At 38.6% G+C, this 68,787-nt stretch overlaps 1 long non-coding RNA gene across 1 annotated transcript; it reads right to left on the bottom strand.

Moving 5' to 3' along the window:
- Positions 1 to 25,111: 25,111 nt before the first annotated feature.
- Positions 25,112 to 59,874, bottom strand: LOC306653829. Its single transcript, XR_013761798.1, has 3 exons — positions 59,623 to 59,874; positions 33,515 to 33,643; positions 25,112 to 31,294 (listed from the first exon to the last, which is right to left on the bottom strand). It is a non-coding gene; the product is annotated as an uncharacterized lncRNA (long non-coding RNA).
- Positions 59,875 to 68,787: the final 8,913 nt, after the last annotated feature.

Raw genomic sequence — 68,787 nt, 5'->3', positions numbered from 1 at the left:
TAGGTCAGTTGGATGGATTTGCCTATCATATTTGAGGACAATTCCCATCACTATATGGAGGGAAAAAACAACAAAAGGAAAAATATTAAAATGTAGAAAGGGACTTTTAAATAATAGTATCTTATGTTAGGGGCTAGTTATGAACTCAGAACTTGGTGCCACTTCCAGACTAGTTGTACTGCATTTTCCTAAAATAACCTGTCCCTTAGACCTCCCCCATCTTCCTTTATTCTCACAGCCATACCATCAAGGTGACTTTGATTACAACCTTCTATGAGACATTGCTGTCATCCTCTCTCTACTCAAATTTAAGGGATCTTAAACTCCAAATATACAATTCTCTGACCAAAACATTTCTGTCTCTACTGTCTGTGTTCTTACATCTCTGCACTTGCCCTTCAAACTCACCTAAACTCCTAGTACCTTTTGCTGCATTTTCTCTCAACAAGTTCAACTTCCTGATCCCACCAAGAACCCCAGTGCATGACTCCACTCTCCCGTCACCATCTTCAATTTTCTGCTCTCTGACCCTGGACTACAGACCCCAAACTCTAAAGCAATACCGTTCTCTGCCTGATTCCCTCCTATGCCTGTGTTCCTGGGGAATACTAGGGAAAGCATGTAAATAACTGGACTAGTTGCACTGAAAATACGTGACCCCACTGATGCTGGGCATGGTGCACATGCCTATAATCCCAGCGACTCAGTAGGCTGAGGCAGGAGGATTGTAAATTAGAAGTCAACCTTCGCACTTTAGCGAGGCCCTGAGCAACTTAGTAGTGAGACCCTATCTCAAAAAATAAGGGCTGGGGATGTGGACCAGCGGTTAAGCACTCCTGGGTTCAATCCCCACTACTATATATATATAGATATATATATATACACACACACATATATGTATATATATGTATATATACTTAATTATTTAAAATTTAAAAAAAATATATATATATATAAATACACACACACACAAACACACATCCCATTGAAACCTTCATGCCCAGCAGGGGGCAGTGTAAATTGGTCCTTTTAGAAGGATCTACAAAAGCTAAACCTATGAATACCCTATGACTCAGCACTTCTATCCCTAGGTATCTACCCAACAGGAGAAATACATACTTTTGTTCTTCAAAAGACATGTACTAGAATATTTGTAGCAGAAGCATTCATAATATACCAAATGGAAATCTACCCAAATGTCCTTCAACAATAAGATGGAGAAATAAATTATGGTTGTTTAAACATGAAATACTGACGGTAATGAGAATAAGCAAACTATGACTACATAATGTACACAAATCTTATTAGTTTGATGTAGAATGGAAGAAAGCAAATACAAAAGAGAACACATTATTTGATTCCATGTATAAAAAGTTCAAAATCAAGATAAATGAATCCACAGTGTTAGATGTTAAAAGAGTGGTATCCCTTGGAGATAAGATAGTTAGTGACTAAAATAAGACTCAAAGAAAGCTTCTTGGGTGCTGCTAATTCCCTGCTTCTTGGTATGGGTGCTGGTTACATGACTGAATGAAGTTAGTAAAATCTTGCTATACCATATTATCTGTGCAATTTTCTGTGTATTTCAACCAGAAGTTTTGAAATGGTTATAAAAATGACAACGAAGAGTACAATCTCCAACATCCTCTGGGTTCTCCCGTCACTTCTAAAGGCCTTCCAAATGTGAAGGAATCCCTCGTCCCCAACTGTCGCTGGCTCTTTGCGGTACAAAATCTGTGGATATTTGTCACCGCTTGCAGCAACAACTTGCATGGGTCTTATGGGTGGTGGACTGGAAACTGAGCTACTTCTATCTTTCTCTTTAGTGCACTGCTTTCTTGCTTGTTTGTTTATAGAGGATAGAGGAAATGAGGTTTACTTGCTTTGAGAGGAGAGAGAGACTTTGCTTAAGAGAGACTTTGAGAGAAGAACAGGTTTTGCTTAGAGCTTAGAGGAAGAGAGACTTGCTACGCCTCACTTAAGGTCTGCTGCTTCTTACTGGTGCGTCCTGCATCCTGTGAACCAAGGGTGCGTCTACCTAAGGTGCCCTAGTGATGCATCTCAGTTCTCCACTCCGTGATCTGCCTTCCGCCGCTTTTTGCTAGCTGCTGTTGTGTTCTTCTTTCTAGCTGCTGCTCTGTGTGTCCCTACTAGCTGCTGCCGTGTGTTTCCTTTCTTCTGGCTGCTGCTGCACGTTTTTCCCCCTAGCTGCTGCCACACATTTTCTTCTAGCTGCTGCACTGTCTCACTCCACCTACGCTTATATCACCTCCAGGAGGCGGAGAGCAGGGCCACGCCTCTTATGCAAAGATTAGGCCAAACACTAGATGTCCGAGCAGGCACAATTAGGAGTACTTGAGAACACATGCACATACACTGTGTGCGTGGACGACTAATCACCTGAGTGTGCTTATGTCAATTAACCTCCTTGCTGCCGATGTGATCAGGTGCCATTCTGGCACGGTCAACATGGCACAGCCCCCAACACCCAACCTTTCTCCTTTCCTTTCCTTTCAGTTTTTTGCATTTGAAGGGAAAAACTGAAATTACCAGCAGGGGCGCAGGTTAGACAACTCCATCACAAAGTGAAAAAATGTCTCCTGAAGTAGAGCAGTATCACAGCCTACAGTTATTGGGCACAAAGTACTTCCATTTCCTGTTACTCCTATTTCAAAATTTCTCTTTCCCAACTATGTGGAACTTTCTTTTGATATCAAGTGAGCTCCTAGTAGGATAGGGTAATTCAATGTAAGAAGAATTTAATAACAGGGACTACTTATGAAGGTGTGGGCAGGAAAACCAAGGAGAGTATAGTTCCCTGGGATTAGCCACAGAGGAGGGCCTGTCTCATCCCTAGTCCTAAAGAGGCAAGGTAGGAAGCAGTTTCCCTGAACCAGAACCAGAACCTGAACCTGGAAAAGATAATTTTTTTTTACATGGAGGGGACCATCTAGCTGGAGTCACAGCCTTTTGCAAAGAGCTGAAGCTGATTTATGGCAAGGTAGTGGAGAAGAATCTGGAAATAGAGACCACAGTCTCCCTCACCCTTCTTGCCTCCCATGTGCTGAACCCCATTGGAACACCATGTGCCTGATTCCCATGTGCAAACCCACCAGAAGCCAGGGGAAAAGGAGTCAGTGATGAAATCTACAGAGTCTGGCACTCTCAGGACCCAAAACGAAGTGGAGAAAGTAAAGCACTGGTGTGGAGGGCTGAAAGATGGCATCCAGCACACTCCCTCCTATAGGCATCTTCCCCAGGTCCCACTGACCACTGAGGCTATTATACTAAATATAATACAATGTTATATTATGTATGACATAATAATAATATAATATTAAACATTATATTAAGCAGTCCCACTAAAAGTACCTCAAGCAAAAGAGGGCTTGTGATGAAAAGTCCCACAGAACTGGAATCAGAGTCATGGGCTCTTCTCTTCCTCTTGCTTATGGGCTGCAGGGTAGCTCCACTTTTGTCTTTATATTCTTACTGCTTTTGCTCCCTCATGCTAACTACAGTGAATCAACCATGTTTTCTCCACTGTTGATTTTCAGGTTCTGTTCTATGGCTTTCTGTCTCATTCTCTAGTCAAATTCACTAAAAGGAAATCCCACTAGTTCCTCCCTTACAGTCACAGAGGACAACCTCAGATTGCTGAGCAGTCTATGTTTGGATTGGCTGAGCTGTGTCATGTGACACACAACATGACCACCCTTGGTGCAATGAACTATTGCTACAGAGCTGAGTCATGTGACACACAACATGGTCACCTAAGCATCAGTACCTGACTTGGAGAGTAGGTACAATGATGAGTATGTATTTTTATCTATAGTCTTAAATTTCTAGTGTCTGAAATATTTTCATTTTTAGTTTGAATGTTCCCAAGACAGAGCCTAAGATTTGGACTTACATTTGAGTAGTTTATTTGGGAGGGAATCCCAGAGAGCAGAAGCAAGTGATTAGATATGGAAGGAAAGCCAAGATAAGCATGGTTGCCAGGGTCACCAGTCTTTGCAATGGTGTTCAATTCTATGGGGCTGCTGAGAAGTTTACAGAATGTCCTAAGAATTTTCTACCTGAGAGACAAGAGTCAAGCGCATGTACTCATCAACTCCTTAGGTAAAAGGTTATCCCCCAAAATGTTAATTCCACCACATTGACAAGATTAATGTCCAGGGCTGAGTTCAATCTCACTGGTGCCCACAGAATTGGCAAAGCTCTAGGATAGAACAGATAGCCCAAGGTACACACCAAAGGCAAAATGCTGCCAGTCTGAAGTCAATTGAGGCTTGAACAAAATTGTCTACCCATTCATGGCTAAAGTCAGAGCTAGGACCAAAAGAGCATAGATAGTTCTACCACTAAGTAGTTGTGACGAAATTCTTTGACCCTCCCTTTAAAAGGTGAAGCCTAATTCTCTTGCTGTTAAGTGTGATCTTAGCAACACTTCTGATTGTCTTCTCTTCCTGACCCTTCATTTTTTTGTCTACTCTTTGCAATATATCTCTAATTGATACCACTGGTTATCAGTTACCTTGACAAAATATTGAAGTATAACACACAGAGAAGAGAAGCACACTGAGGCAAGTGTAGAGTAGAAAGTAAGAAGCTTTATTAAAGGATAGTAAAACATACTTCTCCCAGGTGGAAGAAGGGGACCCAAAGGTGGAATCCGTGGGACAAGGAAATCCTGTCCCTTTTATGCATCCAAAGTTTCCTTTGCTTTCTTGCCTCCTTCTCCCTTATCTTGTTCATTCCCCCCCTCCCCATCCTGCACAGTGACTGGGAGATGCCGGAGGGATGGTCAGGGGGTGAGCAGGTGGACTGGAAAGGCCAAGGTGGAATGCTAGGCAGAAAGAGAGTGGCAGCCCAGGGGGCATTGATTAATAACTCTGTCTGCTCAGGAATTGCTTCATTAACAACTTTTGTGGGAGGGGTAGTATCAAAGGGCTCTGGAGACCTGAACATTCCAATCTCCCAGTGGCGGCTTCCAACTTCCCAGACTCAAATCGGCCTCCATTTTCTCAATCCAACCTGATTACCTATTCTACACTACCTGTCTTTAATTCTGGTTTCATTGTCCCCTTGACCTCTGTTGAAACTCTTGCCCAAGTTACCATGGAATTCATATGGTTTCTGACTATAAGACAAACAAAAATGTTTCAATCCTCAGCGCTCTGGCCTCTCTGAGATATTTGGTATTATTAGCCTCTAACTTCAAAACTACTTCCTGTTTTATATGAAACCACTTTTCCCTGAACCTGCTCTTTCTCAATCTTCTTTGGTTTCTATTCCTTTGCTCATCTTTTAGGTGTTGGTGTTTCCCTAAGGTACTAAATTTGGTTTGCTTCTCAAAGTGCAGTGTATTTAAACCCAACCTTGCTTAGAATAGCTTTCGCTGCTACCTTATGCAGAAGATGCTCAAAACTAGATATATGTGGCAGGCTTCTCTTCTGAGGTTCAAAATCACTGCCTGCCTACTAAACACCTCCTTCCAGATCACCCACAGGCACTTCAAACTCATCAAGCTCTACAATGAAATGTTCACCACCACCCCCTCCTAAACTTCTCTCCCTTGGGACTGAAGCCAGATGCCACCCCCTCGTTAACTTAGTCTTCAAGTCTTGTCTACACCACCTCTGAATATCCCTCTCCTCTGCTTCTTCCATTTCCATGGTCATATCTCAATATCACAGATTCAGGACAAAACTCCCCAATTCCTGTCTAGGTCCAGCCCCACCCACCACACCACACCACTCCTAGGGGAAACTTATCAACTATTTTTCTTCTCACATAATGCTTCTCCAATCCTTCAAATATTGTCTTTAAGATAAAGTGCAAATTCTTTAGCAGGACATATGAAGCTATTTAGGATCCAGTGGTGTTGACAATTAGGACCCATCAATTACTATTGTTCTCTACCTTATTAAAATTGCAGTTCTCCAATTCCTGAAAGGAGGTACTGAACCCACTCCAATCTAGTAAATACCACCTCAACTTCTTGACTTCATTCAAGTATCAACAGAAATCTTTTTTAAAAAATATGTTTTAGTTGTCAATGGATCTTTTTATTTTACTTATTTATTTATATGCAGTGCTGAGGATCGAACCCAGGACCTCACACATGCCAGGCCAACACTCTACCACTGAGCCACAACTCCAGTCCATCAACAGAAATCTTTGACTTGTCTGACTACCTCAAAGCAGATTTAAGCACAACTCCTTTGCTCTCCTCAGAGCACCCTATATAGGCTTCAAGTATGATAATTAACATATTAATTCATAGAATTTGCCTTTATGTTTGTCCTTCTCATGACACTATAAGCTTGTATCAATTACTACAGCTGCATAACCAGTAATCACAAAATCTCAGTGATTTACAACAATAAATATTAATTTTTCACACTTCTGCAGATTCAGCAGATCTGCACTGGGTTCAGCTGAGTGATTCTGCTCGTCTCTGTTGGGCTCACTCATGCATCTATAGGTCAACTGGTGTTCTGTCTACACTCAGGGCAGCTTAACTGGGTTAGCACTGTTTTATTTTTCCCTCATCCTTAAAAGAAAGTATTTTGTCTCAGTTATCATAGTTTCTGACAAGAAATTGCTGAATCAAAATGTACAATGACATACATAACTAATATTGTATATATTAAGTAGAAAATGCTAAATTAAAGCCACACATGCCCTCTATACTTTCCAAACTCTTCCAGTATCCATACCTAAGGGAAAATATACTCATTCGCCCTTCCTCATAGATATTTTTTTTTTTTTTTTACTATCCCAAATGAGTATAATAGAAGACTTCCATGTTTCTTGCAACCTGTCAGCAGAACATTCAAATTCCAGGTGGTGTTTTTTTCCAGGAGGTAAACAATGACTTATTTACATTCCCTGGAGCTATTTGAAGAAAAGTCGCTATGGTGGTTTAAAATAGGTCCACAAATTATTTGACACTCCCTTAAAAGGTAAAACCTTAGTGACTCACTTCTGAGGACTGGCATAAAGCAGAGGTGACAATGTGTACAACTCCTGAGACTGGGTTATCAGGGTCTTTGTGGTTTCCCCCTCTACCTCACTTACTCTGGGAGAAGCCACCTGCCATGTCATGCAAGCACTCCTGCAACCCTATGGAAAGGTGTACATGACAAAAAACTGAGGCCTCCAACCCAAGGCCACATGAATAAGACTTCTTGGAAACAGATCCTCTGGTCCCTTTTGAAGACTATAGTCCTCACCAACATCATGACTGCAGCCTCATGAGAGACCAAGGACTAGGATCACTTCTCTATGCTTCTCCTGCATCTCAAGTCTCAGAAACTGTGAAATAATTCATGTTTGCTGCTTTCATCTGCTAAGTTTCAGAAAAATTTATTGTGTAGTAATAGGTGTGTTCAGAAGCTTTCTATTACTATAATACCTGAGATAATCAACTTATAAAAGATTTAGAGGCTTCAGCTTATGATTGGTTGGTCCTGTTGCCTTGAGCAAAGCAGCACATCATGCTCTTACCTCATAGCAGCAAAGTAAGAGAAAAGCAAGGAATGGGCTCAGGTTCCACTCTGCCCTTCAAAGACATGCCCCAAAGGCCTAAAGACCTCCTGCTAGGCCTCATCTCTTAAAATTTCCACCACCTCCCACTAGTGCCATCCTAGAGACTAAGCCTTTAACACATAGGCTTTGGGGGGACATTTAAGAACTAAACTGTAGTGATAACTAATTCAGTTTCATTGTAAATAAATTATTAAACGTTCCCCCAAAGTTCAGGTTTCATAATTATAATATTATGCCTGCTTCTAAGCAGCATAAGGAATACAAAATATACCACTCCAACCCCCGCCTTGGAATCCTTCAACCGAGTGTCAAACAACAACAAAATCCAAAACCAATTAGCTACCTTCATTTAAGGCTAATAGGAAACTACCAGGTTTTAGGAGGGAATATCAAATTTGATAACAATTGTTGGCCGGATTTCTGACTTGAGATGCTTATTTATACAGAATTGCAAAAAATAAAAATAAAAAAATTTCAAAGTTCAACCCTTTAACTGAAGCCCAACCCCTCATTTTCAAACCTCCATTTCTTCTGCTATGCCCTGAGAGACTAGATTACTAGAACAGTTTATTGAAATGTTACTTGGTTTGCACTCCTCGGCTTGACCCTGAGAAAATAAAAACCTGCAGGCCAACTCTGGCCTAGCCCAGAGGCGATAATGAGAGAAATCATGCTGCTCCTAAAAATAACGAAAAAAAGAGAGCAGTGTTTGAGGTTGTGAGTCACGGTTGTTTGGGAGGCAAGAGGAGAGCAGAGAAAGGAGAAGAATATAAAAAGAATTGGACAGAAAATAAACAAAGGCTCTGCAGACAGGAAGCTGAAGGTGTACCCCAGCCTCAGGCGGCAGAAAGCTCCAGAGCAGGCTGAGCTGCAGGACAGTTGCAGAAAAGCCTGCACATGTCTGTGCAGCAGAACTGCAGCCACCACCCATATACAGTAATTTCAGGCCAGCGATATGAGGCCTTATGAGCCTCTAAGTCCCTACTTCAGCCACCGGACAGCAGCATCTACCTCCTCTTCATGGCTGGAAACAAATAGCAAGAAGCCACTTTCATCTGGCATTGTGCCCAGCCCAAAGGGTACACAAGTGAATCAGGTTCATAGGGATTAAACAAGGGGCTTGATCTATAAACAGTCATATACAAAAGAAAATATGACAATATAACAATGCTAGAGCGTTTTGCTTACAAGGAATTATGGGAGACAGAGGATAGCTTCCTCTGGCTAGAGGTGGAGGGAAGAGAGATCTAAAATGTCTCTGGAAGAGGTGGTATATGAACTGCAGACACTAGAATCATCCTGAAGTATTTGTAGTAGGGGAGCAGGTAATTCCTGGTGCAGGTAAAAGCACAGCTGTATTAGTTTCCTATGGTTGCTGTAACAAATTACCACTAATTAGATGACTTAAAAACAACAGAAATTTATTCTCTTACTGTTGTAGATGCTACAAGTCCTAAATCAAAGCATTGACAGAAGCATGCTGTCTCAAGAGGCTCTAGGGGAGAATCCTTTCTTATCTCTTTCAATTTCTGGTGGATGTCTGACTACCTCTTCTTTGTGACCTCCGTGTGTCAAATTTCCTTCTGCCCCTGTCTTATAATGACATTTGTAATTGCATTTAGGGCCCACCCAGATTATTCAAGATAATCTGTCCATCTTAATACTATCAACAATCACATCTTCAAAGACACTTTTTCCTTATAAGGTAACAGTGAGTGTCCAGGAATCAGGACCTAATATCTTTGGGCAGCCATTATTCGGCCTATAAGAACAACCTAAAACCTGGACACATAATTAGTGGAATTTTAGCATTGTTCCAGCTTAAGTAGAGGTGAGAGATAAGGGAGAAAAATATCAGAGCACAGAGAATGTTACAAACCTGGACAGGTAATGTAGACTTGCTTTGGAAGTCAATGCTACATCCTTAAAGATTTTAAGTGAAAGAGTTTCACTCTGGTCAGATTGTCTGTACTGGAGATTCCCCTAACTGCAGCATGAAGTAGGGTAGGAGAAGGCTGAACTAAAGCAGGCTACTAAATCCTATACCAGGAGTTGACTTTAGAAGACCACAAGTAAAATGCAAATATGCAGTACAAAAGGGAGAGGGCTAGGACTCTCCCTGTAGCCACTAGTTCAGAATTTATCATCAAATCACAATGCAATAGGGTTTAACAGAGGGGTTAAGGCCCTGAAAGGACTACCCAAGTATACAAATAGTACCTAGAACATACATATATATGCTTGCTAAACAAAAGAGAAGTAAGTTGAGCATGGTAACACATCTTTAATACCAGACACTTGAGAGGCCAAGGCAGGAGGATTCCAAGTTGAAAGCCACCCTGAGGAACTTAGGGGATATAGCTCAGTGACAGAATACTTATGTAGCATGAACAAGGCCCTGAGTTCAATCCCCAAAAAAGGAGGGAGAGAAAGCAGGGAGGGCTAGTTCTTACAAAGACTATGAGAATTGGGATAAAAATGAAGGGGTGCAGAAAGCTAGTGACACAATGGAGGGGTCCCTTGGCTTGCAAGTTCCTCATGGAAAAGCCAGTGCCTGTCAGAGCTGACTCACCCAGGAGATGATGCCCCCCTCCCCAGGGTGATCTATCATCAATGACTAACTGATAATGGGTACCAAATGGCACAGTTCTGGATGCCATTCATGCTCCAGAGTTGCCAGTGATCAGACTGAGGTTACAACTGAGGCCATATCCTTGTTCTTCTCCCGTTTCTGCCCTGAACTGTTTCCCTCACCCCATTTCAGATTCCTTCTGAAAACACTCCCTAAATAAATCACTTACACAAGAATCCTTCTCTCAGGCTCTGTGTAGGGTACCTGAACTACCACCATCCCCGTTTCTGATGTTGCAGCCCTTGGAACAGTCTTAGCTAAGGGATGGGTCAGCAAGCTGAGATTCAAACAAATCATCAGTGAATTCTGGGAGAATGTTAATTCTGCACACATGAAAGTGAGGAAAGAATGTTTATCAACAAAATTGATGTTCAATAAACAGATGCCCCAAATCTAATGGTCTGCACTAAGTACAGATGCCCCAAATCTAATAGTCTACACTAAGTAAGTAAGTACAAACTTATTTTCCCAGAACTGGTTCCTAATTAGAGGCTATTGCTTTGGCACTTATCTCATTCTTCCTTGAACTGATACACACTTTGTTTTCACTAAATTTTCAAGTCTTCATGGATGGGGTCCCACTTAATATCACCATTTATTTCCCATAATGCCTGTCATTATAATTGGCATTTAGAAGGAGCTCAATCTAGGCTTAAACACATATGCTCTTTAGTTTGTGTGGGCTCTAGCATGTATACAGCACTTCACATACTCAAAGTGTGGTCCATGAATTAGTGGCATCTCAGTTGAGAACTTACTAGAAATGCTGAATTCCTGCTTCCACCCAAGATCTGCTGAATGAATCTTTGGGGTAGCTCCAGCAATCTGTGTTTTTGTAAGATATCTGGATAACTTTATGAGTATGAGTGCTTGAAAACCATTCCTCTCATTCAATTTGTTGAGAGATGGATCAATTGGAAAGAGGATGGACAACAAAATATTATGGATAAAAAAGTGAAGCAGCAACAGAAACTGAACCCCACCTCCCACCCCAAATGGGTCTCCAACCAGGTTCATGCCATGGAGTGCTGCTTTAGATCTAAGCCATCCCAGTCCACCACTGGAACTTGGACCCCAAGTTCAACATTGGCTGAATTGAGCAAACTATGTACCACCTTCATCCTCTTTTTTGTCATCAATAAAATGGTAACACCTAGTTCTAGTTCACATGGGTTAAGTAAGTTATAATAGATTCATTCAAAGGAATACTATGCAATCTTATAGATAAGTTAGGCTTTTATCTGCAGAACTTCTGTTAAAAGTCCTTGTTTGTTTAAGCATCCTATTTCCTATTTTTACTGTTCATTTTCCTAGAAATTAGGGAGATGCTTATCCCTTCTTCATGACATTAATACTAGTCCCATATAAGGTTAAAAATCATGCTGATATTATCAAGGGCCCACCTATAAAGGTAGAGAGAAGTAGGCAAACTTGAGAAATGCAAGGGAGAAAAAACCAGAGTTTGGCCATAGATTGAAAGACAGTGTTGGTGTCAGAGTCAAATGGCTGGTAGTTGATTTAGACTGCCCTTTCCTAGAACAAATGGAACAAGTTGGCCTTGCTCCCTGTTTCTCATTCTCAGGCAGAAAAGCCTGGGCACTTACTACTGGGAGAAACGGGTACAAACTGCAATGGAAATGAGCAAGCTCTTTCTCAAGCCTCTGCTTGAAGCATATCTGCTGATGTACCACTGGCCAAACCAAGTCACTTGGTGAGACCAGAATCAAGGCAGAGAAATTGGCTCCACCTCTAAGGACAGCTGCAAAGTCACAGGACAAAGGGTGGGACATAGGAAGAGCTAAAGAATAGAAAGAAAGAACTGAAGATATAACTTGGTAGAGCCTAGCAGATACAAGGTGCTGGGTTCAGTTCCCAATACCACAAAATTAAAATACAGAACAGGAAGACAGTGCTTTTCAAAGTACTCAAAACTCCTTGACAGTGACAGCCAAGGACAGCAGACCACAGACGTTAACACAGTTGTGGAATGTTGAAAATGAATGCTTATCACTCTCCATAAAGTCAACCAGTTTAGGAAGTCAACAATTAATGTGATAAACAAAAGCTAGACCATATAATGCCTTAGGGCCCTATGGTATGCTAAAATTAGGAACTTTCTACTCTGAATGGTTTTATCAGAATAAATCAGAAATTTCAGTCCAGCATGAGATGGATGGCAGTTGACTTCATTCTCTGTTTAGTTTCCCTGAAATCTAATTATAAATGCTTCCCAATAATAAGTTACTTCATATATTCCCTGGGTGTACTGCCCCTATAAGCCCATAGAAATTTCCTAGAAAAACAGAATTTCTGTGACTCTCCCCATGCAAACCATTCTGACAGTCGGGTAAGGGTGATAGTGTTGGGAGGTAGTATGTTTCCACTCTATTTGGTTTTTGGGATTTTTTTTAACTCATGACAAAAACTGTGGGCCCTTGATGACATCAATATGATTTTTAACTTTATTTGGGACAAGAAGAGATAAGCATCTCCCTAATTTCTAGAAAGATAAATAGCAAGGAAACCGGATATTTAAACAAACAAGGGTTTTTAACAGAAGGTCTGCAGATGTTGCCTGGCTCTCTCCATGGCTGCGGATCTGTGGCCTGTCTCTGGGCAGAGGAAGGAAGGCTCGGGGGCCTGACTCAAGAACAGCAGATAGAAGTCATGGTCTGGCAATCCTATCTGCTTCCTTCAAGGAGAAAACATTATAAAATAGTAGTGCCAGGGCCCCGAGGCAGTGCAGTGTCCCAAGGGTCTCTGACTTAACCAATGTGCCCTCTTCCTTGTGAACTTGGTATTGCAGTGGGGGTGGAACAGGCCACTGGGACACACTGACTGTGTTGGCACGTGTTGCGAATGGAAAGGTACCATCTGTGCTGCTGCTGAAAAATGATGATGCAGAGCTGTGACTTCTCAAATGTTCCATCTGGGTATAATTGAATTGCCTTCTTAAAATAAAAAATATCCATATTTGACATACATCTTTTATTGTAATGATCTCCACATTCCTTCCTTAATTTTCATAGCATTCACTTCTGGAGAAGCATGATATAAACTATTAAAAGCCAGGAACAAAGGTCTTCAAGGGGATGGCTGTGGTGTTTTTGTTTCTCTGGCTGACTTGTTCTTGACTTTCTTGTGATTTCAAAAACAATTTCCATATGCAAAATTCTGTCTCACCCATTTGGAAAAAAAAAAACATCCCAAAGGGATCCCTAGGTAGACAAATAGAAAGAGAAACGCTGTTATCTTCACACAAGAGGAAAACAGGACATGAATTTGCCAGAATATCCAGTTGCCTGCGTTTCCAAACCAAGAAGAGCTGCAATTAATTTTCTTTCCTACAAACCACATTGGTTCTGAAGAACATTCTGAGAATAATAATAAGGGTAATTAGAAGCACAACTTAAATTCAGAGTGACTTGCTTCTGAAGCATTAAAAGCGTAAGAGGGAACAAAAATACTCGGAGGGGACTCTAACATGACTCTCTCCAGGTAAAATTATACTTTTGAAATCTGTTGTTACCTTACTATGGCAACCTTTGTATTGCATTTCCAAATACTGAACTTCTGTCATTCTCTTCCTTTGGGGGAACCCTTCAACTCTTGACAACCCTGGATTCACATCATGCCACTGCCTTCAGTACTTAGCATCCTCCACATACATGCTATGTATTCACATCCCCAAACCAAGAATAACAGCCACACTAGGAAGGATTTGGCCATGCCCTCAGTGAAAGCACTTAAATGTGTTCTTTCTGGTTGCTAGAAACCAACAATTAAACATAACTCCAAAGAGTCAACACCAAGTGAAAAACTAATTTGTTGGCCTTCTGCACTATTCCATTTTAATAAATGTTTATTAAGTATCTGCTCTGTGTTGAGAACTACAGGGAATGCAAAGACAAAAACAAAACACGTTTTCTGATCTTGAGGCATTTCCAATGTAGAGCGAGAATGAGGTCCAAATAATTATAAGCAGTTCTAAATGTCTGATCACCAGATCAGCAGCCTCCACATCACCTGGGACCCTGTGGAAAATGCAAATTCTCAGGCTCCACCCCAGGCCTTCTGAAGCAGGATCTCTGGGAGTGAGGCCAGCCACCTTGTGTTTTTTCGTAAGTCTCCCAGGTGACTCTCATACTCCCTAAAATTTGAGAATCCTGTTGTGAAGCATGCTGAACAAATGAGTCAAGAGAGAAAAAAGTAAAGGAAAAATAGATCCATTGTGGAAGGAAGTCCTGGAGTGACAGAGTTCTCAGGAAGCTGTGAGGATTAGCTGAGATAATGAAATGGAGGGAGTGGACAGAGTATAAGGACATACTGGGCGAGTGAAACATGAGTCAGCAACAGAATTAAGAAAACAGGCAAGTAGCAGATTCTAGTTTGAATGGCATGGAAAGAGACCTCTGAGGTCAGAGTCTGAAGATAGGCTGGCATCTCAAGCATCAGGTGAGGATTTGTGTTACCTGTTCACATGACTCTCAGGTCTGTTTTGATGATTAGAGCAGCACTCAGGTTTCCTCAGGGTTTCTATAGGATAACTTGGAAGAGGAAGATACACAGAAAATGGAGAAATAACTGAGTTACAACTGGATTTAGGTAGGTGACAATGAAACTAAGCAGTTTGTAGGGGAAATGTAAAGATGATGGAGAAGGTTTTAACATAAAAAATCATTGGATCCAGGCTCAGTGGCGCACTCCTGTAATCCCAGCAGCTAGGGAGGCTGAGGCAGAAGGATTGCAAGTTCAGAGCCAGCCTCAGCAATGTATCAAGGCCCTAAGCAACTAAGAGAGACCCTGTCTCTAATAAAATACTAAAAAGGGCTGGGGATGTGGCTCAATGGTTAAGTGCCCTTGGGTTCAATTCCTTGTACCCCTTCCCTCCAAAAAAAAATCACTGGAGAAGCTTCGCAGGGCTTGATCAAAGGGATTTAGCAACTGACTCAATATCAAGAGGGGAGAAAATGGGGAGAATCAACCCCTCAATTAAGAGATTAGTCTTGTTATAAACCAAAGAGCAGGGGGATAGGGGTTTGGTTTGGGGGGCTTTGCTTTGGACGTAATTGATGCACTCACTATATCATAGTTAGGAAGGCAGGCATAGGGTTTATGATAATAACTATAATATTCTGACAATATAGGCTATGCCTGGCACTGAGCTAGATACCTGACCCATAGAAGGAATGGCTTCAGAATACAAGTTTATTCTAGTACACAGCAGAAATGGGGGTAGGTAGTGCAGAACAGATGTGGTAGCTCCATGAATTCATCTGGGATCCAAGTTCCTTGGAAGGTCCTGCTTCAGCAGCTTTTACTGAAGAATTCCATCCTCAAGGGTACATCATTACTTAAGGTTGCTGCTGAAGCTCCAGGCATCAAGGAATGGTGACTGAAAATATGGGTATTGTCGAGAGACGACATAATATTCAGAGCGAGAGGTTGGAAGAAATACTAGAGAATGACCACAAAGAAAAACCAGGAAGATGTGCAAGAAGGAGACAGAAGAAACTTCCAGCACCATTTCTACAAAAAGCAAGGAAACACAAAGCTTCAAAATGGAAGGAGAGGAGGGTAAGTGATATCTAATGGTGTCATCCATTGAGACTGAAAAACACCTATGGGGTTGGAGAATGTGGAGACCTTCAGAAGAATAATCATCATTCAAGTGTTCTATGACAGCAGATCTTAAAGTTAAGGAAATATTAGGGGTGAAGTTATGGAATAATATTTCTCTTTCATGAAGTTTAGTGATACAGGGAAAGAGAAAAATGGTGGTGACTGAATTTAGTCATGTTTAAGTAATGTTTTCATAGATTAGAAAACCTAAATACGATTTCTATTTATGATGTCCGGTCTCTCCAGAGACAGATTTAAATCACTTGGGTGTGTGGGATGGAACAGCAAAGCACTTCTTCCTTGGTCAGCAGCTCCAATCCGATTCTTCCCAGGGAAAGTAGAGCAAGTGTCGACTGACATTATATCATAATAAATGGTTGATATTATACTTTTTACAGGTTGTCTGGTAAGTTTAATTAATTTATTTTTTGTCTTTTTTCCCTCAAGTCTGGATGAAATCTCATCCAGTTCTGGCTTGGGTTCTTGAAAAATTATATTTCTTAAGTGAGGATGTTTCATTAGCCTTCTGCACTCCCCCAGGGGCAGTAAAGTCTCTCTGGGTGCTTTGCAAGTTTGCAGAATCTGAAATGGCAGGGCCACAGCTCCATTTCAGCAAAAATAAATATCAGATTACAACACATTGTTTTTGCAGCTGACTGAGGCTTTGGTCTAGTGCATATTTCATTCTTCAGTTGCAAAAAAAAAAAAAAGGAGAGGAGTTTCTGGCAAGGCAAAGACAGTGTCTGCATCATTTCTTTATGAAGCCATTTTCTACTCTCAAGGGCTGCATTCCCAGAGGATTTTCCCCCATCTAATGCCTGGTACTTTTGCAGTACTTAGCAAGCATGACCAGCTTTGAAGACTGTTAAAAAAAAAGTCAGATAGTTGGACCAGTTCTCTTTCCATCCTAACTTTCCACCCTCCCTCCCTGGAAACCCTTATACTACAAAAGTATGGAAAAAAAATGGCTGACACCAAAACCACAGCATGCTTTTGCATTTCTAATTTTCTAACCTGAAAAATAGAATCTAAAAGCTGCCTGAGGCATATCCAAATTTTCTGACTTTAAAATAGCAACACATCTTTTACCATTTTAGCTATTTTGAGAAAGATTTTTCATGTACATGCATGCTTATAGAAATTAGATGCATTTCATTTTTATCCTTTTTCCCCTCTTCTGGAAAGATATCAGACTTAAAGGGTTTGTATTCTATCTCTTAAAGAATGAATTTGAATACCCAAAGTAGGTACTGTTAGTTGACTACGTTTTTCTATATATATTGATTAGGATGGGCTCTAATTTGGAAAACTGGTATATTTTGGAAATGGAGTTTTCCCACTTGAGCCCGCCTTTAGATATAAAAGTTGAGTATCTCTTATCCAAAATGCTTGGACCGAAAGTGTTTTGAATTTCAGGTGTTTTGAATACTTACATATACTAATGAGATGTCTTGGTGATGAGATTCAAGTCTGAACACAAAATTCATTTGTTTCACATAAACCTTATTCATACCGTCTGAAGGTAATATAGTACAATATTTTTAGTATACCTGGTTTTGATATGACTCATCCCAATGATATCATGTGTAGAATTGTCCACTTATGGGGTCAAATAGTTAATTTGGGAAGTGATTCCAGAAAACACTAGTAGGGGGAGTAAGTCAAATGATCAAAGGAGAGAACACAGTTAATAAAGGGTGTCTTCTCATGGCCAATATCATTCTAAATGGTGAAAAACTGAAAGCATTCCCCCTAAAAACTGGAACAAGGCAGGGATGTCCTCTTTCACCACTTCTATTCAATATCGTTCTTGAGAATCTAGCCAGAGCAATTAAACAAAGCAAAGAAATTAAAGGGATATGAATTGGAAAAGAGGAACTCAAACTATCCCTGTTCGCTGATGACATGATTATATATTTAGAGGAACCTGGAAATTCCACCAGAAAACTCTTAGAACTCATAAGTGAATTCAGTAAAGTAGCAGGTTACAAGATCAATGCTCATAAATCCAATGCATTTTTATACATAAGTGATGAATCTTCAGAAAGAGAAATTAGGAAAACTACCCCATTCACAATAGCCTCGAAAAAAATAAAATACTTGGGAATCAATCTCACAAAAGAGGTGAAAGACCTCTACAATGAGAACTACAGAACACTAAAGAAAGAAATTAAAGAAAACCTTAGAAGATGGAAAGATCTCCCATGTTCTTGGATAGGCAGAATTAATATTGTCAAAATGGTCATACTACCAAAAGTGCTATACAGATTCAATGCAATTCAAATTAAAATCCCAATGATGTACCTTACAGAAATAGAGCAAGCAATCATGAAATTCATCTGGAAGAATAAGAAACCCAGAATAGCTAAAGCAATCCTCAGTAGAAAGAGCGAAGCAGGGGGTATCGCAATACCAGATCTTCAACTCTATTACAAAGCAATAGTAACAAAAACGGCATGGTATTGGTACCAAAATAGACAGGTAGATCAATGGTACAGAATAGAGGACATGGACACAAACCCAAATAAATACAATTTTCTCATACTAGACAAAGAGGCCAAAAATATGCAATGAAGAAAAGATAGCCTCTTCAACAAATGGTGCTGGGAAAACTGGAAATCCATATGCAACAGAATGAAACTAAATCCCTATCTCTCACCCTGCACAAAACTCAACTCAAAATGGATTAAGGACCTCGGAATCAGACCAGAGACCCTGCATCTTATAGAAGAAAAAGTAGGTTCAAACCTTCAACTTGTTGGCTTAGAATCAGACTTCCTTAACAGGACTCCCATAGCACAAGAAATAAAAGCTAGAATCAACCACTGGGATAGATTCAAACTAAAAAGCTTTCTCTCAGCAAAGGAAACTATCAGTAATGTGAAGAGAGAGCCTACAGAGTTGGAGAATATCTTTGCCACTCATACTTCAGATAGAGCACTAATTTCCAGAATCTATAAAGAACTCAAAAAACTCTACACCAAGAATACAAATAATCCAATCAACAAATGGGCTAAGGAAATGAACAGACACTTCACAGAAGAAGATGTACAAGCAATCAACAGATATATGAAAAAATGTTCAACATCTCTAGTAATAAGAGAAATGCAAATCAAAACTACCCTAAGATTTCATCTCACCCCAATTAGAATGGCAATTATCAAGAACACAAGCAACAATAGGTGTTGATGAGGATGTGGGGAAAAAGGTACACTCATACATTGCTGGTGGGGTTGCAAATTAGTGCAGCCAATCTGGAAAGCAGTATGGAGATTCCTCAGAAAGCTTGGAATGGAACCACCATTTGACCCAGCTATCCCACTCCTTGGCCTATACCCAAAGGACTTAAAATCAGCATACTACAGAGATACAGCCACATCAATGTTCATAGCTGCTCAATTCACTATAGCCAGATTGTGGAACCAACCTAGATGCCCTTCAGTTGATGAATGGATAAAGAAACTGTGGCATATATATACAATGGAATATTACTACTCCGCCATGAAGAATGATAAAATTATGGCATTTGCAGGCAAATGGATGAAATTGGAGGATATCATGCTAAGTGAGATAAACCAATCTCAAAAAACTAAAGGACGAATGATCTCGTTGATAAGTGGATGAGGACATATAAGGGGGGATATGAGGGGTTAGTGTTAGGGTTAGGGTTAGGTTTAGGGTTAGGGATAAGGAGGGTGGTAAGAATGGAGGAAGGAAGGACTGTATAGAGGGAAAAGAGGGGTAGGGGGAAGGGAAAAAATAACAGAATGAATCAAACAAGATTGCCCTATGTAAATTTATGATTTTTAATTAAAATAAATAAATAAAAATAAATAAATAAAGGGTGTCTTAATGAGAAATTACGCTTGTGGGAAACTAGTGCTTAATATTACCGAGGACTTCTGGAAGACATTGTAAAACATGCAAAAAGCCTCCACTTGAGGGCTGGAGAGGCTCAGGCATTTGTCAACCAATTCTCATCAATCGCTGATTGAGAACTCCACCCAGAGATGTAGTTCTTCTCAATCTCGTCTGTAGTTTCAATGCTATCCTAGTGAAAACCTCAGCAATTATTTTGTAGATATCAAGAAACTTATTCTAAAGGCTATATAGAAAAGCAAAAGACTTTGAATAATTGACATAAGAATAGAATATAGAGTCGAAGGAATTTAAACTATCCAATTTCAAGACTTACTCTAAATCTACAATAATCAAGACACCATGGTACCCATGAAAAAAATGAACACAGAGCCATGGAACAGAATAGAGATTCTAGAAATAGACTCACATATCATCAACTTATCTTTTATTTTATTTTTTATTTTTACAAACTGCATTTTGATTCACTGTACACAAACCGGGTACAATTTTTCATTTCTATGGTTGTGCATGATGTAGATTCATACCATTCATGTAATCATACATGTCCATAGAGTAATAATGTCTGTCTCAGTTCACCATCTTTCCTTCCCTCACTCCTCCTCCCTCTCATTTCCCTCTACGTAATCTAAAGTTCCTCCATTCTTCAACTGATCTTTGATAAAGGCTTAAAGACAATTCAATATTTTTAAAAAGTCAATGGAGAAAGGATACTTCTTTCAACAGAAGGTGCTATAGACCTTACACCTTTCACAAAAAAATTGACCGGAATGGATCATAGACCTAAATGTAAAAATGCAAAACTATAAAACTTCTACAAGAAAACATAAGAGAAAATTTACATAACCTTGAGTTAGGAGACAAATTTTTATATCAAGGCCAAAAGCACAATCCATAAAAGGAAAAATTGATAAATTGGACTTTATTAAAATTTTAAATTTCTGCTCTGCAAAAGTCACTGTTAAGAAACTGAAAGACAGGGTGGGAAAAATAATTGCAAAATACCTATCTAATGAAGAATTTGTATCCAAAATACAACAAATAATTCTTAAATTTTAACTACAAGGAAAATAACTAATTAAAAAACACAAAGGTTTTCAGAATGGATAAAAACACAGGGTAGAATGTGATCCTGATTTATTAAATAATAATCAGAATAAAACAGGAAACATTTTTCAAAAGCCAAGTTCTTTATTTTTTTTTCAAAACTGTAATTTCCCTTCCTAGCTCTTAAAAAAAAAAAAAAAATGAGCAAGTAGGATTATTCTGTGAGAAGGAATTGCAGGAAAGAGAATGATAGGCAGATAAAGCAGAGAGACCTCTAGACAGTGGGATGGAGGACCCAGGCCCATACCTCACAGCACTCTTAAGTGGTGACAAGACATCAGAGGGAAGCTCAAAATAAGCACCCAACAAAATTATCTATACTATTCTGGACCTTAAAGAGTGGCGTTCCTGCCCACCTGAACCACTGGACATTTACATAGTGATGAAGGTTGCCATACTAGGTTGAAGATCAAGGACTTTTTCCCACTTTCCTAGCAGTGTAAAGTCTCTTATTTTTTTCTTTTTCACTCTAGGGAAGGCTAAGAACCTAATGCTTACAAGGATAAATCTTCTGACAACCTAGTTGTCTGTGATTCCCATTTCACTAGGCTATATGTGTGCTGGCCATATAGCCTAATGAAATGGGAATCACAGACAACTGTTTCATTTTGCAACATATAAAAAAGAATAGAATTTTTCATACAACAGAATTGAAGTCATACTATGAATGGGCTAAATGTTCATGTTCCCCCAAATTCATATGTTGAAATTCCAACCCCCAGTGCATTGGTATTAGGAAGTGGGTTTTTGGGAAGGTAATTAGGTTGTGAGGGTGCAGCCCCCATGAATGGGATTAGTTCCCTTAGAAAAAGAGACTTCCAGAGATCTCCCATTTTTTTCACCATATGAAGATACAAAGAGAAAAAGGCCATGTTTGAGCTGGAATGTAGACCCCCACAAAACAGAATCTGCTGGTGTGTTCATCTTGGACTCACTGACCTCCAGAACTATGGGAAATGAAGTTTGTTGTTTAAGCCATGGTACTTTTGTTATAGCAGATAGAATGAACTAAGATATATCCACTAGATACATATAAATAGGTTAAAAAACTAAAAGGGCATATGCTAAAATGATTATAGGGGGTTAACTCTGAGCAATGGGATCACAGGTGATTTTATTTTCACTTTCTATATTTGTGCCCTTTAATTTTCATATATTAAATATGTTTTACCTATGTAAAAATGGGAACAGAGAGGCTGGGTGGTACAGGGTACAGGTTTTAGAACTGAACGGACCTGGGTCTGAATGATCAGGTCCTTTATCACCTATGTAATTTTTTTTTTTTTTTTTTTGGTACCAAGGATTAAACCCAGGTGCACTTACACACTGAGTCACATCCTGAGACCACCTATGTGAATGTGAGAAAGTTATTCACATTTCTGAGACTCATGTGCTTAGCAATAAATACCAATAATGTCAACCTTGAAGAGTTATTAGAGAGATTGTAGTTAATCTACATGCAGAGCACAGATTAGTTCTCCATACAATTGCACCCACACTTGTGATTTTGTACACTTTTTTTTCAGTGCTAGGTATGGAACCCAGGGCCTTGTGCATACAAGGAAAGTCTACCACTGCCCCTAATGATTGTACATCTTAAATTTGTGAACTTTATCATCTATAAATTATCTTTCCATAAACTTGTTTTAAAAACACATTTAAAAACTTATGATGCTTTTATATGAATATTTAAATCAACCATGAGCACCTGGAAACCCAGAAGAATATTTATCATGTTAACATATGTTCGTAATTTATATCTTTAAAGAAAAAATATAAAAGCACTGCTTTATTCAAGCTTGTTCTGTAATGCCAACTTTGAAACCACAAGAAGTTCTGTACCAGAAAAACTCTTACTGCTAAGAATGACTTAAAGGGAACCATAGTATGGGTTATCAATTAGAGATGTTGGCTACATACGCTGGCAGATAGTTCAAAGGTAACTTAATCCTTGAGCACTGTATTCTTCTACTAAAATGAAGAGGATATTCCTTGTTATGTATTGAATTGATACCCCTGAAAATTTACATGTCTAACTTCCTAGAATGTGATATATTTGGAGGTGGGGTCTTTAAATAGGTAGCTATGGTAAAAGTGAGTTTGATAAGGTGGATCTCAGTTCAACACCACTGATGTTCTTATATGTAGAGCAGATCAGGACACGGATATATACAGGGAGAAAATAGCCATCTACAAATCAAAGAGAGAGGACTCAGAAAAAAAAACAACGCTTGCCAACTCTTTGAGATCAGATTGCCAGTCTTCAGAATTATGAGAAAATGAATTCCTGTTAAGCAACTCAGTCAATGGTACTTTGTTATGGTAGCCCCAGAAAACTAATACAATCCTTTCTCCTGGTTGAATTTTAGGAGTGCGGGAAAGAGCCCAGTTGCCATTGAGAAAAAAGCATAGGAATCCTTTTTTATAAAGGTCTAACAAGATTATTCACATTTATGGTATACTTACTTAAAATTATAGTGCAGTAGCTATTTCTATTCCAAGGTATATGACAAAGGTATTTAAGCATTAGGTTTAAAATAAAATGTGGCATGAAGGAAAACACCCAATTACAAATTTTTGTGATAGCCCTTTCTGTGTGTGCCCTTTTGGGGAAAATGAAAATAATGTTAGCTTGGTTTGTTTGCCAAGGCACTGATGTGCTAAGACTCCTAGTGGAAGGAGAGAAGACTTAAAGAAGTCAAGAAGATGAAATTAAGCTTAATGGGAACAAAAAGATAAAAGGGAAAGTAGGTGGAAGAATTAGCCCAACTGGGAACTTTTGAAGAATAAATGAGCAAGAAAAGATTCAGGATTGCTATTCTGGGAGTTGTCCCTATTCTGTTATCCCAATTCAGCGAGCAGGGATAGCATAAAGAAGGCATTTGGAAGGCAGGTCAGGTAGAACACAGTGTGGTATCTCTTCATCCTTCCAGGAAAACTTGTCACATGACTTTCACATCATACTCCAAGGCTTTTGATTCATGGTACTTTCTCTGATATTTCAAGATGTTGAAAAGATTGTAACCATGAAAATAGGGAGGTTAAGACAGCACACTTTCATAGATTTCTTTTAAAATCTTCCACAATGTAGAATGCAAAGTAATAAACTGTAAGGGCAATGATTAAGCAAAAGAGTATTTTAAAGCTTACTTTTCCTTCCATTAGATTTCTCCAGCTTTTAAGTGCCTGATACTCAGTCCATCTGTTGTTCTATTTTGATTGTTTTTGGCAAACAGATGCAGGAGGAGAACACTATTGCCTTTTGGGTTTTATATAACCCTAGAGATACAAACAGAATTTTAGTCAGGTTTTTGTGTAGGGAAAAATTGCAAAGGACTAAAATGCATTTAAAAAAAAACAAAAACCTACAGAATGTTTCCAATAGAAAACTAGGCATTGTCTAATATACTTTTCCAGGTGATGGGATTCTATGCCATCTTTACACACTTCCACTTGGGCTTTTTGCAATTCTGTAAAGTGTACGTAACTGAAAAATATGCAAGAGATTCAGAATCATGTAATGATCACGATTTAATTCCACAACATTTTCATGACTCCAAAAGAAACTTCATATCCATTAACTGTCATAGTCTTTCACCCTCCTCCCAGCTCTTTCCAACTACTGATTTACTTTCTTCCTGTGTGGAATAGCCTATTCTCCATAAAAACGGAATCATACAATATATGGCCTTTGTGTCTGGTTCTTTTGATGTAGCACAGTATTTTCAGTTTATCTCATTATAGGAAGAGCAAGTATTCCTTCCTTTTTAAGTCTGAATGGTGTTCTATTGTATGGATATAGCATATTTTGTTTGCCCATTTATCAACTGATGAACATTTGGGTTGCTTCCACAGTTTGGCTACTATGAAGAATGCTTCTATTTATCAATTAATGTGTTTATGTATTGGTGTTGGGGGTTGAACCCAGTGGTATTTTATCATCGAAGTACAGCCCCAGCCCTTTTTAGTTTTTTACTTTTTTATTTTGAGATAGGGTCTCCCTAAGTTACCCAAGCTGGACTTTAACTTGTAAACTTCCTGCTTCATGACCCCAGTCCCTGGAATTACAGGTGGGCACCACCACACCTGGTGTTATGGTTTGGATGTGAGGTGTCCCCCCAAAAGCTCACGTGTGAGACAATACCTGAAGGTTCAGAGGAGTAATGATTGGGTAGTAAAAGTCTTAACCCAATCAGTGATTTAATCCCCTCAAAGGGATTACGATGGTAACTGAAGTGTAGGATGTTGCTGGAGGAGGTGGGAATTGGGGCACGACTTTAGGTATATATTTGTATCTAGAGAGTGGAGTCTCTTTCTCGTTCTCTCTCCTTCCTGATCACTGTGATGTGAGCCTCTTCTCTCTGCCACTCTCTCCTGCCATGATGTTCAGCCTCACTTCCAGCTAGAGAAATGGAGCCGGCCTTCTATGGACTAAGATCTCTGAAACCATGAGCCCTCAAATAAACCTTTCCTCCTTTACAGTTGTGCTGGTCCGGTCAATTAGTCACAGGAGTGAAAAAGCTGACTAAAATACCTGGTATATACTGCTATTTAAAGAAAAGAAATACAAATGATTCTCATCTGCAAATAAGCAAACAAACTTTGTGGAGGTTCAATGTATTTCCCTCCAATTCTGTGGAAGAAGTCATTTTGGTACCAATTAAACAAATTTAAATTCATTTCAACATTTCTGATAGCCTATATGTATGTATGCTGTTTCAATTCTTTAAACTGGCTATAAGATTTTCCTAGTTCCATCATTAACATATGAATTAAATAAAATCTTTGACATGTCTATTTTATATTTGTGTGAGAGTCATGAGTTTATTTTTTCTAGAAAAAAAAAATTTGAAGCTTTAATACATTCCCTACTTTACTGTCTTCAATCTTGGAGAAGCCCAGTTGAATATTAGTCTTACCTGAGTTTTAACTAGACACAATAAAGTGAACTACTCTTTTGGAGTGAGGAATAGCAGGGGATGGTTGGGGGACAGCAGAGCTGAACTGACCTTCTGTACCTCAGTCAAAAGTCTCAACTGTGTGCATCTCCAGCAAACCCACGGGAACCTAGTTACGATCTGCATGACATTTTTATCTCTGACATTCAGTTTGACTTTCAAGTATTACACAGTAGAAAAAAAACCATGAATAATGTTTTTCAGTTTGACACTACACCATCTATTCCAAAGTGAAAGAAAATCCATTTCAGTTTGCCTCTGCCTGCTGATTGGCATGAACTCAGCTGTCCTTCAAAGGTTTTGTCTCTCCCCAGTTATGGTCATTGTCATGAACCAAAGGGGGAGAATAAAAGTTGGAGTTCTCAAATACCTCTGAAAGATTTTGGGGGGGCCCTGGGGGAATATTTAAAGTATGGATTTAATTTGTACTGAAAAGTTACTTTATATCTGTTTCATTTTCACATATGAAAGGTAGCAACAGAGAAGTGTGCTGACAACTTCTAGAGAGCAAAACACCTGCCATCTTGAGAAAAGTGCTGCAAGAACATCAAAAATGAGGCAAGAGACTTACTTTATAAGAACTGGAAACCCATGCCATATGCTTTCTACTACTGCCAAACATGAAGCCACATGCTAAATGCCAAGGGGACCCAAGGCTTCTTTCTATTGTTGGTGAAGGGTACGATGTGAAATACAAGGATTGACCCCAGGGCTCTCTACCACTGAGATATATCCCCAGCCATTTTTATTTTATTTTTTGAAACAGGGTCTTGCTAAATTTCCCAGGCTGGCCTTGAGCTTGCAATCCTCCTACCTCCGCCTGCCCAGTAGCTGGAGTTAGACTTGCATCACTGCTTCCAAGTACCCATGGCTTCTTTATCACATTTGCATAGTTTTGTCTTTAGTTCTTCGTTAAATCATTTAGAAGTTAAAGGAAACAGCTAGGCTAGGCACGGTGGTACATGCCTGTAATCCCAGCCACTCAGGAGGCTAAGATCGGAAGACTGCAAGTTCAAGACCAGCCTGGGCAACTTAGCAGGAGACCATGTCTCAAAACAGGAACTAAAAAGGGCTCAGTGGTAGAACACCCATGCTTTCAATCCTCAGCGCCAAAAAATAAAATAAAAGGAAGTCATATCCCCCCTCCCTGTTCATAAAATTGAGAGATAGGAACAAGGTAATCTAGGTAAATATCTTAACAGAAAATGTCTAAAGTATGATTTTCAAACTATTTAAAATTATATAATTTTCAAATAAATTTATAATGAGTAGAAATCAAATTTTCATTAAACTCATTAAGAGTTAATGGTTTTTTAGAAACAACAAAGTTGGCTCCAAAAGGAGATATAAGGTCTGGGCACAGTGGTACACACATGTGAGCCCAGCTGCTAGGGAGGCTGAGGCAGGAGGATCACAAGTTTGAGGCCAGCCTGGGCAATTAATGAGACCCTGTCTCAAAATAAAAATAAATGAAAAAAGGAGTGAGGATATAGCTCTGTGGTAGAACACTTGCCTGGAATGTGCGAGGCCCTAGGTTCAATCCCTAGTACGTAAGCACATGCATACATCACACATACACACATACAGATACAAAGAACTGATGATTATATAGTCTTCGAAAGAAAATAATACTGCTGCAATAAATCACAAAGGCAGGTGCCAAACTAGTGTTGTTTTATGGGATTATGTCTTTGGGGTTATGTTTTCTACCCAAGAAAAATCACCTGTATAACTGTCAGGCAAAAATAATTCCCACCGCACCTAGACAAATTATTCACATCATATTAGGTAAAAATCACTTACATTTTATTCATTTTCAATAAATAAGCATTCATTTTTACAGAGTTGCAAATTTCCTGAGCCCTAATCAGTAGTAAATTGTAAATAAAACAAATTTATATATCATTGACAAGTAAGAAAACTACAGTCTTGTTAAGTCTCTGGGCCACTACCTGTTTTGTAAATAAAGTTTTATTGGAACCCAGACACACCTATTTGTTTGCATGTTGTAGATGGCTGTTTTTACTGCAGAGTTTACCGGCTGTAACAGAAACCAAATGGCCCACATAGTCCAAAATACTTGCTATCTGGCCCTTCATAGAAAAAAGAAGAAAAGTACTTTCCAAAATTTGGCCTGGGAATAGAGTATCATCTGACAAAATGGAAATACAGGATCCACAATTTTTTTTTCCTTTCTTACAAGTTTTGGGTAGTTTTTTTTGTTTGTTTGTTTTGTTTTTCTTAATAATATCAGATAAAAAGCAACAGAGTAAAATCATAAAAAGGTACATCAGAAGTAATTTAAATACCATGCAAATATGACTGAAATTTTTGTGCATTGAAAACACATGATACAATGAAATCAGCCTGACAGAATTATAGATCACAGAATCTTCAGAATTGGTTATACTTACTGAAAGCAGAGAAATATCAAGTTATTTGTTAGAAGAAAGATCATGACCTATTTATGTCCTCAGCATTACAAATTATTTCCCTTTAAATAAAAAAAAAAAAAAGAAAGAAAATCAACCCAGATTTTGGTATTAAGATTGCCTGTATCCTGTTATTTTCCTCAGTTTGGTATATGTGGCAGGCATTAATTGATCACACTGCCAAGAAACAGTATCTTGTTATTTTTACCTTCCAAACCTAATATACAAAAGCAGATTAAATTAATTTATACAACTGATTGATGCTTGGGAAAGGTATTGCAGCCAGAGTTTTAAAATATCAGTCTAGACCATTCTAGTCCATGTTCTTTCTTCAGAAATTTTATCTCCTATAGCTACTAAATATGTCTAGTGTGAATTACAGACATCTGGGAGATTTTATGGACTCCCTAGTCCCCAGATGCAAAGCAAGGGTAGGCAAAATGCCATTTTTTTTGGTTTTGTTCTGTTTTGTTTTGTTTTGTTCTTGGGGCTGGGAATTGAACCCTGGGCCTTGCACATGTTAAGCATGCTCTCTATCACTGATCTATACCCTCTGCCCAAAATGCCATCTTAAGCCCAATTCAAATAAAATTTGAGCCAAGTTTTATTTAGATTATACTCCAAGCTGAGTTTCAGTCAGTACTCACACTTTGTTAAAACTTTAGTATATTTAAGTATCAGCTGGAAACTAGCAGTGGCTCTGAGCTATTTAGATAATCCATAGGCTATCCTGTTCATCTCAGTCTCTCCCTTGAAAATACCAGGAACAGCCAGGCACCAAAGGGTTAACTGACATAGAGCAGAACCCAATACCCTCTCAAGCATTCCTGCCATTGGCTTGTGCCCACACCATGTTGTTTGCTAAACATTTTACATTTACTCTTGATTTCACATTTTTCACATTGCTAAACTGCTCATAGTCCCTTTGCATTTAAGTTACTCCCTCAACCACATCACAAAATCAATGCAAATCTCTTTAAAAACAGCAGGACCAGAAGGCTAGAGACATAGCTCAATGCTGGAGCATTTGCTTTGCAAAAACAGCAGGACCCCTCCTTTTTCCTTTCCTTTTCTTTTCCCCAGTGGTCGCTCCTCTCTGTTGTTTTCTAATTTTACAGTCTATGGATCTTATTTGCCTCCTTACTTTCATTGAAGATGGAATATGTGGTGTATTTTCATTCTCCTTGAAGATTTTGTATCATTTTCTGGAAGACATAAAAGAGGCTTGCACACAGAGATTTATTCACACTGGAAATCCCTGGGTCTGTGTTTTGGGGTTGGTATTTTATTTTCTGATCATGTCATTCCTTCCTATGCCCATTTAAGATTAAGCCTTGCAGAAACATGAAAGGACTCCTATCCTAGCAATTGTAGGAAAAAACAATGATGGGACTATTTGGAAGGGGTGTTCAATATCTCTCAAGGTAGAAAGTGCTATAGTTTGAATGTGTGCCCCCTCCAAAGCTCATGTTGGAATTCAGTTACCATTGTAACAGTGTTAAGGGGTGAGACCTTTAAGAGATGATTGACCCTGCTTTCATAGGTGAGACTGATGCTGGCATAAAAGGGAAATTTGGTCCTCTCAATCTCTTGGCTCTCTACCACGTGATGCCTTCTGCCATGTCATGTCACATCATGAAGACCCTCACCAAGGCAGCACCTTGATATGACACTTCCTAGCCTCCAGAACTGTGAGTCAATAAATTTCTGTTCATTGTAAATTATCCAGGCTTTGCTACTCTCTTCGAGCAGCACAAAATGAATTTTAAAAAGAACTAAATGGTTCTCTACTCTAGCAATACAATTATCCGAACCAACTTCCAACCATTTCTCTCCTGATAATAACCATTTCCTTTCAATTCAGTTTTACAAGTCTGATTTTATAGGATTTTAGATCAATACCAATAAGGGTGATGGTAAAATTTATATTCTCAAAGAAGTGTCAGCCACTGATTTTTTTAAGAGAAATATCCTGTGTTTATTCTTAATTACTCAAGGGATTTTCAAAATTTGGACATAATCCTAACTGTCAAGCTAAAAATGATAGTGAACATTCTCATTTAGAGTATTTCAAGAAAGTTAAATAAGATGGGAAAGTATTGTTTGTCTATAAAGTTAGGGAACTAAGGAGAAAAAAGCCTACTGGTTAGATTACTTTCACTCATTGTTTAATTTCTGACTCTTTCCAAAATATTTTACCAACTTCTATGAAAATATAAAAGCTGTCTGTTGTCAGTTGACTAATAAGAAAATTTGGTCTCTGTCTACCACAGACCAGAGTCTGACCTTTAACATAGTCTCAGCAATCAACTTTGCCAAATGCCTCATAATACTTCAAAACCGCAATCTGTCACAGTAAAATAAAAATAAGCTTTTGTGATTAATAGCCCATGTATTTAAATTCTAGATCCAGCACTTACTGGGTCTCAGGTATCCATTCATAGAATAAAGAAAATTATACCTAAATCATAGAACTGGTGTGAACATCAAATAACACCGTGTGCATAAAGTACACAGGACACAATGAACCAATGAATGTCAGTGACCCTCCTTTGAGTTTCCTGCTCTTCTTCCTCTCCCCCATTTTATCTTTGTATTGCCTGGACTTCCCTGGGCAATAGTCCTTTTGGATTTCCAAAAAGTAGAAAATTTTTGTTAGGGAGAGATAATTTTTTGTTTAGTGGAGAATATGCCAATTTTTGCACCTTCATATTTTTGGATTCACTGATAACTTGCCCCAATAAGGGCATTTATCACATTAACCCATAGTTGTTTTTTGCATATATCTTTTCTGTCTTGATTTCAAAATATCCAAAGACAAAGACCCTACATTTTCTTCAAATCTATGATACCAATTGTATCTGTTATCTACTATTACATAACAAATCAGTCCAAAATGTATCCGCTCCAAACAAGGAACAGTTACCTTCTCAGAGTTTCTCCACAGGCAGCTTAGCTGCATGGTTCTGGCTCAGGGTCTCTGGTGAGATAGCAGTTGAGCCATTTCCTGGTGCTATCATCGTCACTCTTCACATTTTTGACTGTGTCACCCAGTATTCAACAGACTGTCTCCCCACCCCTCTTCTCTCTCTTGCTGCGTTTAGATTCTCTCTGAAATAGAAATTCCAGAGTCAATTTTCTTTTGAAAAAAATTCCTCGAATCACTCCTAAAATACAATCTATATCCCTTTCAAAAAATTTAATACAGAATGCCACATTAGTTCACATTAAGTTAGCAACTGAGAACATAAAAATGCCTTTATTTTATTTAAAAGTGACTCTCATTCTGTGTCTTGGTTGCGATGCCATTAAGGATGTCTGAGATGTGGAACAGTTGTACTGGCATGAGTCAGCCCTGGTTCTTAAAATCAGTTCTAGTAAAATAGGATTGTATATACTTGTTCCAACTATTTTAACCAAAAAGTTTAATAAATTTTAAATGATTTAACTGGGAAAAAAAAAAAAAAACAATACAGTTAAATTAAAATCTGGTTGAAGCTAGTGACAGCAGTTGGCTTGGAATCAGGGGACACAGTGTATGAAAAATTATGTAATTTTGAATACAAAAATGATATTCAACTAAGTTACACACACACACACGCGCGCGCACACACACACACACACACACACACACACACACACACACACACGAAGCATGAAGGGACCGGGACCAGAGGAGCTAAGGGAATTCCCACTTCACACTGACCACAGGGCTCACACCTAATTAGTGGGATGGCAGGTGCCAATTTATTTATTTTTAGACTCCCTCCTTCCCCATCTTTCTTTTCCTTTTTTCTCTCTAGCTTCCACGTATGCAAGAAAACACACCACCCTCGACCTCCCAGCAGGTGCCACTTTCAAAGGTTGCTGTTGTATATTTTTGGGTTTTCTTTGCCAAATCAAATTTGCATAACTCCAATACATGTATAATTCAACACTGACATGTTGAAATATAACTAAGTTTTCTGATTTATCTGTAACCACCAAATTTTTAGCTCTGTAAGATTTGATTTCTCACCTATGCTTTGTCCGGCATTTTATTCGTTCTGCTTGTAAACTGATGCTCACCAGGGGGCCTCTGAATTGTAGTGTTAGAGAGATCACGTAGCAATCAAAGAGATTTTGCAGAATATAATGAAATATTGGTATGTTGTATTCTAATCCATCCAAATAATTAGTGAGCACAAAATTATGTTTGGTTATTTTAAGTTGAAACTCATTAAGACCATTTAATTAAACTGATATAGCACAAAAGATAACAGAATATCATAATCACAAGTACATAAATTTAACTGAGTGCAGCGGTGTGCAGTAGTAGTCCCAGATACTCAGGAAACGGAGGCAGAAGGATTGCTTGAGCCCAGGAGGTTGAGGCCACACTGAGCAAAATAGCAAGACTATGTCTCAAAAAAAAAAAAAAAAAAAAAAAAAAAAGCACACACACACACACACACACACACACACACACACAGAGGCTTTCAAATCAAATCTCTCCTCTAATATTAGTTGTTGTATGTTCATTTGTCTTGTTGTCAGCTAGTCCCCTCTGCCAGTTAATCAACAGCACCTGTCAAAAGTGCAAGAAACATATTTTAAAGTATTATATAAAAACAAGTTTGGGAAAAAGTTCCTTGATTTATTTTTCTTCCAGGTTGGAATACTGTTCCATTTTACCCAAACCCCTTGCTCACAGAAGATCAACGTTCCCTTGTAGGCAACTGGACAATTCCTGTCTATCCCAAGTACTCAACAGAAATCTGAAGGTCATAAAATCCCAAAAGTCTTTGTTTTATTATCCTTATCAAGAAATAACACTCCTATTTGGAAATCTAGAATGTTTATCTTATACGGAGAGTGTTTCCCCAGTGATTCCACCTTCTTCGTGGTCTGAGTGATTTCATTACCACCAGCTGTGTTTAACCTGTGGTTCTGATATATGTACAAATGCAAACACCTTGGTTAAAGGTTAAAGGAACTTCAAATAAAAATGACTTCCCTGACCAACATATTGCTAGAATATAAACACCATGAATGTGGGGTCCTTTGTATATTTCCCTAGAGTAGTGTGGTACATAGTAGACGCTCAATAAATATTTGTTGAATGGTTTTATGGTTGAAACCATTATTAATGTACCATAAGCTTTGGTCACATATTTTATTTCTATACCTCTGTATGTATTTTCTAGAGCTGTCACAATAAATTACTACAAACTTGTAGCTTAAAACGATACACATATATTCTCTCACATTTCTGTAGGTCGGAGGCCTGAAATTAAGGTATCAGCAAGGTACCACTCCCTCCAAAAGCTGTAGGGGAGAATTGCTACTTGCCTCTTTCAGTTTTTAGTGGCTCCCGATGTCCCATAGCTTGCAGAAACTTAACTTCCAAACTTTGCCTGCATTTTCTCATGTCTTCCCCTCTGTGTCTGTTTCTTCTCTTCTTCTTAGAAGGACATCTGTCATCAGATTTAAGTCCACATGATTAATCCAGGATTTTTGAATCTGAGATCCTTCACTTAATTACATTTACAAAGACTCTTTCCAAATAAAGTCCTCTTCACTTGTACCCAGAGTTGGAACTTTAACATATATTTTTGGTGGCAACAATTTAATCTTTTAAACCTTTAAACCTCTTAAACCAATTTTAAGATTCTGTTCATTCAACCCACAATTGTGTATCTATTATGTACCAGGCACCAAATGGTAAGGGTGCAAACATCAACACAATATAGCCAATGATCTTCCTTACCCAGATGGTAACTTATCAGAGGTCTTTATTCCAAATTCCTTAGTTATAAATTAAAATACAACTAAACTCACAAAAAAGGATATCTTTTCTATTCTGAAATCTCTTCTTGTTAATTTTTCATGAATTCTAATGAACATTCTTCATTGATGTTAATTTTTCAATTGCTTTACCATTTGTTGTTGCAAATGTTATTAGTTCAAATTTATTCCTTTCAAAAATTTTTATGATGTGAAACAGTTTTAATTAGTTTCACATATTTTCTTTCACCAGAAATCAGAGTTGTGCCGGAGCATTAAATTCAATGAGAGACCATTTATCCACATGCCATTTAATTACTATAGTAGCATTATATCCCTCTAGCTGAGGTTAACACTATTTTGTCTTAGGCTGGTTTCCCCAAAAAGCAAGACCTGAGTAAATATAGATAGTTTATTCTGAAAATAATCTCAGGGAGTCTGAGTGTAGGATCAGAGGAGGGTATCAGCCCAAGAAGGAAAAACAAAACAGGAACATGTTGTTGAGTGAGCCCCCACTAAAAGGTAACTCATGTTTGAACACATAAATACTTTCTGAAGGATCTTAGGAAACATATTCCAGGGACAAAAGGGGAAAGCATTATTCACTCATTGGCTTCCCTCTCTTATCAGTTACTGTCCTCTCTTCCACTCTCATGTGTAGATGCTAAGTAGTTCCCAAGGGTAATTACCACAAAAGGGACATGGCTGGTCTGAGCTATATCTCCTCAAAACTGATCAAAGAATGTCCTGAACTAGTCAATTAGCAACAGATAGAACAAGAGGTGGAGTCAAAAGGATTTGCTGATGAGCATAACAGATGTCCAACATGCTTTAACTTCCCCATTGGGTCTTTGTTCTTTCCTACTACCCAGTGGTTATCCTTAGTTTATAAGACTTTGCAGACTTGGGAGAAGGATAACATCTTGATCAGATCATTGAACTTAAACCCCAAGAAACCAGGCTTCTGGCCTTGGGGAAGTCACCCTCTGTGTGTTTCAACTTCCTAATCTGTATAAAAGGATGATGGTAATCACAGTTACCTTGTGAGTTGACTATGAAGATGAAATGAGAAAATATAACCAAAGTTCTTGACTCTGGGCATACATGTTCCAACACCAGTTCTCCAACATCAGTTGGGTATCCAAAAATTGAATTTATTTCTGATACTATCTACTTGAAGTTAACACAGACCTCAGAGTTTAACGACTCTGACCCCCCCCCCCAAAAAAAAAAAAATAACTGTCCTTTTTCCAGATGCCAGCAGGTCTTGAAAGTTCCCAAGCCATTGGCACTTCTGTTCAGAAGACTATTAATCTGAGGGCTTCTCATATCCCCTCAATAATTGACTAGAATGACTAATAGAACTCAGGAAAATACTATTTCTATTTTAGTTAGCTTTTTGTTGCTGTGACCAAAATACTCAAACAATTTAGAAGAGGGAAAGTTAATCAGAGTCTCAACAGTTTCAGAGGTTCAATTCATGGTTGGCTGAATCCGTTGCTCTGGCCCAAGATGAGGCAGAATATCTTGGCAGGAGGGCATGGTCGAGGGAAGCTGCTCTGCTCATGTTGTTCAGAAAGCAGAAAAAAAAGAGAAGGGAAGGGACTAGAGGGAAAATGAGCACTTCCAAGGGATGCTTTCCAGCGACCCACCTCCTCTAGCCCTTCCCAATTTGCCTATAGTTACTACCCAGTCAGTACATTTAAACTAGGAAGAACTGATTAGGTTACAACTCTCACAATCTAATCATTTCCCCTCTGAATATTCCTGAATTGATGGGCGCTTTTGAGGGACACTTCATATCCAAACCATAACAACTTACAATTACCATTTTCTCATAAGGGACCAATAAACAGGCAGACAAATAAACACACAGAAACTTCTATCCCCATAGAGTTATAATCTGCCACTCTACCTAGTACATCAATATGTTCTCCAACCAGGAAGTTCCTGAGCTTCAACACTAAGAATTTTTATCAAGGTTTCATTATGTGGGCATGACTGACTAAGTCATTAGCCACATAATTAGACTCAATCTCTGTCCACCTCATAACTTTCAGGAAGTAGGTCTGAAAGTTCCAGTTTTCTACTCTTGTGGTTGGTTCCCCAGGTCACCAACCTTCATTTTGAAGCTATAGAGGGGCTCTGCCTGAAGCACCTCATTAACATAAAGTTAGGTATGGTGAAAAAAGTCTCCTTATGAGTAACAAAATACAACTTCTATCACGGAGGGAATTCCATGTGTTTCTGAAACTCTGTACTGGGAACTAGGGACAAAGACCAAATATGTATTTTTTATTGTATTATAACATGATACATAGGAAGGACTTCCTGAATGCTGGCTGTTATTTTTCTCCATTTTTTTTTTTCATTTTTCTTTCCCCCCGCCCCCTTTGGTCTTTTGAGACAGAGTCTCACTGTGTCACCCAGGTTAGTCTAGAAATCCTGAACTCAAGCAGTCCTCCCACCTCAACCTCCAAAGTGCTGGGATTACAGGTATATTCAATTATTCTCATTTGGTGGAAGATCTGCCATGTATTGCCATTATCACTAACATCCCCATAACAACAATGTTCTGTTTACTTCTTTTAAAATTTGTTTTGTAGCTGTAGATGGACAGCATGCATTTATTTTATTTGTTTATTTTTATGCAGTGCTAAGGATGGAACCTAGTGCTTTACACATGCTAGGCAAGCACTTTGCCACTGAGCTACAGCCCCAGCCCCTCTGTTAACTTTTAACTAAAAAAAAAAAAAAAAAAAAAAAAAAACCTTAACTTTAAACATTCAGAGTAAAAGAGTTGGAAATAAAGTTAATAGTTATGCTGTTGAACATAATTTCCTTTGACAAAATGTATGATGCATTTATATTCTTCCAATATTTAAAAGGAAAAACACAAGCAATCATTCCTTGAGAGTGTTCTCAATTGAAACATTGAACTAAGTAGGGTGAGATCACTTGGAAGTTCCGTTAACAGTTCTAGTTTTCAAGGCATTAAAATTCTAGACATACACATCAATGTTTATAGCAGTACAATTCATAATAGCTGAGCCATGGAACCAATGTAAATGCCCTTTAACAGATGAATGGATAAAGAAAGTGTGGTGTATATATACACAATGGAGTATTACTTGGTCATAAAGAATAACGTAATTATATCATTTGCTGGTAAATGGATGAAACTGGAGACTATAATGCTAAGTGAAATAAGCCAGATCCAGAAAGTCAAAGGTCAAATGTTCTCTCTAATATGGAAAAGTTAGTTTAACATAATGGAGAGAGAGAGAGAGAGAGAAGAAATGGGGGTGGGGTGAGAATTCCATCCGAAAGAAAGAAAGAAAGAAAGAAAGAAAGAAAGAAAGAAAGAAAGAAAGAAAGAAAGAAAGAAAGAAAGAAAGAAAGAAAGAAAGAAAGAAAGAAAGATCAGGGAAGTAAAACAAGGAGATTGAGGGAGAGGGAAGAGGGTCACAATATGGGGAAAACAATGGTATGAATCTGACCTAACTTTTCTATGTACATACATGAATAAATCTCACCATTATGTTTATCCACAAGACATTAATTTAAAATAAAAGAAATGTAAGTAAATATAAAGATCAGTAGAGTAGAGAAAAGGGAATAGGGAGGGAGAAAAGGGAGGATAAGTACCAAATGGGCAGGGGTAAGGGACTGAATTGGAGCAAATTGCATTTCTTGCATTTATAATTATGTCAGAATGAATCCTATTGCTGTGTATAACAAAAAAAAAAAAAAAAAAAAAGAAGAAGAAGAAGAAAAATCTGTTAGGATTTAAATGGTTTCTTCTTTTTCTGAGAGAAAAAAACTTTAGTATGTTTGTGAATCTGCTTTTATTAGCTTTCTATCCACTATGGTAAACTTTAGAGAACTTTATATAATTTTCCAATTATTTACTAGAAAAAATGTTGATTTAGATAAAGATGAAGAAGATAAAAGATGAAGATGTTTATAATTCAATTTAGATAAAAGATGTATATCATAGTTCCTTAAGATGGAGATTTTTATAACTTTTCATGTGGCTCGTCTTCAGAGTTAACAGTCTTAATTATGCAGAGGCAAAGAACTCAGTGAGGATCATTAAAAAGAAAAAATTCGGGACAGAGAGAAGTGACATTAACAGGAACCTAACCAGAATGAAAGCTACGCACTCAAGAGAACAAGCGAAGCAATACTGCAAGGCACTTCTTGAGTAAACATGCAAATAAATTCTACAAGCAATAAATGCAGTCAATGAGGATTCCAGAATTGGGAGATCAACAAGATTTTTACAAGGAAATTTCAATGTCACGGCTGGTAGAACTCACACCTTTGTTGGGAAAACCAAAGGACTTCCCCCCACTGCCCCAGTGGTGCTGGGGATTTGAACCCTGGCCTTTGATCATGTTAGGCAAGCACTCTACAAAGTGAGCTATATTCTCAGCACCCCAAAGGACTTTGAAAGCAACAAAAGTGCAGGAGCAAGATCCTGGAGAGAAGAAAGCCAGAATATGGTCCTAGGACAATTAGTTCTCCTTCACTTATGTTTCAGAATTGAAATGAGCAACACAAATCTAACAACAGCACTTCCAAGTCTACAAAGGATCTTGTGTTTATTCACAGTGTTTGTGGTATCTGTAGGCCATGGAGATCTCTTGGGTGATTTATTGTATCTAAAGAGGGAAAGATACTGAGATTAGCATACAAATGGAGTATGAAGTCAATGAATTCAGGTGAAAGTATTCAGGTCATCAAGACCTTGTGTAGAAATAGATAAAATGAAGAGAAGAAAAATGCAAATTATTACATTCTTAAATTTATTTAATTTATTTAAATTCTTAAATTTACAAGACTAAATTTATCCAAGAACACAGTAGAAATGTAACTCAATGGGGCATAGAGTCTCAAAGAATCTGAACACATACCTGCTTGAAGTTCCTTGGTGGTGACTGCTTTCCCCCAACTGCTAATGAAGAGGAAGGAAAAAAAAAAAAAAAGCAGAATTGTAGTAAGCTTCATTAGAGAGGAGCTAGCAGTAGTCTCTAGCTCCACCATGAGACTTAGATTGCCCATGAAGAGGAAACACTCTTATTTAGAAAAGGGTTAAATCTAACTTATTCAAGGGTTTATAGTCCCAACTGCTATTTCTCTCCCTGATCTTGGTCAAAGTCAATCTGTTATGGTTTGGACCTGAAATGTCCCCTTAAAATCTCATATTTTGAAAGAAAGATTCCCCAATAAAGCAAGGTTCAGAGGTGAGGCTTTTATGCAATAATTAAATTGTAGGCTCTGTAACCTCATCAGTAGATGAATTCATTTGATGGATTAGTAATTTGAATAGCCTGAGTGGTAATTACAGGCAGGTGGGAATGACTGGAGGAAGCAGGTCTCTAGAGACATGCCTTTGGGGATTTATATTGTCCCTGCTCACCCCTGGCTATTCCATGGCTACCATGAGCTGAACTGCTTTTCCCTATAACCCTCTTCCACCACAATGTTCTGCTCATCTCAGGACTGGAGCAATGGACTCAGCCAACCATGGGCAAAGAACTCTGAAACAGTGAGCCCAAAATAAACTTTTCCTCCTCCAAGTTATTCTCATTAGGTATTTTGGTCACAGTGACTAAAAACTGACTATCACACAGTCTACAATAAATCTAGTAGTAGCATATCTACATGCTTGCCTAGTCTTCCTTAGCCATTGCTACCTGAAAGCATCTTGACCTAGAAAATGGCAGGATTAGTCTCCTCTCCTGATAGAGCTGGATCACAGCACCCAAATGGCAGGATCACAGCACCCAAAGTCCATATGAATGGCTATCATTTTCTTTAATCTTCACAACCCCCAGATATGAGAAGTTTCAACTTTATTTTCCCTATTGACAGATGAAAAAATGGAGCTTTAGAAAGATGAAACAAATTTAGTACTGCTAACTCTTGTAAAAATTAAAACACATAGGTGCTCTGAGTACTAGAAGCAATGCTGTGGGCTTTTTATGAATTAACATTTTTCTATCTATTCCATAAATAGTTCCCTTGATACACTTGCTGAGTCCTTTTTCTGTATTTATTATGTTTAGGATTTAAGCAAAGTGGCCCAAATCATCTCTCAAAAAGCCTACCATATTTTTTCAGTCCCTCAAGTAATATATCATTTTGTTTTGCTTGATCAATAGTTCATTTCTCATTTCTAATGGAATAAAGCAACTCTTCCTGACAAGGGGAAGTCTTCAATCAACAATAACAATTTTTATGGGTAGAGATTCCATAAAGGGATATAGAGTACGAAATTTCTGTGCGAAGGATCCAATTTTATAACGTTTTGGGGATCAGTGGAGAAAAAAAAATAAAGCCAATACACAAGGTTTATTGCCATAAATTGTAAACACAGTCTTTTGTAGTTGTGCACCATTCTAATGGAGGCAGCTATGACACAGAAGAGTTACTAACAAAAGGAGACTTGCACTTGAGTCTGGCCTTTGCTGCTTCTTAGTTATGCAATGATGGATGGGAAGTTGGACTTGGTTTCATCCTCAGTAAAATGGGGATAATAATAACTCTTTGGTCCATAAAATAATAGAAAATACATTATAATCGCCATCAAGTTACCATGTATTCTGGTTTAGCTATGAGGTATACCCTAAAGTTCATGTGTGAGATAATGCAAGAACATTCAGAGGTGAAATGATTAGATTATGAGAATTGTGATCTAATTGGTGGATTAATCCATTGAGGATTAACTGTGTGGTAATTGCAGGTAGGTAGGGGATAGCTGAGGAGATACGTTACTGAAGGCATGCCTTTGGGGTTTACAGAGCTCGTTCTCTGCTTCCTGGTTGTCACGTCCTGAGCAACTTCCCTCTTCCATACCCTTCCACCATGATGTTCTGTCTACCCTGGGGTCCAGAGTAATAGAGTCGATTATCTATGGACTGTGACCTATGAAATCGTGAGCCAAAATGAACTTTTCCTCCTCTGCTTTGTTGTTGTCAACTCTTTTGGCCACAGCAATGAAAAGTTGACTAAAATGCTATCCCCCGACAATCATCATCATGACCAACGACATCTCATAATGAATAGCAGAGTGATTAGTAAGAAAAAAGATTTTTTTAAAAAGATTAAATCTTAACAATAATATACTAGTACTCCTAAATATGTGAGCCTCTTTGATAATTTCCTTCAAATTTCCATATGATTCTTTTGGACTTTTTTCACAAAGTAGAAATGAATTATATAATGCTTGTTGGAAAGGCTTTGTTGGACTTTACATTAGTGATACTAATTTCACAAGGGTTTGTAGAAAGTATATGTAATTCATATAAATTCACACAAAAAAAGAAATAAGTAACAAACTTTATGCAGTTTACATAGTCTTTTATGCTTCCACTTTATCAAGAAATGAATTCCACCTGGTCAACATGAAATAGAACCATAGAACCAACAAACTGTGGATAGGAGCACTGACAAACTGTGGATAGGAGGTTGGAAAACAAATAGATTTGTAGAAATTACCTTTGGTGATAAATAATGCATTTTTGATAATCCTAACTCCAAAGTATGTATCCTTCCTAGAGAGCTACATGACCACTGTGGACATTTCATTTAGAATAACATAAATGCCTAAAAAGCATCAGGAACTTGAAATCAAATCATTTGGCATGTAACCTTTTTGCTGTAAGTTGCATGGCATGTGTGACTCGTGCGTTGAAGAATTAAAAAGGAAAACACATAAAACCTAGTCAATAAGTCTACAGCAGTAGAGAAAGGATTTGTCTCAACTCTATTCTTGAAAGTCTCTTCTTGAACAGGAATGTAAACAAGAATGATGAAATTCATTGAATATATTCATTTGTATTATGTTGGGGGCTATGCCATGCGGACTACGCCAAGATGGCGCCTGGCAGCCAGCCAGAAGTTGTTTTGATCACATTGGCAGTGAGGAAGTCAGTTAACATAAACACACTCAGGTGCTTTTTCATTGGCCGTGTTCAAATGAGTCCATGCACACAATGTGTGCACAGGTGTTCCCGAGTGCTCCTGCTCGGGCCTGCTCATTTTGACCTTGCTGTGATTGGACAGCTGGCTCTTCGCCTGATCTTCGCTTAACTGGCCTGGCCCTGCCCTCCGCCTCCTGGAGGGAATATAAGCAGGCAGTAGGCGGAAGGCAAGAAGAAGCAGCAGCAAGCAGAAAGCAGCAGCAAGCAGAAAGCAGCAGCAGTAAGCAGCAAGCCGGAGGCAGCAGGCAGCAGGCAGAAGGCAGATGGCAGATCGCTGGGTAGAGGACTAAGAACACACCTCTAGGTCGCAGATCACAGATCGCAGTACGCGGGACGCACTACTAAGAAGCACCTCTGATAGACAGCACCTTTAGTTCGTAGGATGCAGGATGCACCTCTAAGAAGAAGAAGCAGAACTCTAAGAAGAAGTAGATCTCTGAAAGCGTAGCAAGCCTCTTCCTCTAAGCAAAGTCTCTTTTCCTCCTAAGCAAAGTCTCTCTTCCTCTAAGCAAAGTCTTTCTCCCTCTCAAAGCCTCTCTTCCTCTAAAATCAAGCAAGCCTGTCTTCCTCTATAAGCTAGAGAATAAGCAAGCAAGCAAGGAAGCAGCTCAGGAATAGAAGTAGTTTATTTCCAGTCCACCTTTGATAAGTACCCGCGAGATTGTTGCTGCAGGCGGTAACAAATATCCGCAGGATTGTTGCTGCAGGCAGCGACAGTATTATGTGGCACTTAGTTGTCTAATTTGTTTCTGTCATTTTGGTCAAAATAACAACAAACAAACAAAAAACCACCAAACAATCTTTGGTTGAAAATGGTAGAATAGCATTTCTGGAGCCCAAAAGAAGTAACAATTTTGTAAAGGATGGGTCTTGATGGTTTTCAAATTCTTCAGGTGAAAAATCTGAAATATGATACTCTTTGTGAAATACAGACATATTTAACTGCATCTCCTTGTGGCAAAGTCTGGCTCCATGATCATTGCTCTTGTTTCTTTCTTCTAGTGCAGATGACAATTATATTTTCTAACCTCTCTTGACCTTAAGTTGGAGACACGTGATTGGATCTGACCCGTGGAATATAAATGGAAGTTGGAAGATCTCTTTTTGCCTTCTGTGACAATCACAGAAGCTACATACTGGAGAACACAACATGAAAGAAGCAATAGACACCCAATCACTGCTGAAAGCAGATCCTCCCAGGGTCCAAATACTCTGACAACTCTGCACTAAATAGCAGTTAGTTTGAATGAGAAATATATTTTTAGTTTGTTAAACCGCCAATAGTTGAAAATGACTTATTATAGCAGTTAGCGTAATTCACTCTGAGTGTTGGCACACTGACTTGAATGCAAGCTGACTTTGTAAATAAAGTTTTACTATAATGCTCCCCTGTCTGTTTATGTGTTCTTTTTCACTTTAATAGCAGAGTAATTGCAACAGATACCTTATGGCCCTCAAAGCTTACAGTATTTACAATACAGCCTTTTAGGGAATGATTTGCTGATACCTGCTCAAACTAATATATTTATATATATAATTTAAAAATACAAATAATATTTAGTTGTAAAATAATTTTTTAAACTTTATGAAGCATAAAAATATTCAGTTCAATCAAATTTATTTGCCAGGTAGATTTGTTATTATTAGACAATGAGCTCATCTAACCTTTTTTAAAGCAAATATACAAACTGAGTTATTTGCATTTGATAGATGGTACTGTTATTTTGACCTTAGATTAATTCGTTACAAATAATTTAGAAAAAAAGAATAAACAATGGTCTTGAGATCCTATGCTTTGACTCATAGTAAAGAGCTTATTTTGTAAACAAAGACAATTTTTGATCACCTAATTGTGTATTAATACTACAGAAATAATTCAGAAGACTTAGGCTCAAAACCTAGCCACTCTGGATATACTGCAGAAAATTCACTTTGCTTGATGTTTCTTATTACCTCTGAAATCTATTGCAATCATTTAATTATCTTCAATAATTTCTGTTCTGCCTAATTATTCTCCAGAGGCAAACAGAAAATACAGATATGGAAATAAAACTCACAATTTTAGTGAAGACAGGTTGTTGGTGGGTAGTGAGATGGCTAAGAAGTAAGGAGGTAATCTATATGCATAATATATATGCAGAATATGTTCTATGATTATAAATTCATTATTAGCATCTTTGGTTATAAGAATTATAATAGCTTTATATTTTATGGAAACAGTAATTAAAGATCTTGATATTTCAGTTTCTGCAGATGTCTTAGTCCTGATTTTAAGTGAAACTAAAAATAGTTTCTAATTTGAATTTGTTGAATATACTTTATACTTAATATGAAAAGACCACTAAATAGCAGTGAGTTGTCAGGATTTGAAAACTCAGGACTAAAATCACTTGGTTAATAAGGACACCTCTACTTATTTATTCTCTATTCCTTAATTATTTAATGGTGAACCCATACCATAGATAAAATGCAAAGGATGCTCACAAGGGCTTTTCTAAATGTCCAGATTGCTTCTATGATGGCAAAAGTGGAAGAGAGAACAAATGAAAACCTGTTTCCACTGTTACTTCTAGAATTCTATTTTATAGGAAGCAGGTCTTTTAGTATAGAGTAGTGGTTTATTTTTTTCCCTTATGACAAATGAAATTGAATAAATACATATTTCTTCCATGACATATTTTGTATTCAGAGGTTAAACATAATTCTAGAAAAACAAAATGTTATTGTTCAGTGAAATGCAAATGTTGAAAGAGAATATGTATTATACATCTTAGTGCAAAGCCTTTCAAGGCTGTCAGATCAGTTCTGCAACCGCATTACACACTTAGACATTTAAGGATTTCTGCTTTAAGCATTCTCACATTTTTCAAACACTTCCAGCACCTTGGCAGGAGACTCAGGGAATGCTGAACCAGCCAAGGATGAATTCAAGATAGGCTAATGTTGGAGGTGGGTGATGTCCTGGGATCCAGAGAGCCTTAGAAAACATGGCAGCTCAGTCAGTTTACCAAACCTGAGGGAACATGACAATAAATTGGGAAGAAGAAATTCTTGCACTCTTCAAAGGGACAGTAATTTCTTAAAAATAATAAATAAGGCAAAGTTCACCTTTTCCAGATTAACCCCCTATCTTAAGTCAGTAAAGACTAAGACCATAAGTACTGCTAAAGGCAAACATGAGAAAATCAATTTTATTCAGACAATTGCAATGAGGAATCACCCCACAATGTCTTTGAAAGCATTGTTTGCCTTAGACTTTTGCAAGAAGAAGTGAATGAGATATACATGGGGTAATTTACAGTCAGATTTTTTTTTCCTGGTACTGAGGATTAAACCCAGGGCTTTGTGAATGTTAGGTAAGTCCTCCACCACAGAGCTACATCCCGTCTTTTTTATTTTTTCTTTGAGGCAGTCTCACTAAATGGCCCAGACTGGCTTTAAACTTGCCATCTCCTACCTCAGCCTCCCCAACCTCCTGAATAGCTGGAATCATAGCTATGTGCCACTGCACCCAGCTCAGTGGAATGATTGCGCAATCAGGGGAAACCTTTTTCAGTCAGGTGAACAGGAAATCTATCTAGCTAGATTCAGGACAGTTCTAATCTCAGATAAATCATCCATGAGATGAAGAATATGGAGGCTGAGGATCTGCCTTTGGCTTTTCAGCAGGTTCAAGCAAGAGGAGAAGAGTCTAGGTCTGGTCTTGTCACTGGTAAACAAGAGAGTTATTCATAAGTCTTAAGGGAGTCACACAAAGAAAGAGTGGTCAGTCAGTTTTACTGAAATCTTGTGTAGTGAGAGGGGATTCGCATCTGTAAACTGTTTCCTGGAACACAAAACATTTGGTGGATTTTGTTTTATTTTTTCTATACTGAGAATTGAACCCAGGGATGTTTTACCACTGAGTCACACCTCCAGCCATTTTTATTTTTTTATTTTGAGACAGGTCTTGCTAAATCTCTGAGGCTGGTCTTAAACATATGATCCTCCTGCTACCTCAGTCTTCTGAGTCACTGGGATCACAGGTGAGTACCACCATACCTGGCTGAAGAATTTCTTATGAGCTGTTTTCTAGGAGTACAGAGTTCAGATAAAGTAAAATAATGTGAACTCTTCCACTCATCTGCTCTCCCACCTACACCCAGCTGTTCACCTTCCCTAGAACCAAACCAATTTCCACTCATCACATTCCACCTCTACTAACCATTTGCCAACGGAATATCGGTTACCAAAACTCAGTACTGAAGAAACCAGACACCCAATGTTTGTCAGTATTTTTCAGTCCAAGGTAGGCTCCTAAAAATCTGTACATAAATCAAATGCTTATAAAATAGGTTGGAGGTCATTTAGAATATTGGTTATAAGCTGGTGCTCTGCTGTCAGACTTTAAATCTCCACTCTCCAGAACTTTCTATACATCTGTTTCCCTAACTCTAAAATGGGGATATTGCACTTCTCTTTCTTATCTGGTCATAATGATTAATTCTGATAATGTGTCTAAAACAGAATCTATCAAACGTTAATGTATATCAGAACCCTTGGCATTTGCTTAAATGAAGGTTCTGAGTCAGTGGGTCCGAAGTGTGGCCCGAGACTCTGCATTTCTAGCAACTTCCCAGGGGATGCCCTTTCTGCTGGCTCCCAGACCATACTTTGAGTAGCTGTGATGGCAAAAACAGATCTGGTTGTGAAATGAAATTACAAAAACCATGGTAAGAGACCAATGCCTGGGGGAGGAGTCAGTTCCGCTTCCCTCTCTCTGCCTTTTTCCAGGAAGCCTAATTAACCATGGGTCCCTCTTTTTTGGATTGTCAATAACTGCCCTAAGAATCTGACTACTTCCTCTTGAAATGTAATAGATGTCTGTGAAAAGAGCTCTTTTTCTTATCTGTCCTGTGAGCATGCTTTATGTTAGAGACCCTGCACAAGGCCTTCATAAAAAAAAAAAGAGGAAAAAGCCCCAATGATAGGATGGGTCTAAGATGACATCAAATAACATGTAAATATTGTGAAAAACTGTGGATCAGGGCTCAGAATTTGGAGTTTTTGTTTTCCTGTTAACTCACTGGCATAAAAGAGAGTTTGGAGGTCTCTTGAGTGCTATTTGCTGCTTCTTGACCAGTCTGTTTCCCACAACATAGGGAGAGTCTAAAGTGAAGCACCAGTGTTGATTTCCAAAAGTAAAAAAAAGAAAGGTCTACAACTTGCATGGCAATGCCTGACAGATTATCAGTCATTAGTAAGTACATATCACTTTAATATCACTTTATTAATATATAACTATGTATAAAACAAGACCACTTAACATGAAGTCTTCTGTAAATCACACATACACCCTATATATTCTTTACCTTGTGAATGTCCATACATGTGATTACAAAGTAATGAGACATACAAACTACATGTGAAGGGAGAACAAGCTGAGCTGAAGCCTCAAGGACAGAGTTAGGAGTTTGTCACCTGATGACTTTGTGACAAGTCCAGTAGTCTAACAAGAAGACTGGTTGGCCTATGCCACCAGACCACTGTCCTTAGTGCTCCTCTTCCTGTTTTCAGATGAGGAGTTGTGTCATTCGTTGGTCTGGTATATTTGATAAGCTCACAGATGTTGTTTCTCTGACATGCCCATGCATTCATGTGTTTCTGATTTAATTGGATAAGTTAACAGGTGGTCATTTCTTCTTAGTACAATTTATTTATCAGTTGTCCCTTATGATTGGGCTGTGCAGTTGGGGATTGTTCTTTTCAATAAGTTCTGTAACACTTTCAACATCTGGTGGTTATCTACCTGCCCAGACAAGGTACCAAGTCATTCTGCCTTAGCACTTATACTCAACATGGAGTAGCTCAGGGCAAACTGCTGGTTTATAAAATGGAGTAACTCAGGACTAGGCATAGACCAAAAACTGCTCTTCCATACAGGAGGATATATCCTGCTCTCTACATGAACAAAATTCATCTCTGATCTTGTAAGTTCAGATGGATGCCATCTTTGGGGTTGTTGCAAGAAACAATGGTGGAGAAGCAGCAAGCAGCTAAGAGAGGAGAACTCCAAACTTTATTTTATGCTGGTGGGCTGGAGGAAAACAATATTCCCAAATTCTGAACCCTGATCCACAGTTTCTCACACCTTTTATAGGTTATATGGTGTCATCTTACAATCACCCTATCATTAGGGTTTTTTTCCTCTTTAAAAAAAAAAAAAAAAAAAATCTGATCTACAATGCCAAAGGCCTTGTGCAGAGTCTCTGACATAAAGCATGCTTACAGAAACAAATAAGAAGAAATGGCTGCTTTCACAGGCATTTGTTACATTTGGAGTAGTCAGACTCCTAGGGCAGTTATTTACAATCCAAAAGGTAGGAACCCACAGTTTATTAGGTTTCCGGGAGAAGGACTGAGAGAGGGGAGGGGAACTGACCTTTTCCCCAGGCATTTGTTTCTTTCTTTTTTTTTTTTAATTTATTTTTTTACTTATTTATTTTTTATGGTTTTATTCATTAACTTTTCCTTGAATATTCCAAATACCCTTTGCCAGAAATATGTCTTTTTTCCCCCTTTAACACTAGTTGATGGCTGGTCTTCTTTCTCATTTCCTTAATGTGACTTTTGAAGAGCAAGACATTTTCAAGGGAAGGCATTGGTTTCTTACCACAACGTTTTTTACAATTCTGTTTCACAATCAGGTCTGGTTTTACCATCATCGGGTGAAAAGGCTTCTGCACTGCTGGTTATGTTCTCTTTCTTGATCTGGGCACTAGTTACAGAGTACCTTGTGATAGTGTAACAGACACTGAGAGGCTACTGTGCTAAAACCACTGCTTCCTTACTTGAACCTGCAAACATCCAACAGGTACCTAAAGCAAATTAAAAAAATTTTTTTGGCATCTCTCCCTCCATTGCTCTGAGTCAGTCATCTAGGATTCAACAGGTCTAGTCAACAAACATTTTGTGATGAGTTGAAAGTAACCCTCACCAACAGCAACTTTCTTCTCATCACTGATAAGGACCTGCCTGACCCACCCCAGGATTATGAGTAATCACACCAAAGTGTGACCAACACTGCCTAACTGTGCATATTTCTGGTCCCCTGGTCTATATCATCTGGAAGCTCATGTCAGTATCCCCAAAGACAATGATGGTCCCCTTTGTCTTCCCAGTATAGCTATACAGATTAAATTTCCTTTTTTGCTTTTCAACATTATTAATTCTGTTTAGTTTGGGAGGCAAGTGGCTAGATCTGATTTACTATAAACCCCAGAGTTCTCTGATCTAGGACTTTGGTTACAATAGGACATTAAAAAGGAAAAAAGAACTGGTTTTCTAAGTTCTCACGACATATCTAATATGAAGTGTGTGGGTTTTTCCAAATCCAGCAATTCTTTGCAAATACCAACTGAGTGTTCTACAATGCAATTTCAACACTAACTACCCAGAGTCAATCCAGACCCCACACATTAAGGATCAGTGCCACATGACTGTCCTTCACTTAATTCCGGGCTGTCACCTATACTTCTGGCCAACTGGCTATAAATCAGGAGTTCCCACAGTCCCTTCCTAGGATTTAATAATTTGTTTCCCAGGGAAACATTACTTATGTTAACCAGTTTATTATAAAGGACATGACAAGGGGCACAAATGTACAGATGAACAGAGCAATGAAGAGGTACATAGGGCAAGGTGTAGGAAGGGGTTTAGAACATTAATGCCCTCTCTTAGTAGGCTGCCTTCCTAGTACATGTGTTCTTCAACCCAGAAACTTTGAACCCATCATTTAGGGTCTTTATGAAGTGTCCATTATATTGGTATGATTGATTAAACCATCAGCTCTCGGGGCTAGAACTCTATCTCACTTTCCGAAGGTCAAGGTATGGGATTGAAAGTTCCAGACTTCTAGTCACATAATTAGTTCCACTAGCAATCGCCCCTACCCTGAAGATATCTAAGGGCATTCAGCTGAGAATCATCTCATTAGCATACAAAAAGACACTTGCCTTATGTCAGAGATTTCAAGGGGTTTAGAGATCTTTGTGCCAGGAACCTGGGAACACGACCAGCTATTATGACAAAAGATACTCCTAACACCCCGATCACTCAGGAAATTACAAGGGCTTTAAATGATCTGTGCCAGGAATCTGGGGCAGAGACCAAATATGTATCTCTTGTTATGTCACAATCGTTTACCTGTTATGATACATGTGTTTCTCTATATGTACAGCACGGATGCATGAAATTTGTCATACAATAAAACTCTGTGCCTATCTTAAAAATGACATCAACTTCTGAAGTGCTTTGTGTTTCTATTCAGTTGTGTCTATGAGAAAGAAATGATTTGCTTTCGAATATTTAACCCATCCTTCATATGTCACATTCCAACTCGGATTTACTCTTTAAAGAATGGTGCCTAAAGGAAAATCCTCAGAAACATGCTAAGGAAGAAAAACTGCATGTCTCCTAAAAGTGGGCTATGTTCTGTCAATTTCCCTCTCGGTGCTAACCTGTTATGATTCTTGAGCAAAGGCCAATTAAGTAAACAAAAGAGACCCAAGCTCCCTCCCTTTTCCTGAGAAGAAAAACAGTCAAGGAGCAGAAAAGATCCCAAGACTTTGGTTGCAAAATTGAAAGAGATGAGGAGGGGGCCATGAGATTTCTAAAAACAAGAATAAAGGGTCTATCAGAGTGGACCAAGATATCCTGAACCACCCACCACTCAATATTGATGGAGATGAATGAAAAGAATAGGGGAAATTAAAGGGAGCCAGCTGTAAAAAGCTTGGGGGAATGAATCAACCTTAGAAATAGTTAGCCCACATACAAGATGCCATTTTGAAATGTTTCCAAAGCTCTTTATTATTTCCCTGGTTACCCCTCTCCCCTAACCTTCATCTCCCAATACAAATTAGCTTTTTTTTTTTTTTTTTAATTGCAAGTTCTCCTGGTTGGGGCTCTGAGCCTGGCCCCCAGGGGACCAGGCAATTTTCATCCAAATCCAGCTTGCTTTTGGGAAGAAACCTGTTAAATGAGGGTTTCAGTATACACTCATTGCTGTTGTTCATCTGTTTCCTCTCAGCTTTTCCCAATCGATGCTCATTCTATTTGCTTATAGCAACTTGCATCTCCTTGTTGGAATTCACAAGCTCTTATCCTAACTGCCCAAGTAGAAAAAGCTCTGAAAGGAAAAGTTTCTTTTAAATTGCATGGCAAAACCAGAACTCACATGAGGCTGTTTATAATGTGTATTTATCTCACTTAGAACTTTTGTGCTTCACTGCAGAGATTTAAATGAATGTGCCTATTACAGGATGCTGCTTTACATCGCCCTGAGATGAAATGTGATATGCAATATATGCTCTGAATTACATTTCTACAATCCAAAAACTTCATATTCCAAAGCACACCTGGGACTGTGAAGCTGTAATCAAGAATTCGCCAAGAGTTAAGATGAACTTGTTCAGTTGCTAGAAGGATTTGGGTTAAATTTAAGCAACAATTTTATGGCCCTGAGAGTGGTTAAACATGGACATTTAAGCCCCAAAGACTGTGCTTTGTTGAGAGATCAGAACCAATTGTTCTTCTCTCTTCCTTCTCCTTTGCCCTTCTGCCCCTCCCTTATCTTTCTGAAGACAAGTCCCACCTCAATGGTTATGATATTAATTTCTAAATCTTTCTTTAGGATCACAGAACCTAGAACATCTGATGACCTTTGTCTTCAGTTAACTAGTATTTAGTTAACCAGTCACATGAGGTCAAAGTCCATGGCACTGTGAAGGTCAGAGGGAAAAAAAAGAAGACAGACTCCTGGACGACAGAGACCTGGTCTTTCCCGATCCTTCATTCTCTTTCTGTCAAAGCCCTTTATGCCCCTTTCCCAAAGATAGTATTTTGCGGTAAAACCCCTCTATCGTCTCACAATTGCTGGCCTTGAATACTGATTTCTTTCTACCAACTCTCTTCTCATGGACAGTTGTCTTCCAGCACCAGGTAGCCAAGAATTTGATTCCAGTAACAAGAGTTCAAACTTAAAAGTCAATTTCTAACTGCCTGCTCTGATCCTCACATATCAGATCTTTTTCCTACTGATAAGGGAATGGATGGGAAACTCAATGCATTGCAGAGGGTAGAGGGTGATCATTGGATCTGGAAGAAAATAAAATGAGCATTATTGCAAACTTTCGATATGTCAACATTGATGTGTCTGAAACAGGTGATAAGAACTCAGTTCCAGGAGTGCATTTGGGATGATTTTACAAATTATTGGGGCTCTGAGAGCAATGGTCTTGTAGACCCCTATTTCCTTCTACTTAAAAAGACCCCCCCGCCATGATAGCGAAGAGATTCTAAGACTTTTCATTTGCTTAAAATTTGAAGACCATGAGCTTCAAGCTTAGCTCATAGACTAAGTTGCATAGAGAAGATTTGGTTAAATCAAACATTAGATCAATGGTTCATTACCTTGGTTACATATTGGAATCATTCCCTGGGAAGTTTTTAGAAAAAGATTGATAACCATGTCTATCCTCAGAGAACTTGGATTTAATTGTTTGGAGAACTCCTTCAATATCTGAATTCTTAAAGATATCAGGAGATTTTAATGTGCAATAAGGGCTAACAATCCTACTTTAAAGAAGCCTTTTAACAAATTAGAAGACCTTTATATAACTGCATCTCAAGATAATTTTTGAGTATGACTTTATAATGCTTTTGATGAAGTTATCTGTGGGGACATAATAGCAATTAGCTGTTCCTGTGTAACAAACCACCACAAACTTAGTAACTTAAAGTAATAACACTTATAGTTTCTCTCTGTTGGTCAGAAGGTTGGCTCCATAAATCTGATATAGTTCAGCTGATTTTGTCTGTTGTCAATTAGCAAATCAGCTGAGTGCTAGAAATGTCAAGATGTGGAAAATAGACTACTCTTTGATGGGAATGCCTGTAATATTACCTTGCAAAGGGTTTAGACGCTGGGTGAGGTGAAATATTCTAACCCACCCTAATCTTGGACTGCTTAGGTGACTTAGCTGTATTTCTACCCTTTCTAGTCTTTGATGACAGGTTGCTTGAAGACCAGAAGTTCCTCTTCAGGTGAGTTAACTGAAACTGGTTGGATCCAATATGGCAGCCATATTGACTTCCAGATAACCTCTAACTTTATTATAATCCCATCTGTATGCTAAATGACACTCACAGTACCACAACAGTTAACAACTACCATTAACTATGACTGAAAAGAACCAAAAAAGGAGCAAAAAGATGTATTATCTGAATTTCTGGAAAATCTTGACTCATTCCCAGAAAAGACATGAATATTCCTCCCTTTTATTGGTCTATCACTACCCCTCATTTTTTTTTTTAACCCTAGATCTATCACATCTCATACCCTAACAGATTAAGAAGTTGATTTGTAAGTTTTTCTCCCACTTCTTTTTGTGCCCAAGATTAAACCTTCCCTCACTGTTCAATTAGCACTTGCTCTTGTTAATGGTACCACAATTCTGAGAGGGAGAAAGGACTCAGTTTAGGATAAGTAAGATTGGTAACACATGAGCACTATTTATTTACTTACTAGTCTGCCAAGATATAGTTGTTGCCAAAAGCTCAGTCCTTGTCCCCAATGCCAATCCAATAATGATGACACAGTTATGAGAAAAAAGATAAAAAAGTTTTATTGAATTGCTAGCAAAGGAGAAACACAAGGGACTCCTGTCCCAAAGGCTGTGATTCTGCCCATCAGTAGGAACAGAAGGTTTTTTAAAGAGATGACTCAAAGGCTATATTCCGAGTTCTCTGGAGTGGTAACTCACTTGTTAATTTGGGAGACAGTCATTTCTGAGATCTTCTGGTACCATCCCCGAAGTCTGGATTACTTCATTCCTATGGTATGTACTCAGGGACAGATAACTCTGCCTAGGATGGGAAAGAAAAGTAATTCTGTTTCTCCTGAGATTAGGGAAGGGGAGAGAGGAAGAGAAAGAAGCATGTCCATTTAAAAAATAAGTTGCAGTGGCAGAGCAGCAAGGGCTATATTCAAAATATAAAGTGGACCACTAATACATAGTCCATGATGTCACAAGGTCCCTTTCAGACCTGTATAATTTGTTATCAACACACTTATAACCAGTGAGTTGTGGCTTCCATGGCTGGTTTATTGCAGAGGACTTGCTCAGCAAATGTTTCCTTTGACCTCTCTTATCTCCAACTTAAAAAATATACATTACATAGATAATAGTTGCTCACTTTAAGAAAATCAGAAACTATAAAACATGTGAAGGATATGGAAAACAACAATCCTCAGGGAGAAAAGGAGGACAATGGGCTCTGGACTTTCACCATTTCCCAGCAACAATGGGCTTTGAACTTTCACAACTGTGCCCCCTGACTGCCCAACCAACACATGCTGCTATGATTCTAATCTCATTGAACCCTATAAAACTCAGTCCTCTTTAGTAACTAGATACTATTTTCCTCCTGAAAATGTGCCCCTCGGGTGCTTAATACAGTATTGCTGATCCATGGAGGTCTGTCCCTGTTTCATTTACTTTTGCTTTTAAATATGTATTTCACCCAAAGATAAACATAGTTTGCATTTTGTACATCCTTCCAGATTTCTATTTATTTATTTTTCTCATGGAAATAGAATTGTACCCTAAAAGAACATGTTCTTGTACAAGTCCTGACTCTACCATTCCTCTGAACTTAGACTCATTACTTATCCACTGAGTCTCAGCTTTCTTACTTGTAAAATGGGAATGATAAAGCTTAACTCATAGAGTATTATGTTAAATAAGTGTTATATACATGACAAATTTAGTACACTGCTTACCACATGGTGAATGCTCAATAAATGTTAATGCATATTATTATTTAGTTCAAAATAGTGAATTTTTCCCTGCAAGATGTTTCTAATGTCATTCTTTTTTATTTTTATTATTTTTAGTTGTAGATGGACACATGCCTTTATTTTGTTTTTTTAATTTTATGTGGTGCTGAGAATGGAACCCCATGCTTCACAAGTACTCTACCACTGAGCCCCAGTCCCAGCCCCTCTATGTCATTTTTAAATGGAAGCTCCATTGTAGTAATATATCAAAATTATTTAACCATTTCCTTCTTTTTGGACTTAAAAATTTTTTCCAATCCTTTGATATTATGAACACTGTAAGAAAACATCCATATAATTCTACCTGAAGGTGCATACCCAGTTGCCCTCTGAGGATACCTTCCTAGCAATAAAATCATAGGGTCAAACTCTGTTTCCAAGAATTTTGAATTTTTTTAGCAGAGTTTTCCCAATTAGGTCGAACTATTTTACCTTCCATTTGAAAATTATGAGCCTACTAAGTTTTCTTCTTTTTTAAAAATAAAAATCAGTAAAACCAGCTCCACAAGTCACATGAGAAAAAGAAAGATAGTCATCCAGATAATTGGTGGGGATTATGGGGACACGCTCCCTCACTACCTCACCTCAGCAGGGACCCTTTTGAAGTCATAACATGTCCTCTGATTAATATCTACTCATCCAGACAAAATATAATTTTGTAACTGTCAAAAAATGTGATAGGTCGACTGAGTGGTGCATGCCTGTAATCCCAGCTACTCAGGAGGATAGCAAATTCTAGATTTCAGATTGGGCAATTCAGTGAGACTTTGTCTCAAAATTTAAAAAATAAAAAGGTCTGAGGATGTAGCTCAATGCTAGAGTGCCCTTGGATTCAATCCTTAGTGCCAAAAAAAAAAGTGATAGGACGGATAATACATGAAATGAACTACACAAATTGTGAGAACCATAGCTGTATAAACTGTTCTGAGAGAGAGAAGACTTCACAATGTCCCCAAAAGGAATGATGAAGGAAAACCCTCAGCCCATATCAGTCCTCCTCCTCACCCGACACCCACTGACCTCAGCCTGCAGAGTCTGAAGGAGAGGAGACGACATTGTGCTCTAATTTTCTCATCTCACAAAAAGCTGCACTTGAACTTTGTCAAAGAGTAATACAAAAATCACCAGAGCTTTAAAAAACAAAAACAAAGATAGAGGTAGGTTTCTAGGCTTGGAAACAGTTATGGAAAAAAATGCAAGTAGCATTTATGGAGAAACCCTATCCAAGAGAGTTAGACAAGAAGTGAGCAAGCACTCTACCGACTGAGCTATCTCCCCAACCCTCTTTTCTTTTTTTGTAGTAGTGGTTATATTAATTAAGGATCAAAAGGCAGCAGTGTAGACAGAATAGAAGAATGGAAGGAAATTCGTGTCTGCTCACAACTGGGTGAAATAATCCCCAAAGGTCATTGATTGTGAAAGAATCTTGAATTGGGTCCAGTTGACAACACCCTGGCACAAAAGTCACTCAAAGTTCCTGGTCCTTCATTAGGGTAGACTGGTTAGAGACAGATGCAGCACAACACACTTTCAGAATCTTCAGCAACAATCCGCTCACACTTCATTGTGCATACAAGTCACCTGGACATTTTGTCGAAGTATAGATCCTGACTCATGTAGTCTGGGATGGACCTTAGCTCCTGTATGTCTAACCAGCTTCCAGGTTAGTCTTTTGCAAGACTAGAGTTTTTCAATCTTAAATGTGCATGCTAATCTCCTGGAAGGCTTGTTAAAGCACAGCTCCACCATGGGAGATTCTGCTTCTGTAGGGCTGGAGTGAGCCTGCAGGCCTGCCCATTCCCTGCAGGTGGTAAGGCTGGTACAGGACTACATTCAGAGAGTTTACAAAAATGATTAATTAAACAGGCATACCATTCTTTCAGGTTTATTGTTAACATATGAATATTCATTTTGAATAGAGCAAGAATCGAGATCCTTTATAGATAAGCTGGGGTGAAAAATTGCCTTGTGAACTTTATATGTTAAAATAACATGTGAAGTACAAATACATATTTCTTACTGGAAGAGTTCAACTATAATTAATGCTTGTGAAAACTACAAATTTTATATCCAAAATCAATGATTTAAAAACTTTCAAATAGTTAGTACCCTGGGACTTGGGTGATAGGTGATGTTCGGGCAGTGAGAACTCAAGACAAAGAGAAGCAGTTAAGAGAGTTACTGGAGGAAGATATGCTGCCAGCGTGCAGTGGGGACATCACAAAGTCATCTGCCTGCAGACTCAGAGGGGGTCTAGGCTTATATGTGCTTCTGAATTCTTTGTTCACCTTTGTTCAGCTTTTTATTGAGTGCAAAAGAAGGGATGATTGACAGATTCCTGTGCCTTGCCTATAATGCTTATTGAACATACACCAAAGGCTTGTTCCCAGGTTTTACATTAGAAGCAAGAGATGCAAGAAACATGTATGAGGTCTTAAGTAGGGGGGTCTCCCTTCTAGATTATTATAAACTTGGGGGTCTTTTAACATGCTCCTTGGGAAGGTTGGACAGTCATTTTAAAAAAAAATAAGATCTTCTTGTCTATACTTTAGGGAATTTAGTTCCACCCATAACAGCAATGAAGCAGGATGAAAGGGAGAGCTTTAGGTTCATATATAAGCTCTGCTGATTGAGGTATGGTAAGGATTGGGACAAGGGTCCCTAACCTATCCTTCCTCAGGTAGGGGTGGAAGCCCACTGTTATAGCACTTGCCCAGCATGTGCAAGCCTCTGGTTTCAATCCCCAGAACTACGATAGCAACAACCTTCAAAAGAAACAAACAAAAATAAACTTTCAAATCCTTAAATGAATAAAAAAAACCAGATCATCAAACAATAGGAGAATCATAGGAAAGAATGGCTCTCTTAGATAATTTTAGGTAGAGCATATTATTCTTTTTGAGCCAATTTTAAATAAGAATGGAAGGCAGAGTGAAAGAAATTATATCACAATATATTTTTAATCTTCACAGAATTAGATTATTATTATGCATGACATTAAATAAAATAACCTTTAAAAATAGTATTTATTTTTATTTTGCTATTTAATTCTATTCAGATTATGAGTTTAAAACAAAACAAAACCAAATAAAACAAAACAAGAAACCTACCCCAGAAGTTCATTCTAAGTTGGTGATATTTGGCTTCATTTCAATATTTATTTTAATAGGAGACTAGTTGGCACCCAGCCCAAATGAGCGTTTGGTATGCTTCCAACATGAATTTTAAGAGTTGAACCAGGGAAGGCTCCCGAGGTCCTGGGTCACACACTGTTCAAAGGGCTCTCACCCCTAGTTAACTGGAGCAGCTCATACCTCCTTCACAAATCCCAGTCCCCTAGTCTGGCACCTTTATCTCAGAAAATCTTGTGGAAAATAGAAACCAGTCTATTGACCTCCTTTCTTCCAAGAATTAGGTAAGTTAAAGTTGTCAGATTATAGCATGTCCAGCTGCATTTGAATTTCAGGTAAGCAAATAAATTATTTTTTAGCATATGTCCTATACAATGTGTGGATCATTTCTGTATTGTTATTTGCTATATCTGGCAACACTAGGTGAGGTTCCTAGCTGCAGAAAACTTGTCATAAGACAGTATCTCTGAAACTTAAGATTCCTTCCCTTTTAATATCTACTGGGAGGTACATAGAAGAGAATGATAATTCCTTTAAATCTATAAGTATAGTATAAAAGCAATTTTGGATGGGCTCCAATTTTTTAGTGAAAATATCATCTAGTTATTGAAACCTTAGTTGAGAACTGAGGCAACTTTAGTTCCAATCCCAATTCTACATGGAGACTAGGTTTGGAATTTCAATTCAATAATTTATCTTGTTTTATAACTTTAGACACTGATGCATATAAAATACAGCATTAAAAATGCCACCAGGAAAGAAAATATTTAATGTTGGCAATTAAAACTATAATACAATACTAAGACATCATTGATTATAAGACACTTTTATTTCAGAGATATTAAAATGTGAAGGAAAATGAGTATCTTAGAATTGATAAAATAGGGTATTTTGACTGTCACATTTATGTAATGATAATAATTATTTTCCTATTGAATACACAAAAAGATCAGACCAAGAAATTAATAATCAGCTCTTACTTCCTAATATAGTTTTGAATTGCACAGCAGGGAACATTAGCTTCCAAAGTAGAAAATTTTTTCAATGACTGCTCTTGTCAAAGTAGCATAAAGGGGGGTTAAAATTTCTAATAGTCTTTTTTAAAAGTTCTTTCATCTGTGAAACAAAATTATATCAGTCTTTTAATCTACTAGATGAAGAATCATCTTTGTACTTTTATGAATCATAATCCATTAATGCATCAAGAGTCTAATGTTATATAAATAGAAATCAGCTTGATCCTTGAATTTGTATTAATTACCTGGCTATTCATCTTTTGATTCATTGATCCATCCATTTATCCATCCATCCTTTGATCCATCATTCTTCTATTTATTCATCCATTCATTTATTCATCCAATAATCCATCCAACATTTATTGAAGTTCTACTCTCTTCTAGGTTCTGGGATAAACTTTTAAAGTTTGAGAATACAGGGATGAAAAAGGTCCTTTTGGGTTGGGGATATAACTTAGTTGGTAGAGCACGTTCCTCGCATGCACAAGGCCCTGGGTTTAATCCCCAGCACCACAAAAATAAATAAATAAGTAAATAAAAGTTCCTTGCATTCGAGAAGATGAGATGATGGAGGAGAGACAAGAAAGAAAAAAAAGTATTGCACTGTCCTACTTACTAAGAGAAAAAATTTTTTTTTTTTCATCTACAAACCTCTAGGAAACAGCTCCTATCTTCTTCATGTGGAATTGTGGAATACTCTTCTTTCTCTTGTCACGATTCAGGACACAATACCCTAAAGTATGGCACCAGACATGCTGCTTGAATTGAAGGAAACAGAAAAGGCTCAGAACCAAGGTTTCTCTGACCCTGCCCTCTTTTCTCTCCCAAAGCAAGTCAAAACCTAGAAACATCATTTTCTACCCCCAGGTGACAGTTGTCCTGCTCTATACCAGGAATGCTACACAGAGAGATTGAGAAAGATCTGAACAAACCAACCTTTTCTTTCTTCCTTCCTCCCTCCCTCCCTTCCTCCTTTCCTTTCTTCCTCCCTCCCTCCCTCCCTCCTTTCCTTCCTTCCTTCCTTCCTTCCTTCCTTCCTTCCTTCCTTCCTTCCTTCCTTCCTTCCTTCCTTCCTTCCTTCTGTCCATTCTCTCTCTCTCATTCTCTCTCTCTCTCTCTCACACACACACACACACACACAAACACCTTGCTGGTCCCCAGCCCTTCAGCTCATTACCATTAGATCATATGCCTTGTCCAATCATAAGTCTCCAGTCTCCACAAGTATTTTCTTATTATGTTAGACTTAGCATAAAAATACACAATTTTCCCAACATCTTCAGGTCTTTGTTTCTGATGGTGAAACTTCCATTAAAAAAATGTGTTGTTTTTCTCTTGTTAAACTATCTTTCGTTATAAGAATCTGAGTCATGGACCTTTCAATGAGTAAGAAAAATTTATTAATATTTTTTATCTCTATACTCCTCATTGATTATTTAAATCCCACCAATTTCTTCAAAAGTGAATTAGGATCCTCCTGCTCTCTAAAGTATTTGCTAAATCTCCATTTCCCCCAAACTTCCAACTTGCCTAGAGTACTAACTTGGCTTCTAACTGAGCACTGAATAAGTAAATTAAATAATAGTTTAGATAGTTATGCAATCTAAGGAGAGAAATCAAGCAGAAAAGAGAAATATGAATATTCAGAGAGGAGGATAGTTGAAATTTTAAATAAGATAGCCAGTGAAATATTTACTGTAAAGCAGAATTTGCCCAGTGACTTGGGAGGCTGAGGCAGGAGGATCACAAGTTCAAAGTTACTCTCAGCAATTTAGTGAGGCCCTAAGTGACTTGGTGAGACCCTGTCTCAAAATAAAGAATAAATTTAAAAAAGAACACTGTACCACTGTGCTACATGTGCAGAACTGTTTTCACTTTTTTGTTTTGAGACAGGGTCTCACTAAGTTGCCCAGGTTGGTCTCACACTTGTGACCCTCCTGTCTTGGTCTCCTGAATAGCAGATTATAGGTGTGCACTACTGTGCCCAGATCTTAATTTATGTTGACGGGATATCTTTAGCCTCTGTTTTAGAAACTGATTATGGGGATAGAGGTAATGGTGGTTAAAAGAGGACATAGTGCGGGCCGGGGAGATAGCTCAGCTGGTAGAGTGCTTGCCTTGCAAGTACAAGGCTCTGAGTTCAATCCCCAGTACCGCAAAAAAAAAAAAAAAAAAAAAAAAAAAAAAAGACATTGTAATAATTTAGTTAATAAATAATGATGTGCTGGACCCAGTGGTGGCAGTGGGAATAGAGAGAACTAGTTGAATTTGGAATGTATTTAAGAAATACTCTTCAATTTTGATGATGGATTGGATGTGGGATATGAAAGAAAGAGTGTCAAGATCAATAACTAGAAAAGAGAAAGGATCAAAGTGTCATTAACTGGAAAATTGTGGGAGGGGCAGGATTCAGATAAACTGTATAAGCCTAGGTTAGCACACGTAAGTTTCAGGTGAATATTAAGCTGTAAGCAGAGGACATTGATTGGGCCATTGAATGAAAGACTGTGGGGTTCAGAGGAGACATGCAAGTGGAAGCAAATGGCTGGCATTGAAACTCATGATAAGGATGATTTCAACTATAAAGAGAAGGTAGGTAGAAAAGAGAAAAGATCCAAGGACTGAGTCCCAGATATGTTGCTGTAATTATCTCCCTTGGAGCAGAACACTCTGACCTGTCAGAAAGGCATGCTGCTCAAGCCTTCATGATCCTTAAAACTAAAGACAGGATAGGAAATCCTCTGGAGTGGAAATTATATTAGGGCATCTTCGGCATTAGGGAGAAAATGAAAATAAGCAAGCTTTGAAGATAAAATTAGAATGCTCTCTGAGCTTTTTCATAATACCTGTAAGCGGCTCCAGCAAACTTCTATGATAGGAATTTTCAGGTTTTTTGAAGCTCTGTGTTAGAAACCAGGAATAAAGATCCATATATTCTCTGTTACATTATGGTATGGAAGATAGCATTTTCCAAAATGACAACAATTTCAACTCCCATCCAATCTGCCTTTTTTCTTGTTTGTGGTAGTCAAGATTAAACCCAAGGGTGCTCTACTACAGAGCAACAACCCCAGTCCTTTTTATATTTTTATGCTGAGAGAGGGTCTGGCTAAGTTGCAGAAGCTGGCCTTGAACTTGCAATCCTCCTGCCTTGGCATTCCAGTTAGCCGTATGCACTTCTTAAATCCTTTCCATTGAGACAGAAGATCTATGTTACCCCTTCTTAAATCTGGGTGTGCTATGGCTATAGGTGACAGGGAGAGTCAGTGACTTTTGAAGCTAAGTTATAAAGGGTGATGCAGTTTCTGATTGATTTCTCTCAGAAAACTTGCTCTTAAGACTCAGAAACCATGCTTTGATGAAGCCCAGGCCAGGTGATGTCGGGTTCACAAATCTTACTTAGGTCACAGAAGATAGCAGCATCAATCATAAGACATATCGGTAAGAAAAATTCCAAGAGGAGTCTGGCCCTACCTGCCATCTGACTGCCACTCTGACCTCTGACTGACAACTATGTAGCTGATCAAATAAGCCTCCACCATTAGAGATAAGAAGAACAATAAATAACATTTTCTTTTTTTCCTGAGGGGCCATTGGTCAAACCCAGAGCCTCCCATATGGTAGTGAAACCAGAATTGACAATAGGCAGTTAGTGTAGAATAGGGAATCTGGTCAAATCAAGGAATGGAGGTCATGTGAGTCTGGGAAGCTGGAGACTGCCCCTGAAAGATTGGAATGTCAATGTCTCCAGAGCCCTTTTGATTACTAAGGTTACCTCCCTATACTACCCCACCCAAAAGGCTGTAGACAGGAAATAGCTAATTAAAGCCCCCTGAGCCCCTACCTGTCTGAATAGCTCCATTTGACCCTTCCCCCTGCCCATCTGCTTCTCACCTTTTTGCCATCTCACCAGCATCTCCTGGGCCTCCTCACATAGGCAGGAAGGAGAGAGATAAGGGGGTAGAGAATAGGAGAACAAAGGAGACCCTAATCTATAAAAGATGCAGGGTGCTCTCACTTCTTGGGATTCCAGAACACCAGCCATGGCCCCCTTCTCCCTCCTGGGAAAAGTCTGTGTTACTACCTTTAATTAAAACCTGCTTATTATGCTTACCTTGGCATACTTCTCTGGTGTTACACTTTAACATCTGAGGAAGCAAAACTTGTCACCAATAAATGGCCATATCAATAAGCAAGTACTCTACCACTGAGCTACACTCCAGTCCTGATTGTTGCTGTTGTATACCACCAACTATGTAGTGGTTGGTCTCCTTTGAATGGGTAGTCGATACAGAGAACTTTGCTACAACTGAAACTTTGCTACCTGGTTCCAGAACTTTGATATTTTCTTATCTTGGAAATAAAAGCTGGAAAAATTCATCCAACAAAGTGAAAGTGATTATTATAGGGTGCAACTTAAGAACAGACCGATCACCACTAAGAAGTCCAAATTTGAGAGTCTTTATTAAGCCAGCCGGCTGACTGTCTCATACAATACCCCAAAAAATGGCTATTGGGAGAACAGCCCCAACCACAGGGTTGTAGGGGTTCTTATACCAAAAGTCACATTAATCGTGTCTGTTGCTACGATTCGAAATTACACATTAACATCATGAGATCATCAACAGAGAGGGAAGTGGGTCAAAATGACCCTTACCTAGGTATAAACTAAAGAATGGTTACTAACATCCACACAATCACTGTTCACATGGTACATTGTGTAGGAGCAATAGGAATCAAAACAGATCAATTTTTCTTTACATAGGAATTATCATTCCGTATTGTTAAACATGTCACACCAAGTGACTGATGATGGGTACAGAGGCGGGGTGTTTCCATGGGAGAAGGCTATTTCCTATATAACATGGAGTCTCAGAGCAAAATGGAGTCTGTTTAGTCATTTCCCTTAAGAGTCTGGCTTATAACATTCTCATGGAGTCAGATCTGACAGCCCATCGCAGTGATGAAGAACTGTGAGCCTGGACTCCATTCCCAGCTCTCTTTCTCTACCTCCCAATGGGATCTTGAACACACCATGCCACCTTGTTGACCTTTGGTTTCTCATCTGTTAAGGATGGGGCTGATCTAGATGACAGCAAAGTCCTAGTCAGTAGAGTTGCATGGTTTTTCCTTTCTTAGTTATGAAACTCCTATGGTTTATCCACCTCGTCTACAAAGAGAACAATGACAGACTGGTTCATTTGACATATTATAATTACAGCGGAAAAAAAGATAGCTGAGATGATAAATCTTCATTATTCCTTTAGGCGAAGGAAGAGTAAAATTGTTCATGACCAGACTACAAGATAAGATCTGAGCAGAAGGGCTTGAAATCTTCTAACCTGATTAGGAAGTACCTTTCACTCAGAAAACGTTGTCAACCCTCTCCAGAATGTTCTGCTTTGGACAATTATTTATCACTGATGGTTATTCTCCTACCCTTTTGAGTCTGAAGATGATTTAAACTAACCCCTGTGATTTCTAAGCTGAGGCTTTCAGAATTAAGGCACTAAATAAATCCCTGTACTTAGTCCTGTCAGGTTCTTCCAGTGCCCCCTGGGCTCACCGGTTCACTCAGTCTGATAGAGCTGATGGTACCCTCATGGCTGCTAGTCCTCTGGGTGGATTTTAAAGCAAGGGACTGAGAAATAATGAAGACATGCAGAGGCGTGAGAATCTTGGTTGTATTGTAGATAAAATGATTTATGTTGGTTGTTAATAACATGGACTTTTCCCCTTTTCTTTCTCTTATAAATAGTATTTTATGGTTGTGCTTCATTTTGCCTGTTGTTGCTAGAAATTTTTAACTCAAGCTTATTTACACTGGATTTTATATCTATGGTAGGATGATTACTATTACCGCCGGTTACAGGTGATGAGTTCCATTTCCCCAAATGTGAAGATTGAACACCTGGGAAAAGCCAAGGCAAGCACAGAAAACAAATTTTATTTAAAGAACAGTAACAGAGACTTCTCCACAGAGATGGGTGTCCGTGCGAGGGGGTGAGTCTTGTCTTTTTAATAATTTCCAGGTTTCTTACATCTCATGTCCCCCGCCTTTATCTGGCCATTAGGTGAAAAGGTGGGAGGGGGCAATTCAGGGGGAGCCGCCCAGGGAATACTCATTAATAGTTCCCTGATGGGAGGGACAATCTCCCCTGAGGTAGGTGGCTTTTTGGTGGGTTAGGGGAAGGGAAAGTGTCCTGAAGGTGTAATACAAAGCTGATCTCCCGCTCCTTCCATTGCACCACAACCTAATTTGCCTGTCTGAAAGCTGCTCTGCTCACCCTTTATGCTGCAGGAATTTCTGGCCTACACTACAGCCATTTCCTGCTTCCCACTGTTACATCCTAGCTTGTCAGTCTGAACATCCTAGCTAGCTATTGGTTCATCAGTCAGATTGCAAGTATTCTCCTTCGCTGTTGGTTCCTTCCAGCCCGGGAGATTCCAATATCTGGGAGAAGTGTCCATGCCATCTTTCTCTTTTCCTTCTTTCCAGCCCCGAGTAGATGCTCTAGTCATCCGCATAATAAATCTCTTGCATGAGGTCCTGCATCCATTGTGGATTTCTGGGTGCTGTTGCTGGACCGCAACTCAGACCAGGCGTATGGAGACCCCGCTCCGTCGGATTTAAGAACTGGAGCTGCCATGGGTCCCGAGCTGAGCTGCATTTTTCCTCTCTGGACTCTTACCTCCCCAGACAACACTGAGTTTCCACCTTTGTACAACCACCTACCTAAATTAAAGTTTTAACCTGTGCAACTAGCCCCTGACTGTCAAGACTGCACATACACAGCTCCCAATGATTATATCATTGTATCCTATAAAATCAAAATGTACTTTGTAACTGATGGCCATTTTCCTATCCAGAAAGTGGACCCAAATGGTGCCTGAATCTCCTCAGAGTCCTCCCACCCCCCTTCCTTCTCCTCCTCCAGAACATCCCTCCACCCATTCTGTTCCCTCCTCCCCAGTTAGCAATCACACAGGATCCCATCAGACCTTCCCATCCCCTAACCCAGAGCTTCTTTCTCCTCCGGAGGTGGCTGGTACAGACAGAGGGCGTTGTGCGAATCCAAGTTCCATTCTTACTCCAGGATCTTTCCCAGATTGAGAAATGTTTAGGGTCTTTCTCTGCTGACTCCTCTACTTATATTAAGGAATTTAGATATTTTTCCCAGACTTATGATCTCACTTAGCATGTCTTTTTTCTGCTCTCACCCCAGACTAATGACCCTGCATCCAACAGGCACCACAAGATCTTGCCCACCAAATCCACCTAATGGACATGACTCTCCCCACAGGTGTAAAAAAAAAAAAAAGAAGCCTTTTTCCAGAACTCCAACAAAGTAATAATTAACGGCCATATCATTTTTCCAGGATCCTTGTTTTGTTTTGTTTTTTCTTAAATTCTATATTTTTTGAGCACATAACATTGATGTTTTGATCATTCTATTTTTATTGAACTCAAGTTTTTGAGTATCTGTTACATTGCAATGGAAATTTCACCTATAAAAACTATAAGACCTTTGTTTTTGTGTTATGTTTATATCATGTTGTCTAGTTTGTGTCCAAAATCATGTACATGATATCATGACTTACCTCAAGTCTCCAGATGGTCAAGTTTAAAAGTGTTAATTGATATTAATCATTTGTTTCTAGAACTTGTCTCCAACAGAAAAGAGACCACAAATACTCTTCAATATACCTATCTGATATCTTGGTTCTTACAGTCAAATAAGAATTTGACATGTGTGGGATTACTCAAATGTGTTTCTTGGAAACATCTAATTAATTTACAGGGTGTTGCCACTGGCCTCCTTGTGCAACCAACTGGACCTTCCTACAGACTGGTGGCATCTCTTTCCAGGCAGCTGGATTCTGCAATTCGTGGGTAGCTACCATGTCTCCAAGCACTGACTGCAGCAGCTGAATTAACTAAGGAAGCACTAAAACTCACCCTACTCCAACCAATAACTGTGTTTTCCACCCATCGACTACAAGACGTCTTAAGCCATAAATCCCTTCCACTCCCACAGGTGCTGGAGGCCCTGTGTTCACCTCGTGAAGACCTCTTCAATTACTCACTCCCTCACCTGACCTAGCCGTTTATGTAGATGGCAGTTCTGTGCTGGGTCCTGATAGACGCTGTAGAGCCACTTACGCAGTAGTCACCACTGCCTCAGTTCAGGAAGTCAATTGCCTGCCAGAAGGGACCACTTACCCAAAAACCAAACTCTTTGCTCTGATTAGGGCTCTAATTCTATCCAAAGGTAAACAGGTTAACATCTACACAGATTCCAAATATGCCTTCTTGATTGCTCACTCACATTCAGCTATTTGAAAGGAGTGTGGATTTTTCACCACAAAGTGGTCACCAGATAGGAAAGAAAAACAGAGGATTCTAGTATGGAAATATACTCAGTAGAAGGGAAAAGAAAATGTTTCTGGGCAAGAAAGTCTTTGTGTGATAAAATGCATGAGGCTTTAAGTAAGCGCTAAGAAAGTATGTGTGTAAGTAAAGGGCAAATTTCAACAAGTTTGCATGTAACTAAATTGGTTATATGTACATGAGACAATCAGTTAAAGCTATTTAAGGTTTTTCCTAAGGTCAAATACTAATGTACTGATAAAAACCAAAGTTTAATCTATATGTTAAAATGACAAGGATTCCTTTAAAAACACTGATTTACTCTTGCCATTGTGTCTGTTAAGTTTTATTCTTGAAATGGAGCCACCATTTGACCCAGCTATCCCACTCCTCGGCCTATACCCAAAGGACTTAAAATCAGCATACTACAGAGATACAGCCACATCAATGTTCATAGCTGCTCAATTCACAATAGCCAGATTGTGGAACCAACCTAGATGTCCTTCAATTGATGAATGGATAAAGAAACTGTGATATATATATATATATATATATATATATATATATATATATATATATATATACACACACAATGGAATATTACTCAGCCATAAAGAATGATAAAATTATGGCATTTGCAGGCAAATGGATGAAATTGGAGCATATCATGCTAAGTGAGATAAGCCAATCTCAAAAAACCAAAGGACAAATGATATCACTAATAGGTGGATGATGACACATAATGGGGGGAGGGAGGGGTTAGTGTTAGGGTTAGAGTTAGGGTTAGGGAGGGGGGCAAGAATGGAGGAAGGAAGGACTGTATAGAGGGAAAAGAGGGGTGGGAGGGGTGGGGGAAAGGGAAAAAATAACAATGAATCAAACAACATTACCCTATGTAAATTTATGATTACACAAATGGTATGCCTTTACGCCATGCACAAACAGAGAAACAACATATATCCCATTTGTTTACAATAAAAAAAAGTTTTATTCTTTATAAACTTCTTAAAATGACATTTAAGAAAGAGTGTGAAGGGACAATGGAACAACTGTTCCTGAAATTGAGTCTCTGATGACCTCATGGCTGTGGCATGCCTGGTGCCTGGGAGTGTTCCTGTGTAGGGGCACAAGATTCCTGGCTGCTGTGGCAGTACCCTCCCTGGGGAGGTTCTATACAGGAGTCCTTTCAGCTCTGACATTGATCTCGGGCACATAGCTCTTGGGCAGGAAGGAATTCTTTTGCTAGATAACCAGTGTTTCCTCAGCTCCCTTCTCAGGTTCCTGCCCACCTTACAGTAACTTTGGATAGTGGACTTTCTTGAGAGCTCCACAGAGCTCCTCACATTGCACTTTGCAGCTGTGAAAAAGTTATGTAGATGTCCTAGTCTCTGTAACTTTCCTGAAAACAAAGAATAATGCTTACATAGTCTTTAACCTGATGATAA

The sequence above is a fragment of the Sciurus vulgaris genome (genome assembly GCF_902686455.1).
Source record: "Sciurus vulgaris genome assembly, chromosome: 2".
In the NCBI taxonomy this organism is placed as follows: domain Eukaryota; kingdom Metazoa; phylum Chordata; class Mammalia; order Rodentia; family Sciuridae; genus Sciurus; species Sciurus vulgaris.
The sequence above is the reverse complement of the archived record's forward strand: the minus strand, read 5'-3'. Positions and strand labels throughout refer to the sequence as shown.